General features: G+C 34.8%; 1 protein-coding gene and 1 non-coding gene across 3 annotated transcripts; both read right to left on the bottom strand.

The window, feature by feature from the left end:
• Positions 1–23,306: 23,306 nt before the first annotated feature.
• On the bottom strand, positions 23,307–44,542 carry LOC112696777 (70 kDa peptidyl-prolyl isomerase). Of its 2 annotated transcripts, XR_011862390.1 has the most exons (15): positions 44,309–44,542; positions 43,926–44,012; positions 43,495–43,755; positions 43,086–43,163; positions 42,900–42,980; positions 42,506–42,703; positions 42,268–42,354; positions 41,789–41,979; positions 41,578–41,700; positions 41,335–41,481; positions 26,764–26,891; positions 26,344–26,461; positions 25,465–25,569; positions 24,228–25,162; positions 23,307–24,121 (listed from the first exon to the last, which is right to left on the bottom strand). XR_011862390.1 is itself a non-coding variant. In XM_025749641.2 (12 exons), exons 1-12 carry the CDS (start codon positions 44,469–44,471, stop codon positions 26,362–26,364), a joined length of 1,644 nt encoding a protein of 547 aa, XP_025605426.1. In that variant the 5' UTR covers positions 44,472–44,542; the 3' UTR covers positions 26,240–26,361. The 2 variants fall into 2 exon arrangements, 1 of the variants encoding a protein (XP_025605426.1); XM_025749641.2 differs by lacking the exons at positions 23,307–24,121; positions 24,228–25,162; positions 25,465–25,569 and having other exon boundaries at positions 26,240–26,461.
• A 15,726-nt stretch (positions 44,543–60,268) lies between these two features.
• LOC112700060 (small nucleolar RNA R71) lies at positions 60,269–60,377 on the bottom strand. Its single transcript, XR_003152983.1, has one exon. It is a non-coding gene; the product is annotated as a small nucleolar RNA R71 (small nucleolar RNA).
• Positions 60,378–72,089: the final 11,712 nt, after the last annotated feature.

The following is a 72,089-nucleotide window of genomic DNA, read 5'->3' as shown; positions in this document are numbered from 1 at the left end:
GTTTTCTTCTACCCATTCTATTACTCCTATCTGAAGAGAATTATGATCACATCAAATTCTAAAATCATGTATAATGATAATAAAAAGAAAGCGTAAAACATAAGAGAGAAAATTACAAGGCCATATTCCTCAGCATCCCAATTGCATAATATCATTGTTCTTCTAGGCTTCTACCCTTGTTTTTGAAGCTTTCCAAATCTCTTAGTAATCTGAAATTTCAAAAGACATGTTCCAATAGTTCCTCAATGGTCGCCGAAATCACAAAAGCATGAGTGCAAAAACAAAGCCATATTTACCTCCAGTAATGCTGCAGTGCCACTATTCGAATCAACAGCTCCAAATGTCCATGCATCCCTATGGTTTCCTAGAATGACATATTTACAAACAGTTGCAATATTCTCCTGTCCCTGAAACCAATATCCAAAATTGCACTTATCAATTCAGGCCACACTTTTTGTATCTGAACATTTTCAAATTTTTCTATATACTGTTTGTCTAGCTCTGGGATTGTCCAATTGTTCTGATGATCATTCTTTTCTGTTTTAGGTCGGATGGGAGGATAATCTTATGGTTGAATTGGATATTGCATCCCGGGAGGAATTTATTTTCATAGGAAGAGGACTTACTAAGCTATGGGAACGTAAGTCCAATAAGCCTTTTAGAATGTAGAAGCCTGACCATGTTCTTTATAAAATGTGTAATAGATTTCAATTTATTTTGCTACTTTATAACTTTCAGGACTATCTCAAGAGAAAATCCAAGAGGAAACAGAAGAGATAAGGGAGGTAGTTCAAGACTCAGTGGAAGAAGAAGTCGTGCCCAATAACAGTTCCGATGAGGTTGTTTCGACCAGACCCAAGACTTCCATGATAAATTATGACCTCAATAAAACACCTGAAGAGAATGAGAGATTTTGATTCATGTCTAGTTTGATTTCTGAGATGGCGTTTAGAGACTAATAGTTTGGGATGAAATTAGATCTTGTTAATAGAGACTAATTGGTTATTTATTATCGAACAAGGTGTTGAGCTTCATTTTCTCAATCAATGTACATGAAAGTGTTTTCCTTTGAGGAGATACACAACAACCTCCATTCACTTCCAAAAATCTTGTAGCATCATTGATCGATGCCCTTTAGCTAAGACCACCTGAATCAATTGAGTTTGGATAGAGAAGAATTTGTTTTGACTTGTTTATTTTGCTCGTGTGAATTAATAATGATTTCTTGAGCCACAGTGATATATATACTTACAGCCACCAACACATGAGATGTCATCTAAATCACCAATTTGTTGATATTAAACAAATTTAGTTAGACTTAATAAACAAAAAATATTTTAGATGTGTAGCACTATTTATATTTTTTTAGTACTTTTAATACTCTTTTTTAATATGCTATAATTTTTTACTATTATTATTATTTATGGTTAATTTTTTTATTTTACTCTACTTAATGAGATAAAAAATTATATTATAAAAAAAATAATAAATATAATACACCCGAATAAAAATAATAAACAAAAAAGAGAACTCATAAAAAAAAAATTTATAAATAAAATAATAATATGTATAAAAGATATAATTGGTAAAAGAAAATTAAAAAAAAAAAACACAGAAAGTAGTTAATAAAATACCAAAGTTGGAAATTTATTATTTCTTATAAACATGAGTTTAAATATAAAATTGTTTTTATATTATTTTAAAAAAAATAATCAAATCAAAAATTAAAACTTCAACAAATTTACACGTACTATTTAACTCTCAAATATTAAAACAAGCACACCTTAACTCATTTGCTTGGGCGCGCGTAATTTTTAATTTTTTGGTAGAATATATTTAATATTCTAATTTTAAATTTAATTAGGATCAGATTAGTACACAAATTTGAGTCTTTAATAACTTTTTTTTGTTTATAATTATAAAAACGCTGAATTATTAGTATTATTATCAGTGTAATTCACTTCAGGTTATGATATTTTTTAAATTAGTCAAGACCCACACCACTAATTAACTAATTAAGTAATTATACTTCCTAACTTCTCTCAATTCGCACGTATACCTAGGGGTGAGCACGGGTCGGTTTGGTTCGGGTTCAAGGTAAAATTAGAACCGAACCGATTAAAAAATAATTGGTTTGGTTTGGTTCGGATTTGCGTTTTTTTGTGTTTGTACCCGAACCAAACCAAACCGATTAAGAGCGGATTGGTTCGGTTCGGATAGCGGGTATCCGATGACTTTGAAATTCATAAAAAAAAATCAAATTGGCAAATTTTTATCTTAAAAATTCAAGAAATACAATAAACATGTAACATCAACAGAAATAATGCAAACATATTAAATACCAAATACATTAAAAACTAAACTCATCAAAATCCAAACATATTAATAGTAAATAATCTTGTCTAATGAAAATATAAAAGTGCAATAAAAATATTAGAAGTTAAATACAAAAGTCTAATGAATAATCTTTAAAAGAAGCTAAAACCAAAACACATTAAAATCTAAACCTTAGTGAGATAGGATTAGGGTTATGAGATAGAAAACACATAAAAAGTCATATATATATATATATATATATATATATATATAATTAATTATGATCGGGTATACGGGTTGGTTCGGGTTCCGCGCCCCCAAAACCGATACCCGAACCAATCATCAGCAAATGTCATTGGTTTGGTTCGGGTTGGACCCGATTACCCGTCGGTTCCAGAACCAATTTGATTGGTTTGGTTCGGGTTTGGGTGGGTAATTGGGTACCCGCTACCCGTGCTCACTCTTACGTATACCCCCACTCTTCTTCAGCTGAATCCTTATTTTCACTACACACATTGTCTTACCGGAAAAATTCGTCTACTCCTTATCGCTATTGAGCATTGTAGTTGGAATTGTGCAGCATTGGCTCCCTCACCGTCGTTAGTCAAGTTCTCTTCTATACCTTCGTCTTGCTCGTTGAGGTAACAAGTTCCCATCTTCATGCTAATCTTTATCTTCCTCCTATTGCTTCAGTTTCTTGCGTTTTTGAATTATTTTCTGATTTAAAAAGGATCCATTTATGTAATTAATATACGTACATATATCTAATGTTATTTTCTATACATAGCTGGCATGATGCATCAATTACTACTGTTGTTTATTAGTTAAACTCAGTCAATTTAAAGGGGAATAATATTTACCAACTTCACAAATACGAGTTGGAAGAACTAATTAATCACCTTAGGTTATTAATGAGTGACATTTAAATTTAGCATTCTGGAAGATTAATGCTAAATTTTCAACTTTTGATGCTGTGAGTAAATGGTTCCTCCAAAGCCAAATGTATTTTTGTGGTTTTCAATTCATATAGTTGGGACAAATTTTATTAAGTGTGTGTTTGGATTTGCGTTGGAGAAGAGAAAAGTGCGTTTGAGTTTTTTGAACACTTCATCTTCATATTTGGCAACATTTTAATCCTCTAAATGTAGAAGTGATTTCTATCTTCAATTTAGTTTATCAAAAGCTACAAATTTTAGCTTTTCTGTTCACCTTCTGATGAGCGGATAATTTATACGCTTTTTGGCATTGTTTTTAGGTATTTTTTAGTATGTTTTAGTTAGTTTTTAGTATAATTTTATTAGTTTTTAGGCAAAATTCATATTTCTGGACTTTACTATGAGTTTGTGTGTTTTTCTGTAATTTCAGGTATTTTCTGGCTGAAATTGAGGGAGCTGAGCAAAAATTTGATTTAGGCTGAAAAAGGACTGCTGATGCTGTTGGATTCTCCCTTATTCCGTAACAATTATTTAATTTATGCCCTTTTTCTTTTTACAATTCAAACTAAGAATTATTATTGATATTATATCCTGACTAAGAGTTACAAGGTAACCATAGCTTGCTTCAAGCCAACAATCTCCGTGGGATCGGCCCTTACTCACGTAAGGTATTACTTGGACGACCCAGTGCTGGTTAGTTGTGCGGATTGCAAAAGTGTGATTGCAATTTCGTGCACCAAGTTTTTGGCGCCGTTGTCGGGGATTGTTCGAGTTTGGACAACTAAAGGTTTATTTTGTTGCTTAGATTAGGAATAATTTATTTTTGATGCTATAGAGTCATTAAATCTGAGTCCTTTATTTTCTTTTCAAAAGTTTTTCAAAAATATTATTTTTCCTTATTAATTTTTAATTTTTATGTGAGTTTAGTTTTATATTTTAAGTTTGGTGTCAATTGCATATTTTCTATTTTCCTTTAAATTTTTGAATTTTTGTTCTTTATTCTTCCTTGATCTTCAAATTGTTCTTGTCAAATTTTCTTGTTTGATCTTTGGTTTTTCCTATTTTGTGTATTTTTCGTGTTTTCCTTGTACTTTTTTAAAATATTAGTTTTTAAAAATATATTTTATACAACATTAAAACACGTTACATTTATAGCTCAGTTGGCTAGAGCGTTGGCTTATGTTCTTGGCAATTGGGTATCTTCCTTTTAAAACTTTTTTAAAAATAATTTTTCTTTGATTAAATCTTGTGCCAAACTTTAAGTTTGGTGTTTTCTTGTTAATCTTTCTTTAATTTTCAAAAATTTTATTGTGGTTTTCTAAAAATTTTAAGTTTGGTGTTCTTTCTATTGTTCTTGGTGTTGTGAATCTTCAAGGTGTTCTTGAGTCTTTCTTGTGTTTTGATCTTAAAATTTTTAAGTTTGGTGTTCCTTGGTGTTTTCCCTCCAAAATTTTCGAAAACAAGGAGCATTAGATCTAAAATTTTTAAGTCTTGTGTCTTTTATGTGTTTTTCTCTTTTATCATAAAATTCAAAATTCAAAAAAAAATATCTTTTCTAACTAATTTTAAGCCATATTTTCGAATTTTTTTAAAAAATTTAGATTTCAATTTCAAAATTTTTTTAAGATAAAATTTTTTTATCCTTTTTGAAAATATCCTAACCACTTTCTCTATCCTCACTTTTTCGAAAATCTTCATAAAATATTTTTTAATTCTTTTTTATTTCATTTTTATTTTTATTTATTTTTAATTTTTTGTCGTCTTTATTCTATTTTATTTTATTATTATTTTGAAATTTTTATATATAATAAAATAAATAAATAAATTCACATCATCTCCCTTTCTCCATTATGGACTTAAGTGGAAATGAACAGTCCAGAAAGACTCTGGGGTCATATGCTAACCCCACTACTGCTTCATACGGGAGTAGTATCTGTATACCCTCCATCGGAGTCAATAGCTTTGAGTTGAACCCTCGGCTCATTATCATAGTGTAGCAAAGTTGCCAGTATTTCGGTCTTCCACAGGAAGAACCTACAGAGTTTCTGGCACAGTTTTTACAAATTGCTGACACAGTACATGATAAGGAAGTAGATCAGGATGTCTATAGACTGTTACTGTTTCCATTTGCTGTAAAAGACCAAGCTAAGAGGTGGTTAAATAACCAACCTAAGGACAGCATAAAGACATGGAAACAACTGTCAGAAAATTTTCTGAATCACTATTTTCCTCCAAAACGGATGACACAGCTAAGGCTGAGCATCCAAGGCTTTAAATAAGGAGATAATGAATCCCTTTATGATACCTGTGAGAGATACAGAGAGATGCTAAGAAAATGCCCCTCTGAAATGTTTTCAGAGTGGGTGCAGTTAGACATCTTCTATTATGGGCTTACAGAGAGAGCTCAGATTTCTCTTGACCACTCAGCTGGTGGATCTATACACATGAGAAAGACAATAGAAGAAGCTCAAGAGCTCATTGATACAGTTGCCAGAAATCAGCATCTGTACCTGAGCAGTGAACCTTCCTTGAAAGAAGAGACCAAAACAGTAACTGCTAAACTCAGTCCTGCAGAACAAGTTACTGAATTCAATCAGCAACTGGATTTTCTAACAAAATAGCTAGCCGAATTCAAGGAGATACTACAAGAAACAAGAACGGCTAATATGAATATGGAAGTACAGTTAAAGTAAATAGAACAACATTTATCAAAACAAATAACAGAAGAGTGCTAAGCAGATCAATTAAGAAGTGAGAAAATATTAAATACCTCACTTCAAGGTAGCAGGAAGCCAAGAAATGAGCAAACTACCCAAAATCCATCTGAGGACAGTAAGAGCCTAGAGAGGAATAATTCTGGCGCTCAAATGCCAGAAAATGGGTAAAAAGCTGGCGTTGAACGCCCAAACTGTGCTCAGTCCTGGCGTTCAACGCCAGAAACAAGCAAGGAATTGGTGTTGAACGCCCAAAGGAAGCACAGTTCTGGTGTTCAAACGCCAGAAATAGGTAAGGAGTTGGCGTCTAACACCACTCCAGCTTCCACCCCTGGCATTCAAACGCCAATGGGAGATCAGACACATAAAAGTGCTGATAGAAACCCCTCTAAAAAGGCCTCTCAACCCACATCTGTAGGCAATAAACCTACAGCAACTAAGGTTGAGGAATACAAAGCCAAAAATGCCTTATCCTCAGAAACTCCGCCAAGCGGAACAGGATAAGCAATTTGCCCGCTTTGCAGACTATCTAAGGACTCTTGAAATAAAGATTCCATTTGCAGAGGCACTTGAGCAAATACCTTTTTATGCTAAGTTCATGAAGGAGATCTTTAGTCATAAGAAGGATTGAAGGGAAACTGAAAAAGTTTACCTCACTGAAGAATGCAGTGCAGTCATTCTGAAAAGCTTACCTGAGAAGCTTAAAGATCCCGGAAGCTTTATGATACCATGCACATTAGAGGGTACTTGTACCAAGAAAGCTCTATGCGATCTTGGGGCAAGTATCAACTAATACCTGCATCTACTATTAGAAAGCTTGGTTTGACTGAAGAAGTCAAACCAACCCGGATATGTCTCTAACTTGCTGATGGCTCCATTAAATACCCATCAGGCATGATTGAAGACATGATTGTCAATGAGTTTAAGTTGAATGTTGTCAGACGACTGCATGAGCATTGATATTATTGACTCTCTCGTGGAAGAGGTCAATATGATTGAGAGTCTCGAATCAGAGCTAGAGAATATCTTTAAAGATGTTTAGCCTGATCTGGAGGAACCATATAGAATAATAGAACCTCTGAAAATCCTTCAAGATGAGGAGAAACCTCCTAAACCCGAGTCAAACCATTACCACCATCCCTGAAATATGCATTTCTGGGAGAACACACAAGACAGCTCTTGGGTGGTCCATCAGTGATCTTAAGGGCATTAGCCCAGCCAAATACATGCACAAGATCCTATTGGAAGATGACACTAAGCCAGTGGTTCAACCACAGAGGCGGCTGAATCCAGCCATGAAGGAGGTGGTGCAAAAGGAGGTCACTAAATTACTAGAGGCTGGGATTATTGATCCTATTTCTAATAGCCCTTGGGTAAGCCTTGTCCAAGTTGTCCCCAAAAAGGGAGGCATGACAGTGGTTCATAATGAAAAGAATGAACTGGTTCCTACAAGAACAGTTACAGGTTGGCGTATGTGTATTGACTACAGAAGACTCAATACAGCCACCAGAAATGATCATTTTCCTTTACCATTCATAGACCAAATGCTAGAAAGACTAGCAGGTCATGATTGCTACTGCTTTTTGGATGGCTATTCAGGTTACAACCAGATTGCAGTAGATCCCCAAGATCAAGAGAAAACAGTATTCACATGTCCATCTGGAGTATTTGCATACAGAAGGATTCCATTTGGCTTGTGCAATGCACTTGCAACCTTTCAAAGGTGCATGCTCTCTATTTTCTCTGATATGGTGGAAAAATTTCTGGAAGTCTTCATGGATGACTTTTCAGTATTTGGAGACTCATTCAGCTCCTGTCTTGACCATCTAGCACTTCTTCTAAAGAGGTGCCAAGAGACTAACCTGGTTTTTAACTGGAAGAAATGTCATTTTATGGTGACTGAAGGAATTGTCCTTGGGCACAAAATTTCGAACAAGGGAATAGAGGTGGATCAAGCCAAGGTAGAGGTAATTGAAAAATTACCACCACCTGCCAATATTAAAGCAATCAGAAGCTTTCTGGGGCATACAAGATTCTATAGGAGGTTTATAAAAGATTTTTCAAAAACTGCAAAACCTCTGAGTAATCTGCTAGCTGCTAACATGCCATTTATCTTTGATAAGGAGTGTCTGCAGGCGTTTGAGACTCTGAAAGCTAAGCTGGTCACAGCACCAGTCATCTTTGCACCAGACTGGACATTACCATTTGAATTAATGTGTGATGCCAGTGATCATGCCATTGGTGCAGTGTTGGGACAGATGCATGATAAGCTTCTGCACGTCATTTATTATGCTAGCCGTGTTCTAAATGATGCGCAGAAGAACTACACAGCCACAGAAAAGGAATTGCTTGCAGTGGTTTACACCATTGACAAGTTTAGATCCTATTTAGTAGGATTAAAAGTGATTGTGTACACAGACCATGCTGCTCTTAAATATCTACTCACAAAGCAGGATTGAAAACCCAGGCTCATAAGATGGGTGTTGCTTCTGCAAGAGTTTGATATAGAAATAAGAGACAGAAAAGGGACAGAAAACCAAGTAGTAGATCACCTGTCCCGAATAAAACCAGTAGAAGGGACGTCCCTCCCTCTTACTGAGATCTCTGAAACCTTTTCGGATGAGCAACTCTTTGCCATTCAGGAAGCACCATGGTTTGCAGAGCTTTATGATATTGACTCTGACAAAAAGTTCATTGTTAATGGGCAAAGAGTCAAGCATTATCTTGAAGGAAATGTTGAGCAAGAATGCTCAAGACTGAGACTGGATTAAAAGCTCAATAATAGTCCAGCTAAAGACAATAAAGAAGCGCTAATTGGGAGGTAACCCAAATTTTTATTTAACTAATTTTATTTTTATTTTTATTATTCTTTTATGTTTTCTTAGGTTCATGATCATGTGGAGTCACAAAATAAATACAAAAATTAAAAACAAAATAAAAAACAGCAAAAGAAACAGCACACCCTGGAGGAAGGGCTTACTGGCGTTTAAATGCCAGTAAGGAACATCTGGCTGGCGTTCAACGCCAGAACAGAGCATGGATCTGGCGTTGAAAGCCAGAAACATGCAGCACTCTGACGTTTAAACGCCAGGATTGCACACTGAGGAAAGCTGGCGTTCAACGCCGGAAACATACTGCAGATGGGCGTTGAACGCCCAGAACAAGCATAAAGCTGGCGTTTAACGCCAGAAACAAGCATCAATCTAGCGTTAAATGCCAGGATTGCTTGCAGTGGGCATTTTACACGCCTCATTGGTGCAGGGATGTAAATCCTTGACACCTCAGAATCTGTAGACCCCACAGGATCATCTCAAGATATGTAGACCCCACAGTATCCCTACCTACCCCAACTCACCTTCTCTCTTCTTCACCAATCACCTCAATCTCTCTTCTCCATCACCTCTTCACCACTCACATCCATCCATCCTTCCCACCCAAACCCACCCTACATGGCCAAAACACAAACATCTCTCCCTCTTCCCCTTATCTTCTTCTTCTTCTTCTTCTTCTTTTCTTTCTTCTTTTGCTCGAGGGCGAGCAATATTCTAAGTTTGGTGTGGTAAAAGCATAGCACTTTTTTTTTCATAACCATTTATGGTACTTAAGGCCAGAGAAACCTCAAGAAAGAGGAAAGGGAAGGTAATTGCTTCCACCTCTGAGTTATGGGAGATGGAGAAATTCATCTCAAGGGTCCATAGCTCAGTAGTAGAGCATTTGACTGCACATCAAGAGAGCATGATGAATTCCCTCATCAAGAAATTCTTGAGATACCTCAGGGGATATATTTTCCTCCACATAACTATTGGGAGCAACTAAGGATAGAAGCACCAAAATCACTAGGGATCAAGCAACAGAGGTAAGGAAGAGACATAAAGGAGCTCAAAAAGCACCATTAATCCTTCAAAAAGGTGCCACCCTCACTAAAGTGGACTCATTCCTTAACTTCCTTGTTCTTATCTCTGTTTTTCAATTTTTATGCTTCATGTTTGTCTATGTTTGTGTCTTTATTACATGATCATTAGTGTTTAGTAACTATGTCTTAAGGCTATGAATAATTCCATGAATCCTTCACCTTTCTTAAATGAAAAATGTTTTAATACAAAAGAACAAGAAGTACATGAGTTTCAAATTCATCCTTGAAATTAGTTTAATTATATTGATGTGGTGACAATACTTTTTATTTTCTGAATGAATGCTTGAACAATGCATAATTTTGATCTTGTTGTTTATGAATGTTAAAATTGTTGGCTCTTGAAAGAATGATGAAAAAGAGAAATGTTATTGATGATCTGAAAAAAAAATTGATTCTTGAAGCAAGAAAAAGCAGTGAAGAACAAAGCTTGCGAAAAAAATGGCAAAAAAAAAAGAAAATAGAGAAAGAAAAAGAAAAAGCAAGCAGAAAAAGCCAATAGCCCTTAAAACCAAAAGGCAAAGGTAAAAATGATCCAAGGCTTTGAGCATCAATGGATAGGAGGGCCCAAGGAAATAAAATCCAGGACTAAGCGGCTAAATCAAGCTGTCCCTAACCATGTGCTTGTGGCATGCAGGTCCAAGTGAAAAGTTTGAGACTGAGTGGTTAAAGTCGTGATCCAAAGCAAAAAGAGTGTGCTTAAGAACTCTTAACACCTCTAACTGGAGACTTTAGCAAAGCTGAGTCACAATCTGAAAAGGTTCACCCAGTCATGTGTCTGTGGCATTTATGTATCCGGTGGTAATACTGGAAAACAAAGTGCTTAGGGCCACGGCCAAGACTCATAAAAGTAGCTGTGTTCAAGAATTAACATACTTAACTAGGAGAATCAATAACACTATCTGAACTCTGAGTTCCTATGGATGCCAATCATTCTAAACTTCAAGGGATAAAGTGAGATGTCAAAACTATTCAGAAGCAAAAAGCTACAAGTCCCACTCATCTAATTAGAACTAATATTCATTGATATTTTGGAATTTATAGTATATTCTATTCTTTTTATCCCATTTGATTCTCAGTTGCTTGGGGACAAGCAATAATTTAAGTTTGGTATTGTGATGAGCGGATAATTTATACGCTTTTTGGCATTGTTTTTAGGTAGTTTTTAGTATGTTTTAGTTAGTTTTTAGTATAATTTTATTAGTTTTTAGGAAAAATTCATATTTCTAGACTTTACTATGAGTTTGTGTCTTTTTCTATAATTTCAGGTATTTTCTGGCTAAAATTGAGGGAGCTGAGCAAAAGTTTGATTTAGGCTGAAAAAGGACTGCTGATGCTATTGGATTCTGACCTCCCTGCACTTGAAATAGATTTTTTGGAGCTACAAGAGTCCAATTGGCGCGCTTTCAATTGGGTTGGAAAGTAGACATTCAGGGCTTTCCAGCAATATATAATAGTCCATACTTTGCACGAAGATAGATGACATAAACTGGCGTTCAACGCTAGTTCCATGTTGCAGTTTGGCGTTCAGCGCCAGAAACAGGTTGCAAGTTGGAGTTCAACGCCAGAAACAGGTTACAACCTGGCGTTCAACTCCAGAAACAGCCCAGGCATGTAAGAAGCTTAAGTTTCAGCCCTAGCACACACCAAGTGGGCCCCAGAAGTGGATTTGTGCACTATCCATCTTAGTTTACTCATTTTCTATAAACCTAGGTTACTAGTTTAGTATTTAAACAAATTTTAGAGACTTATTTTGTATCTCGTGACATTTTTAGATCTGAAATTTGTACCTTTTGGCAGCATGAGTCTCTAAACCCCATTGTTGAGGGTGAGGAGCTCTGTAGCGTCTCGATGAATTAATGCAATTATTTTTGTTTTCCATTCAAACATGCTTGTTCCCATCTAAGATGTTCATTCGCGCCTCACTATGAAGAAGGTGATGATCCGTGACACTCATCACCTTCCTCAATCCATGAACGTGTGCCTGACAACCACCTCCGTTCTACATCAGATTGAATGAGTATCTCTTAGATTCCTTAATTAGATTCTTCATGGTATAAGCTAGAATTGATGGCGGCATTCATGAGAATCCGGAAAGTCTAAACCTTTTCTGTGGTATTCCGAGTAGGATTCTGGGATTGAATGACTGTGACGAGCTTCAAACTCCCGATTGTTGGGCGTGATGACAAATGCAAAAGGATCAATGGATCTTATTCCGACATGATCGAGAACCAACAGATGATTAGCCGTGCTGTGACAGAGCATTTGGACCATTTTCACTGAGAGGATGGGAAGTAGCCATTGACAATGGTGACGCCCTACATACAGCTTGCCATGGAAGGAACTTTGCACTTTTGAATGCAAGGAAGCATTATGTTGCAGAGATTCAGAAGACAAAGCATCTCCAAAACTCCAACATATTCTCCCTTATTGCGTAACAATTATTTAATTTATGCCCTTTTTCTTTTTACAATTCAAACTAAGAATTATTATTGATATTATATCCTGACTAAGAGTTACAAGGTAACCATAGCTTGCTTCAAGCTAACAATCTCTGTGGGATCGACCCTTACTCACGTAAGGTATTACTTGGACGACCCAGTGCACTTGCTGCTTAGTTGTGCGGATTGCAAAAGTGTGATTGCAATTTCGTGCACCACCTTCTCATGTTGAATTGAAATTTATGTTCTATGTATCAATTATGTCCTTCATTATATATATGTTTAGTTTTTTTATAATATTTTTTTCTAATACTCTCCTATGCATATTATTATTTTTTATGAAACTTTTATTTTTTTGTCTATATGAGTTCTTTTATAGTTATTGTTATTTCTTTTTTTGTGTGGAATATTTTTTTACTTTATATTATGATTCTATTAATCCTATTAGAGTACTAAAGAATACTGAGTGTACTAAAAAAATGTTAAAATTTATTTAAATATTTAATATAAAATTATAAGATAATATAAAATAATTATTTAAATTTATGTCTTTTTTGTAAATTTTTATCTAAAATAATTATTTACAAAATCAATTTTATACAAACCTCCATTTGTAAACGGTAATCCAAATACACCCTAAATCATATGTCTGGTTGAATTGTAAAGATGAGCAACTAAAATTATTAAATGTACCCTGTGTAAGCTTCGATATATGTTACAACATTTGGCTAAAGCTAATGACATTAAAATATAAATTAGATTTTAGGCAAACCAATCACTCCTAAGATTCAATTAAATAAATCAAATATACATGTTAAACCAGGTTTCATCCCACATTATTTTCAGATATATTTAAAATATATTAAAAAATAACTTAAAATTAACATAAATAATTTTAGTATGTATTAGGTTTTTTATTTTGTAATTTTCTTTTTAACTTATTTTAGGGTATGATTTAACAAAATGTAACAAAACTGGACATATAATATTAAAACTTAAAAGGGATTATAATTATTGGACTGGAAATGGTTGGGTCTATTATTCAATTCCATACTCTCACTTGACCTGATCCATCACCAGTGAAAAATATGCCACCAAGCCCCATCTTTGTGAGTGTATGTTACTGCTAACTGTCTACTTTCTGTAGTAACCACACCTGTCTAAGAGAGAAATCAAGATTACAAAAATTATATACTAGTAAATGATATGACTTTAACAAATAATGTAAACCAACCTTTATTGTTTTATTCAATTGCGTTAATTATATCACTTGTTAATTATTATATTAGTCTACGATTAATTAATGTTTTTTGGCATGCTACATGTGTTTATACCAGGATTTTAAGATGCTAAGAAAAGCTCGCTACACGAAAGTTACAAGAGTGGAGCCACCACGTCAGTAGCCTCCAATTGCACCTCCTGCGTCTTCACCATCCGCAGTAGCTCCTCTCCGACCCTTTCATCCATCCCAGAGCGAACCAAGACCTAGGCCACAGACCACTAATGATGTACTAATGAGCGGATAATTTATACGCTTTTTGGCATTATTTTTAGTATGTTTTAGTTAGTTTTTAGTATATTTTTATTAGTTTTTAGTTAAAATTCACTTTTCTGGACTTTACTATAAGTTTGTGTGTTTTTCTGTGATTTCATGTATTTTCTGGCTGAAATTGAGGGACCTGAGCAAAAATCTGATTCAGAGGCTGAAAAGGACCGCAGATGCTGTTGGATTCTGACCTCCCTGCACTCAAAGTGGATTTTCTGGAGCTACAGAAGCCCAATTAGCGCGCTCTCAACTGCGTTGGAAAGTAGACATCCTGGGCTTTTCAGCAATATATAATAGTCCATACTTTGCCCGAGATTTGATGGCCCAAACCGGCGTTCCAAATCAGCTCAAAACTGCCCGGCGTTAAACGCCGGAACTGGCACAAGAATGGGAGTTAAACGCCCAAACTGGCACAAAAGCTGGCGTTTAACTCCAAGAGAAGTCTCTACACGAAAATGCTTCAATGCTCAGCCCAAACACACACCAAGTGGGCCCGGAAGTGGATTTTTATGTCATTTACTCATCCTTGTAAACCCTAGGCTACTAGTTCTCTACAAATAGGACCTTTTACTATTGTATTCTTATCTGGGTAGCTATCTTTAGTCTTATGCTATCTTAGATCATGGGGGCTGGCCTCACGGACATGCCTAGACCTTGTTCTTATGTATTTTCAACAGTGGAGTTTCTACATACTATAGATTAAGGTGTGGAGCTCTGCTGTACCTCGAGTATTAATGCAATTACTATTGTTCTTCTATTCAATTCAGCTTATTCTTGTTCTAAGATATTCATTTGCACCCAAGAACATGATGAATGTGATGATTATGTGACACTCATCATCATTCTCACTTTTAAACGAGTGCTTGACAACCACTTCTGTTCTACAAGCAAACAAGGCTTGAATGGATATCTCTTGGATCCCTTAATCGGAATCTTCGTGGTATAAGCTAGAATTGATGGCGGCATTCAAGAGAATCCGGAAGGTCTAAACCTTGTCTGTGGTATTCTGAGTAGGATTCAATGATTGAATGACTGTGACGAGCTTCAAACTCCTAAAGGCTGGGCATTAGTGACAGACGCAAAAGAATCACTGGATTCTATTCCAACCTGATTGAGAACCGACAGATGATTAGCCGTGCCGTGACAGGGTGCGTAGAACATTTTCACTGAGAGGATGGGAGGTAGCCACTGACAACAGTGAAACCCTACATACAGCTTGCCATGGAAAGGAGTAAGAAGGATTGGATGAAGACAGTAGGAAAGCAGAGAGACGGAAGGGACAAAGCATCTCCATTCGCTTATCTGAAATTCTCACCAATGAATTACATAAGTATCTCTATCTTTATGCTTTATTCATATATCATCCATAACCATTTGAATCTGCCTGACTAAGATTTACAAGGTGACCATAGCTTGCTTCATACCAACAATCTCCGTGGGATCGACCCTTACTCGCGTAAGGTTTATTACTTGGACGACCCAGTGCACTTGCTGGTTATTTGTGCGAAGTTGTGAGAAAAAGTTGAGATTACAATTATGCGTACCATGTTGATGGCGCCATTGATGATCACAATTTCATACCATGTTGATGGATATCATTGTCTCAAATGTATATTTTTAAGCAAATCATTCTTTAGTTTTGATTTATAAGGAATTGATAATTGATGTTGATTTTCAAAAAATAAATGCTGGAGCTATTAAAATAAATTTACTATTTAGATATAATCAATTACTCAATCCTTGTAAAATAAATAGAGCAATCATTAGACTGTTAACCTATTGACATAAAATAAATTGGTTGGTATGTAGTTTGAATTTATTTATAGGGAAGAAGAAAAAAATTATTGGAGAAAATTAAATAGGTGAAACTTATGGTATAAACTGTATTGTCACAGTCGCAAAAATAAGGGAGGAGAGTTGGTAGAGGAGAAGTATGGATCCTAAAGCACAAAAAACGTGATGGCACCTACATACACGAAGAAGCGCAGAGGATCGATGTAAGTACACTTCATCAATTATTATGGTACATGTTAGGTTTAATTTTTAAAATGTCTTGAGTATGCTAGATTCCTTGTGTGATTGTGTATGCTTATTTATGTCTGCAGAAAAAATTATCTGAAAATGATTTCCTTGTCCAAATTCTCGGTAAAGAGCGTTCGGGTAGAGTGCGTGGCATAGGTTTTGGACCGATACCAAGTCAACTCTTTCATCTGAGTGTGCAGTCACCGATGGATAGAGCTCAAATAGAAGATGCCCAAAGGATGTTGTTTGAACTACAGGCGGAGGTGACGGCCGAGAAATTGAATAGGAAGGCAGTGGAGGATGAATTAGTAGTGAAAAAATTGAAAAGGAAGGTAATGGAGGATGAAATAGTAGCAGAGAAAACGAAGAGACAGGCATTAGAGAGTGTGCTGAGTTATGTAGTCCAACAGCAAGGTGGGGAGCTGCCACCAAACATCGCTGCACGGATGAATTCTTTAGATGGACATGGCAGAAAATAGAAATTAGAATATATGTGATGGTTTATTTTTCAGTATATGTTTTGTTTATATTACTATGCAGCATTAATTATTAGCCGAATACTTTATTTTTTTGGGGTGACTATTGAAATACTTTATTGATATTACAATAAATATGTTAGGTTTTTTGCAATTAAATATTCTTGAGTTTTTGCCCGCAATATAGAACTTTAGAGGCGAACGAAAAGATTTTTAAAATAAAAAATACTCCATATGATTAAGAAATACTCCCGGATTAATTAAATAAATCTAAATAAGGTTTTAGAATTTATAAAAAAAAGTGTGCGTAAACAATTAGCGGCGGTTTGCGGCGGTTTGAAACCGCCGTAAATAAATACCATATAAAACACAGAAAGCAAATAGTGGCAGTTAAAATACATCGCAAATAAGCAGGCTAAATCTCTCTTGGTCATATAACGGCGGTTATGTTCTAAACCAACCGCCGCAAAATCTCATCCCCGCCCTCTTATGCGCTGCGTATGTATTGTCACTGGTGTTATGTTTAACGACGGTCTAAAACCGCCGCAAATCGGCATTTTAACCACCGCTATTCTTCGTTATTGTTGTAGTGCTCTGATCATCTTGCAAGCAGGTTTAACTCATATTTTAGTCTATTTCTGTTTTATTATTAAGTCTCTTGTGCTCTTGTTTAATTTACATAATTACGAACTCATGGTTATTTTATTTTTAATTTATTTGTAACACTTCGAATACATCTTAGCTAAAGCATGCTTAATTACAAAGAATATATATAAATAGAATAACTACATTAGATGTATACTAAAAATCAGCTATTAAATTATTAATTATTACTATATTCTGGACAATAAAAAAGGGAAGGATAAAATTTGTATAATACTTTTCTCTTAATTTATTATGCTACATGCTATTGTAATATATACAACTTCTATCAGCTCATCATATGTACAATCATATCTAGTAAATCTTTTTAATTTGTGGCATATTCTAATAGGATGCTAATAGAATAAAGAATACAAGCTGACTCACACATTCTATAATGATAAAAGAAGGCAGAAATAAACATGTGATATAAAAAAATGTAGAGTTGTTGATCATTTTATTTGGACTTTCAAATGGTCTAATATGACCCCGTAAGTTGAAGGATGATATACGTCAAGAATTTTCAGCTTGGATAAATTGGTATGAAAGGAATGTGTTAAGAGAGGCTTGGTAAATATATCCATAAATTGTCGTGAAGATGGGACGGAAAGCAACTTCATTACGCCAGCTTGAGCCTTTGGCAAACAGATGACAATCTACCTCCAAGTGCTTAGTCCTCTCATGGAACACAGGATTGGCAGCAATGTATAAGGTTCTTTGATTATCACAAAACAGAGCAGGTGGACGATCACAAGACACACAAAGAAACTATAACAAATTCAAGATCCATAAAAGCTCGCATGTAGTATTAGCCAATGCTCGGTATTCAGCCTTCATTGAAGATCTAGTAGTAGTAGTTTTCTTCTTAGTCCTCCAAGAGATTAAAAAATCTCCCAAAAAGAAGCAATAACCAGTTAATGAATGATGAGTATCCGAGCAACCTGCCTAATCGGAATCACTAAAGCCATATATCTGAAGACTAGAAGATCTGAAAAAGAAAAGACCTCTGTCTAGATTATTTTTTAGATATCGAAGTACTCGAAGAGCTGCTGCATAGTGAACCTGAGTAGGGGTGCCCATGAATTGGCAAAGCTGTTGGGTGGCGTAGGTGATATCCAGACGAGTTGTGGTTAGGTAAATCAATCGACCCACAAGATGCTGATAAATAAATGGATCAGACAAAAGAGGAATATCATCTTGATGAAGTCTAGTGGTATTATCTGTAGGAATAGGTGCGGGTTTTGCACCCGAAAGCCCAGAATCGTTCAAAAGGTCCAAGTAGTATTTGTTTTATGATAGAAAGATCCTTCGAGAAGAATGAGCTACCTCAATGCCTAAAAATTACTTCAATCTACCAAGGTCTTTAATTTTAAATTAGAGTCCAAAAGTCCCTTTATTGTTATTATCTCAAAAGAAGAACTTTCATTAATTATAATATCATCAATGTAGACCAATATTATGCAAATGTCAGTGCCCAAAATTTTGAAAAACAAACTATAATCATTAACCGTCTGCTGATATTCATAAGAAACAAAAAGAAGGGAGAGTTTCTCGTACCACATTCTACTGGATTATCTCAATCCATATAATGATTTGAGCAATCTGCAACATTGATTTGGCTGAGAAGATTTGAGGCTAGGGGATAAAGCAATATAGATAGTTCTGTCAAATCACCATGAAGGAAAGCGTTGTTAATATCAAGTTGCTGGATTGGCCAACCCTTAATTGAAGTAGAGTAAGAACATTTTTTATAGTTGCAGATTTCACTACCAGTGAGAATGTTTCAAGAAAACCTACCCCTTCTATCTATGTAAAACTCTTGGCCACCAAGTGAGTTTTATAGCGGTCAATACTGCTATCAGGCTGGCGTTTAATCTTGTAAACCCACTTACACTCAATGGATTTTTCAGTCGGAGGACACTCAACCAGAACCTAGATTTGTTCAGCTCAAGTGCAGTAATTTTTTCTGTCATGGCATGCTGTCAGTGAGAAACCTTAACATTATCCTGAAAAGTCTTTGGTTCACATTCAAAGTATAAAGATGAGAGAAACTTGGTATGTGAGGTAAAAAAATAAGTAAAAGAGAAAACTAAAGACAGAGGATATCTTGAGCGTGAGAATGAATAAATTTGGAAATTAAAAGAAGTATTACAGACGTAATCAGAAAGACGAGCGGGAGGGTAGATTTGACAGTGGCTATGTCGGGTAGAAGGAGGGATAGTGATTGGTCCAGATTCGATTAGCTCAATGGAGTGAGGGGCTATATGAGATTGAGGAGAGGATGAGGGAGAGAGAGAGAGAGAGAGAGAGAGAGAGAGAGAGAGAGAGAGAGAGAGAGAGAGAGAGAGAGAGAGAGAGAGAGGTTCAGTGCTTGCAGGAGAGGGGGTTGGAAATTATTGTTGTGAAGTGGGTTTGAAGTATGGGATGGATTATTGGATAAATAAATATTGTGAAGTGGGTTTGAAGTATTAGATGGGTCATTGGGTAAAGGAATGGGTCTAATAGGAATGGAGGGTGTTTCTGAATTATTAATATTGTTTGGGCATGGATTATTTTGATGTGGAATAAGAAAAGAATTATTTTGTATGGGCTGATTGAATTTAGTTAAAGGGAGAATAATATATACAACTTTTACCAGCTCATCATACGTACAATTATATCTAGCACATCTTTTTAATTTGTGGCATATTCTAATAGGATGCTAACAAAATAAAGAATACAAGCTGACTCACACTTGTTGATCATTTTACTTGGGTTTGTTTGTCTGTAGAGTACTCTTGGAAATACTGGTCAAATGGTCTAAAATTAGAAATATAATCATTTGTGCCTCCTCTTACAAGTTTAAACTTTAAAGGAAAGTAATTTTATGACATAGTATAAAAATTTTTATGACTTGAAAATTTAGAGTTCAATTATAGATAAATCCAAAAAAAATTTAATATAAGACCAATAAAAAACAGAAAAAAATCTATGAAAAAAAAATTAAAAAACATAAGAAAGACTCTTTCTAAAAGAAACACGTTATAATAAATATAATTATTTATGTGTCTTTTTTATTGATTTAAATTTTTAGGAGAAATTATTCATGATATATTTATATAAAATACATATTAAAATATAATACATGTTAAAAATAAATTAAATAACACATATATTATACACAAGTATATGATAACTTATTTGATAATTGGTTCTTGGAATTTTTTTTATTTAAATAAATTAAATATATTATTTACCAAAACCGTAATCTCAAAATAAAAAAATATTTATAGATGATTTAGATTACTTTACAAAGTAAAAATCGGTATAAATTTATTATTATTTAGATCGAATTACTACTTCTGAAGTATTTCAATCCGAGAACCTTCTATTTTGTCTGACTAAGATTTTCAATGTGAATTAGAAGTGTGTGAATTAAAGGATACACGTTGAGAGTAGTGGATGATTAGAATTAAAAGTTGTTATTCATTTCACCTTAATTTTAGGTGTCAACGGTTTGGAGTAAAATTGGATTAACACTAAATCAATTCAAATTTTAACTATTTACCAATTTTAATATTTCTAAAATTAGTATAATTTATTACAATTTAAATAGTATTCATTTAATTTTATTCAAAAATATCAACTTAAAATTATTTTTAAATGTGGTCTAATTTAAAATTTATGTGAAATTGTGTCCCTCCATTAATTTAAAACTAGTAATTTGAAATTTTATACGTATTAATAATAATAACAAAATATATCAATTTTTATTTTTTAAATTGACCCAATTAATATTATTAATTTTTTATTATTTTAAAAAATTATATTTTTATACTTATAAATTATATTTTTGAATCGAATATTTAACTAATCATACGAGTAAAATAATACAAATATAATACTGTAATTTAATTGTTAAATAATATATGTATTCTAAATACATTGGCATTAAACGCATTGTACCATATTTTGAATGCACCCAAAATACATTCAATTTTCGTTAAATCACGGTGACGGGTGACCAAATATCCGAAATAAATATTTAATGTGATCTGGATCACAGTACCCGATATAAATATTTAAATAAATATTTAATTTATTTAAATAAAAAAAATCCTTGATACTTGGCGTCTATATAGTAATTTTTTAGATCTAAAGCAATGTAAATACTATAATTACCCTACAAGCCATGTCTTTTCATTAATTAAATGTATTTAAATTCTTTTTTGTTGTAGTTGTCGAATAATTAATGCAATCAAATCAAATGAGTAACAAATGTACTAAAGGAGATGGGATTTTTTATTTAAATAAATAAAATAAAAATAATAATTATCGAAATAAATATTTTTAAAAATATTTATCGATTTGTGTTTTCAGTCATATCTTGTTTATACTGTAAACGAGATGAAATTACGTATATCTCGTTTACAATGTAAACGAGATATGACACGTCAACTGAAACGTGTCTATCTCATTTACAGTGTAAACGAGATACATGGAGTAGAGTCCCAGCAGCAATAAATGGATATGTAATTCTTAGTATTTTTCACAAACTTTTTTTTTTTATCCTTTTTGTATCTCATATTTCTCACAAATACAAGGCATTAATAGCCAATGATAGTTCATACATAGTTGTGCTTGTTTATTCCAATTGTCGTATGAGAAACGGCGACAATGGGGTGACATTTGAGTGTGAAGATCTGATATTATTTCGCACTCAGCATGTGGAGACGTTGTCCGATTTGAGGAGTTTGATATTGAGCAAGCTCGGTGGTACAGAAGTGAGGGAAATCGGAAGGGTGGCGTATAGGTTGCTGGCTCCCATGAGTAATGGAGTCTTCCGGTTTTGACTATTCCGACTTCTAGGGGACGAGCATGTGCAAGTGATGTTCGATATCCATGGGAGGATCATGGTGGAGCAAGTAATGGAGTTTTCTGCAGAGGTGGGACACAGTGGCGGTGGTCCTTCCATACACTCGACCTATGTGCAGGACGACCACCCCCTCGCACCACCAACCATTCATGTCGCCATTCCAGTTGACGAGTCAGAGGAGGGTGAGGAGGAGTTGGACGAGGATTACGTGGCGGATAGTGGTGACACCGACTTGTCCGATAGTGTGGATAAGGATGAGTGTGTTCCTGAGATACCTGTTCCAACCGTGGCCTGCCATGTCCTGCTGATGCGTGAGCATCTTTCCTATCTTTTCCTAGTGAATTTGCATCTAATTTGTTGAGTTTAATAGAGAATTAATTATCTTTTAGCCAATATGGATGCTACTTTGAGTCTTTTGCAATTTTTATTTATTTTAGGTAGTATTCGACTGGATTTGATGGAGTTTTTGCAGCACAAGAATCAAAGGAGATGGCAGCGAGAAGCGACGCGTACGCGTGACTGACGCGTCCGCGTGATTTGGAGATTTGCTCAGCGACGTGTACGCGTGACCGACGCATCTGCGTGACTTGCAAAAAAGACCATCGACGAGTACGTGTGACTGACGCGTACGCGTGACATGCGCCACGTGCAGAAAATGCAGAAAAATGCTGAGGGCGATTTCTGGGCTGTTTTGACCAAGTTTCCAGCCCATAAAACACATATTAGAAGCTGCAGAATGGACAAAACAAGTGGTCCCCACCCATCAGCTGAAGACTTGTTAATTAATTCGAATTTAAATTCAAATCTTATTTTTAGGAAAAGATATTATTTTTTAATTTTAGATAATTAGATTTTAAATTTATTAGAATTAGTTATAAATAGGAATTTAGATGTCATCAGATTGGAACTCTGTACATTTTACCAGAATCCTAGTTTTCTTCTCTGAACCATGAGCAACTAATCCTTCATTGTTAAGGTTAGGAGCTCTGTCTATTTGTATGGATTGATTTTATTGCTTTTTCTATTTTAATTTATGCATGGATTTATAATTTAAGAATTGTTTTCGCTCTTTATTTTATGAATTTGGGTGGAACGAAAGTATGACCCTCTTTCTAATTGAGTTCTTATATAACTTGGAAAAGCTCTATACTTGAATAACAGCTTGAAAACAAATTCTCCTAAATTCTAATTATCTGAATTTAACAGTATACGTGACATATAATCCTTTTATTTCTTGGGTAATTAGAGTTTTTCTGGCATATAAACTAGAAATTGATTATCACCCTCTAATTGGAATTAATTGACCAAGGAATTGACAGTTATGAATTTAAGAGGAGACTAGGAAGGTCGAAGGAATTAGGGTCTAGTCACATACAATTTGCCATAAATTAAATCCTGCATAATTAAATTAGTTAGTAAGAAAATTTAATCCGAAAAAATAGATAACTCTGAAACCTTAACTATTTTCTCCATATTTTATTCCCAACTCATTGCTGCTTGCTTTCTGAAATTCTTAATTTACTGTTTAATGCTCTTTGAACACTCAATATACTATTCTGTTTATCTAACTATGTAATTTAATCAACCGTTATTGCTTGATCCATCAATCCTCGTGGGATTGACCCTTACTCACGTAAGGTATTACTTGGTACGACCCGGTGAACTTGCCGGTTAGTTTGTGGGTTATAAACACCACACCACCTGCCCCAACCTCTTCCAATACCGGTGCTTTTGACAGTTCCATCACACTATCACAGTCTGGATCTGGACGCCATGCATGAGAGGACTCTATTTCTTGACACGGGTGAAGAGGATTACAACCTAGACGGTGGTGTAGAGTTTTGGGAAGGCCACAAGTTTAGAAGCTGAGAGGCAGTGTTTCAGGGTGTGAAGAACTACAGTATTCGGAGGAGTGATGAGTACCGGGTGATCGAATTGTACCGGTTAAAGTACCATGTGCAATACTGTCAATCTGAGAATGGGTGTCAATGGAGCCTCCGTGTGGCCCTTCGGCAGAACCTCGGATACTGGTAAGATTAAGTTTACTTGTGCTTTTCATTACCTATATGCGATATACTAAGTAGGTTACGACATGGCTGAAGCAATCTTGTTTTGTTGTGTTCAAGGAGGTTTGGAGGGTGGGTGGAGTGCATAGTTGTCTAGCACCCACCATGTCTCAAGACCATCGTCAATTAGACAGTAGTTTGATCTGCAGGGTCATCTTGCCGTTGATTCAGTCCAACCCCTCTGTAAGTATTCCGGTTCTGCAAGGTGCGGTCCAAGCAAGCTATCACTTCAAACCATCTTACAGAAAGGTGTGGATGGCCAAGCAGAAGGCAATTGCATAAAATATTTACTTTCACGACTAACCTCATCGAATCGTAACTGGTCGATCGATACCCTCCAGTACAGGACCCTGGCCTGATGCTGATCCATACTCTGCTGTTGCAATCCAACCAACCTAACAATAACAGAGATATATACAATTCATTATGTAACAAACCATGCGAATTACCAAAAATGTTTAATGCGAATGAAAAAGTAATATTTGGTTATCTCGCAGCTAGCGGATACTGGTAGACTCCTCTATCTGGTAGACACCACTGAGAAAATCTCTGGTAAATCCAACTCATCAAAAGCGGAGTGCAACTGGCGATGTCTGTAATGCCCCGCTGTGTCGCCAAACATAGTGACTGGTAAGTCCAGGCAAGCACCGTAGAGCCCCAAGATAACGCCCTACACTCCGCAAAGTTTCGGAGAAGCGGTAGCCACCGTACGTGCACCAGGTTGTTGGACTTGTTTGTCAATAGATACCCTCCGATTAGTAACGTAATATAGCATCGGGCATACTATCGGAGGGTCTCAGGATCATCGGTCCGGGGCATCTGGCAGACACGGTCACGCAACCAAACCAGCTTTAGCGTGAACAACTCTTTCCTCTGCGTAGCATGCTGTGCCGCCACCGGAGGCCTGGCACCAAGCAGCTGCTCTACCTTGGCCCACATCTCCGTGCCGTACCACTTACCAAAGTTACGAAGGCACCCCCCAACAGGGTTTCCGTGTGCACGTAGGCCTAGGTTGTACGCCACGTCCTGCAGGGTGATAGTAACCTCACCCCACGGGAGATGAAACGTGTGTGTCTCCGGACGCCATCGCTCCACGAGTGCCAAAATCAAGAAATTGTCAAATGTGAAGTCTCTAAGGGGCACCATGTCGCCGAATCCGGCCTCATCCCGATACGGGATAATGGCGTCCGGTGGAGGAAAGGTATGGCTGACTCGCCGGGGCAGTAGAAGGCGAGACCTCTGCGGAATGAAAAAAAATTTAACCTATAAAGAGATAATAATAACTTTTTGTACTCTAATTAAGAACAAAGTACTACTACTACTTAGGAACATACTACCATGTGTCTACTCTATAGATGTCTCTAAATTATTTATGTCGGTAAGCAAATCCTAATTAAGTCATACCAATCTTACACAAGCAAATACTGTTCTAAATTCATGATACGGTCTAATCCCTAAAGCATTTTACTTATTGCTTGTCACTACGAGACTACCCTAACAATGTCCACATCCTTAGATTAACCGAACAGCACATAACTAACCTCGAAGTCGGCCGCCCTGACGTAATGCAATGTCTCGTTTAGTCTGTTGATGTTCTCGTCGTTCCCTTCCTGGTGTGCCATTACCGTATCGGACTCAAATATGGTCTGAAAGGGTAAAAAGAGGGGAGAAAGAGTTTGCTAAGTCAAAATGGGGTTTAGGTAATGGTCTGTAAACAACTTATACTTATAGGCGTCGTTCGGCCTTATCTTGTTTACACTGTAAACGAGATACACATAATTTCATCTCGTTTACAGTGTAAACGAGATATGACTAGAGAACACAAATCGGTAAATATTGTTAAAAATATTTATTTCTGTAATTATTACTTTTATTTTATTTATTTAAATAAAAAATCTGAAGGTGATGGTACATGCAGCGACAAATATTCAAATCCAGGTTATTACAGAGATTATGTTTGTCCAAATTGCGACCTAGAGGCTTGCAGTCAATTTCTCTAACAACTTGCAAGCGAGGGGATTGCATTACTCGAAATAATAATATAACTGTTTGTCATCGTTCATGTTTAAACAATAATGATGTTGAGTTAATAATCATTAGTGAGCTGGTTAGTTTCACTTGAATAATATACGAGTTACATCCTTACATATATACTTGAATAATAATTTTCATGTAGTACTGTACTATAATACTATATGGAACTCATTTTCAATTTGTTTTGTGAGACCCATAATACATATTTTTATTGCTTTTGTGTAGTTATCCCGTATAATTCTTAAAGTTAGTTGTTTTTTACTTAGCATTTTTGTGGTCTCGTTTAAGGTTAACATCGCATATAGACATTCATTTTTGAATGTATAAATATTGTTAAATCAAAACCAATAAACAAAAACATGTATCAAGGAAGACAAAATCATCACTTTGTTGGAATTAACTAGCTAGCTCATCCTTGAAAACATTGTGCCGAAGATGTTGGATTCATATTTGTTGTATTCCTTCTGCTTGAGTTTCAGCTCTTTGTACTCAACTTTAATGTCTCTGATGATAAGCCAATCCAAGTAATGCAACAGATAATTATTAAGTATTATTCAAACAGAATTAAAAAAAGGGAGAAAAAGGAAAATAATGTATTGGATGTACCAATCTCAATTTGGTGCATCATGTACCATAATCTAATGGTATAGATTCAGGTCAATAGAATTATATATCTTAACTTGGTGCATGATGCACTAAGTTTAATTGGGATTATGATAGAATTCTAAAATGAGTAGTTATTATAAATATTAATTGAAAAGTGCTGAGTTTGAAATTGCAATAACTAATTAATATAGAGAATTTACCTGTTATTTGGATCAATAATGAGTGCTCTTTTAATATCAACCTCAGCTTTCTCCAAATCTGATGTTTTTAGGTATGCTTGGCATCTTCTGTATAGAGCCTTCACATTTAAAGGATCTTTCTCTAGTACCTGAAATTCATTCAAAATATACAGAAAAATTCCATTAATTAATTGAATACAATTTAGCTAACTCTGTATTATTATGCAAACGATATATTTTTTTAGAATTTCTCATGATACATTGATAAACCACTATTTTATAGTTTATCTTGTGTTTAATTGAGTGGATTTTATCAATCTTTCATACACTTGTTTATACAAAATGCATGGGTTTACATTCTCCTTCCTGATTTTGTGCTATGACTAAAAATATGCTTCTTTGGTCTTAATTTAGCTAATCTTAATTCTCTCTTATTACTATTCGATGCCTTGATATGTGTGTTAAGTGATTTCAGAGATTACAAGGCAAGAATGGCCCAGAAGATGGAAAGGAAGCATGCAAAAGTGGAAGGAATACAAGAAACTGAAGAAATTGCCAAAGCTATCAGTCTGACCTCTTCGCACTCAAACGATCATAACTTGAGCTACAGAGGTCCAAATGATGCGGTTCTAGTTGCGTTGGAAAGATAACGTCCAGGACTTCGATTTGATATATAATTTGCCATAGTGGTCATACAGCTAGGCGACGCGAATGCGTGCTCCACACGGACGCATCGCAGTGACGAAAATCAGCGTGGCAGATTTCGCCCCCAGCGAAATCTGGGCTATTTCCGGCCCGGTTTCAAGCCCAGAAAACACAGATTAAAGGCTGCAAAGTGGAGGAATGAAGGAAGACGACTCATAATTCACTTTTCATAATTTAGATATAGTTTTTAGAGAGAGAGGTTCTCTCATCTCTCTTAGGTTTTAGGATTAGGATTCCTCTTAAAGGATTTAGGATTTCTTCTTCTCAATTTCCAGGTTTAATGTTCCTTTTATTTATTTTCCCAATTTAATTTATGAACTTTTTCATGTTAGATTTGAATTTATGTTTAAACGTAATTTGATGTGTTTCAGATTTATGATTGCTTTATTCTATTTATAATGTCTTCAATTTAATTTAGAATTTTCTCTTTTGACTTTGGTTAAGTTATTGGTGATGGTTGAGTTATCAAATAAAGCAGTGGTTGAAATTGGAAGTTGCGGATTAATTTAGTTACCTCTAAAACTAGTCTTCCTACAGGAGTTGACTAAGATCTTAGGAATCAAGTTAATTATTCCACTTGACTTTCCTTTATTTAGTAAGGGATAACTAAGTGGGAGCACTGAATAATTCTCATCACACCTGATAAGGATAACTAGGACAGGATTTCTAATTCTTATACCTTGCCAAGAGTTTTATGATTTATTTAAATTAATTCCTTACAATTTGCTTTCTTCCATTTACTATTCTTTCTTTTTATCTTATACATTAAAACCCAAAAATATACCTTTTCTCATAACCAATAATAAATCATACTTTCCTGCAATTCCTTAAGAAAACGACCCGAGGTTTGAATACTTCGGTTATTTATTTTTATTGGGTTTGCTTAAGTGACAAACAAAACTTTTATATGAAAGGATTCTCTGTTGGTTTAAAAACTATACTTACAACACGATTATATTTTTATATTTCTTTATCGATAGAAAATCCGATCGTCAAAATGGCACCATTGTCGGGGAATTGCAAACGTGTGCCTTATTATTGGTTATTGTAAATATTTTTCAAAAAAAAAAGAAAAAATTTCAGATTTTTATTTTAAAATTTTTATCTTATCTTATCTTAGTTTTAAATTTCAAAAATCAAATTTTTTTCAAAAATCATATCTTTTTCAAAATCTTATCTTATCTTTTTCAAAATCTTATCTTATTCTTTTTCAAAAAAATCATATTTTTTTCAAAATCTTATCTTATCTTTTTTTTCAAAAATCATATCTTTTTCAAAATATTCTCTTTTTGTTAGTTTTTGTTTTTATTTTTTCCTACTACTATGAACTCTCACCCCTTTAGCTATGAGTCTGGTTATAATTATATTGCAGTAGAGGAGATTACAATGAGAACATGCATCAAGGTTGGGACAATCAAAGATAGGAGGAGCCACAAGGATTTGATCAACCCTCATGGCAACAACCACCTCCAATGGACTATCAACGGCCGTTCTATGATGCATATCAAGACAATGGCTATGGTAAGCACCAGTGACGGATCCAGAAAATTTTGATAGTGGGGGAAAAATTTATATAATATCATAATAATTTTTATAATAAAAATAATATGTGTATATAAAAAATTAAATATTAAATTATCTATTAACCATTATATATATGTGATAAATATATGTATTGTTTAACTTATTTTTAATGTGTATTTTATATTTTAATATATATTTTATACAAATAATTATTTTTTTATGTATATATAACATGATTATTAATATGATTATATTTTATTATTGTAAAATATGAGTAACCTTCAAAATATCTAATATATAAATTACAATACTAAAATAGTAATTTAGATAATAATATATAATTTAAAATTCTATTATTTTAGGTTTTATATTTTAAAAAATTAAATAATTTTTCTCTTAACACTACCATCAAAATTTCTCTGTTTTTATATATATTACTAAATAATTATTTAAAAATTCACTTCTCAACACAATTAGAAGTCGACTCTTATTGATATTTATAGTTAAAAAAGTTCTTTCAATTAATATAGTTGCTATGCAAAAATTAAAGCTAATTTAAAAAGAAGATAAATAATATTCTTTTGAGTTGATTTTTAAAAAAGAACACTAATTTCATTTAAATTTGAGAATTAATCATTCTAACGAATTTCTAATATAAAATTTTTAAATTGACGATTAAGTACCAAAAGTTGAGTAAAAAATTATTATGAGGTCAAACTTAATAATCTAATAGGGGCAAATATATATTATTATCATATACTACTAAAAAAAATTTTCAAATCGTAGTGGGGGCGCTTGCCCCTACACCACTATACATAGAACCGTCTCTGGTGAGCACTCTTTTGATTATCAACAACCACCACCATATGCCTATGAACCCCCTCCTCAACATGACTTTGGACCACCATACTCACAAGTCCCTTTCCACCATTCACCTCCATATGACCCACATCCGTATCCACCATACCAACCACCTTATGAGCCATATGAACCAAAAGTGGGAATTATGGGTAGCTAGACATGATTTTAGAAATTATATAGAATGTATGTATGTTAGGTGATAGCTCAAGTTACTCAAAGATTCAATTTATAGCTCACTTAGCCATACATATATCCTCACCCTTGCCTTGACCCCATTACAATCTTGAAAAGACTTCATGATGTGTGCATTGGTACGTTAAAATATTTGTTGATTGGTTAGATGAAAAATAAAGTTTAGAAAGCATGACTAGAGAAGAGTAGAGTGGATTACCCTAGACACTTAAGAGAGCAGAGTGATATACACTACCAGTGAGGGTTCAATGCTTGATTCCTTGTTCCCTACTTTCATGAGCTATCTTCTTCTTACACGTTTACTTGTACTTTATTTTATGATTTGAATTAGTGAAATCCAGTTCATAACTGTTCTTGGAGAATTTGATTTACTTTTAACCAAGTAGGTAAAAACATTTTGTATGTAGTTGCATTCACATAGATAGGTTGCATTGCATACTCTCTATCATTCCTCTTCACTCCTTTATAGCTTCTCTTGAGCTTAGCATGAGAACATGCTAATGTTTAAGTATAGAGAGGTTGATAAACCACTATTTTATGGTTTATCTTGTGCTTAATTGAGTAAATTTTATCAATCTTTCATACACTTGTTCATACAAAATGCATGGGTTTACATTCTCCTTCCTGATTTTGTGCTATGACTGAAAACATGCTTCTTTGGTCTTAATTTAGCTAATCTTGATCCTCACTTATTACCATTCAATGCCTTGATATGTGTGTTAAGTGATTTCAGAGATTACAGGGCAAGAATGGCTAAGAAGATGGAAAGGAAGCATGCAAAAGTGGAAGGAATACAAGAAACTGAAGGAATTGCCAAAGCTGTCAGTCTGACCTCTTCGCACTCAAACAATCATAACTTGAGCTACAGAAGTCCAAATGATACGGTTCCAGTTGCGTTGGAAATCTAACATCCGGGGCTTCAATTTGATATATAATTTACTATAGTGGCCGTACAGCTAGGTGATGCGAACGCGTGCTCAACGCGGATGCGTCGCAGTGACTAAAATCAGTATGGCAGATTTCGCCCCCAGCGAAATCTGGGCTATGTCCGGCCCGATTTCAAACCCAGAAAACACAGATTAAAGGTTGCAAAGTGGAGGAATGAAGGGAGACGACTCATAATTCACTTTTCATAATTTAGATGTAGTTTTTAGAGAGAGAAGTTCTCTTCTCTCTCTTAGGTTTTAGGATTAGGATTCCTTTTAAAAGATTTAGGATTTCTTCTTCTCAATTTCCAGGTTTAATGTTCCTTTTATTTATTTTTCCAATTTAATTTATGAACTTTTCCATGTTAGATTTGACTTTATGTTTAAACGTAATTTGATGTGTTTCAGATTTATGATTGCTTTATTCTATTTATGATGTCTTCAATTTAATTTAGAATTTTCTCTTTTGACTTTGGTTAAGTAACTAGTGACGCTTGAGTTATCAAATAAAGCAGTGGTTAAAATTGGGAGTTGCTGATTAATTTGGTTACCTCTAAAACTAGTCTTCCCACAGGAGTTGACTAGGACCTTAGGAATCAAGTTAATTACTCCACTTGACTTTCCTTTATTTAGTAAGGGATAACTAAGTGGGAGCACTGAACAATTCTCATCACACCTGATAAGGATAACTAGGACAGGATTTCCAATTCTTATAACTTGCCAAGAGTTTTATTATTTATTTAAATTAATTCCTTACAATTTACTTTCTTGCCATTTACTATTCTTGCTTTTTATCTTATACATTAAAACCCAAAAATATACCTTTTCTCATAACCAATAATAAATCATACTTCCCTGTAATTCCTTGAGAAGACAACCCGAGGTTTGAATACTTCGGTTATTTATTTTTATTGGGTTTGCTTAAGTGACAAAAAAAACTTTTGTACGAAAGGATTCTTTGTTGGTTTAGAAACTATACTTACAATGCGATTATATTTTTATATTTCTTTACCGATAGAAAATCTGATCATCATTCATTCAATAGAAACTTCATTTCCATTTAATTAACTAATTCATTCATTCGTTCTGTGCATCCTACAATCAAGGGCATTATTATTAGTTGTATTAGAACCGTTATGAAACTATTTTTTTTCAAAGTTTAAGCTGATTAAAAGAGACATAAATAATTATATCTCTAACATGTCTCATCATACAAGACTTTGTTAGTGTTAAGTTATTATTTATCAATTAGTTAAGTTAGTTCAAGTTATAGGCAGTTATTTATACTTCACAGTGAATAAAATTTTTTGTATTGTAGTATTACCTACGCCAGCAACCACACCTTTTGTATATATACCACATATATAGTACAATGAATCCATCGAATTCATTCCAATTCTTTCACTATTCTTTGATTCAATATGGTATCAGTCGCTATCATTTTTTCCTCGTCTTCCACATTCTTCCTTCTTCAATTTTCCTTCATTTTTCTCTATTTTCTCTTATTCTTTCACTACAAGATTTCTCTTTGTTTATTGGAGTTTTTTTGTGGAAGTTTTAAAAAACCTCCATAACATATTTTATTTTTGGCAAAATATGAAACCCCCATTGATTAATGTAAATTTAAATTTATAAGTCCAATTGTCTAAACAAATAGCCGGTTCTTAATCTCCTGCTCTGACCCAAACAAATTTCATTTCAAACAAAAATTTGTCCAAAAAATGAAGAATGAAGAGTGTGATACGATGAAACCCTAGATCTACTCGCCGCCACTGCATTCATCTCTCGCCATTATCACCATCAAGCTCGCCGTAGCGTCTGATATCAGAGGGAGAGTAAGCTCGTCGCTGCTGCCATTCATGTCTTCGTCGTTGTCGGCATCAAGCTTCTATATCAATGTGTTGTCTCCTTCATCTACATGCAATAACTTTTGAGACCAGAGAAGAGTGAGTTCGTAGCCACCGTCGGTGCCACCATCAAGCTTATCCATAAATACGTTTGGTTTTCTCCGCACTCACCTAAGGTCAATTTTTATTTGTTCATTTTTCTTTTTCATTGTTATTTATTTAACTCAATTTAGTTATTCTTTTGTTTCTCTCTACATTTCATGCCTATATAGCGTAGTAAGAATTTGATATGAAGAGAGATCGCGACGGTGGTAGTGTGACGGTGTTGGCGATGGTGGAACAGAGAATAGTTCCTCAGAGGGCGCAGAAGGTGAAGAAGAGTCGGCAGGTTAAAATACACCTTAATTGTTTGATTTGATCCTAGTTGTGTGCAGGTTTAAGTGTTTTTCTTTGTATAAAAAGAAATAAAAAGCTTTGATGGAAGCTGTAGTCATATCATCTTTGATTGTTTTTGTTCTGTTGCAGATGAGAAACTTCACAAAGAAAGAGATTCTTTAGAAAAGTGAGAAACATTTGAATTCTGATATAGCAATCATTTGTATAGAGACTGGTGCACACGAAAAAGGAAATGAATTTGTTTGTAAGAATGATTCAATATTTCAATTGAAACTGGTTGAGATTGAACTTGTGGAAATGGGACTCCATATGAGATCCCTTTATAAAGGTTGATTCTAATTTGAAGATAACAGAAAGATGATTAAGAGGAAATCATTTTGGCATTACTGATTTAGATTTAGTGCTTAGGATTATGTGTTTATTCTGGTTGCTCTATTGTTCTTAGGTGATTTGATATAATTGTAACTATGTTTTGATGGAATTGTTGAAGGACTGCAAAAAATTAAAGCATGTGTTGTCTTAGATCTTCAAGAATTTATCTGTTCAGTAAGAATCTGTTACCAATTCTTGTTTTTAATTGGTTATTTGATTCAATTCAGCTCACATCATATACTATAGTAAGTACTCTCCTTGTCACTATTCAATTATTGTATCCAAATACATTGTATTGAGTTCTTGGGTTGGAGTGGAGTTAAATAATTTTCACTATGATCCATGTCACAAGAACCGTATATAGTTTTCATTTGCAGTGGACATAAATCACATTTGATTTGATAGATTAGTTGTCAATACTGAACTTTCTGATATATGATTAATACTGTATGTTTTCTATAATGCTTCAGACATGGGATCAAGAACTTCGCTTTTCCATGGTTGATGGAGACTTTAAGAAGTTTAATGGCAAATGGTATGTACAGTCTTTCTACTTGAGAATATGGCAATTGGACACTTGTAAACTTCGTCAGATCCTTTAAATCACTTCATTCTGCTAATCATTTGTTCCCTCTTTTTCTTAGTCAACATAGTAATTAAACACTTCAAAAGCTGCTAAAATCTATGACTACTTTCTTTCTTCTTTATTGTTATTTGTCTAGATTTGATTAATATATGTTAGAGTCATGTCGTGTGGGAGAGAGAATATTTTAGTCAAATAAATTATTCTTATATGAACACTTTTCTTTTTTCTGATTTAATTACCATAATAATAATTAATTTATGCAGATTTGAGACATGAACCTTTCCAATGTATTTGGACATAAATGTGTCTAGATACATTGATTTTCCGATGTACCAGAAAAGTAAGAGTGCTAATTGGAATGAAGGGGGAGTAGTTTTCTCTTGATCTCATTATGTTTATTGACCAGTACTCCTATTCATGCAGCCTAATGCAATAGAAAATGGTCCCTATGATTATACCAGAAGTGGAAATCCCACTCGAGATGCTTCAGAAAGGTTCACTGTGTCCTGTTAGTTGTGTTTGTTTACTATTGCAACTGCCAATATTGTGGCATTAATGTTTTCTTTTCTCACCATGTTTTACCTTGCATGCTGTGTTCTCAGTTTGTTGGCAAAACTTGATAAGGCGGATAGAGCCCTATGCTTCACTAGTGGAATGGCTGCTCTGAGTGCTATTTCTCATCTTGCTCAAGCTGGTGCCTTTTCTTTTTTTCATTGTGCTATATAATCTGGTTTTTCTTTATTTTTAGTTGTGAAATTTATATTAGATTCATTATTGAGTATTTAAGAATATGAGTAGTTTCATGCTTTGGAGTCTCTGCATGCATTCACTCATGCAGTGCAGTGTCATCACTATTGGTATTTTCCCTAGATTATTCATTTGTTGGATTCATTTTGAAAACTTACCGATTAATGCACTATTGGACTGAAAGCCATGAATTCCTAAAGGACTGTTCTTTTTCTCCCTAGATTATACTTAATTTAGTCTTTAATTACTTAGCATTGACTCTTGACAACAAAATTTCAACCATTATACCCGTGATCTATTCTATTATTATAGCTAGTTTTCCCAACTTGATGCACGCTATTATTACATGTGTATATAAACAGAAAAACTCATATCTATTTGGTCTTCCAAAGATATATGTTGTTGCATGCTATTTTATTTTATTACATGCATATATGACATCCTCCTCTGTAGATTCTAATATAACTCAATTCAGTCTATATCCATTTTATTGCGAACTAAATACGAAAGCACACAATTAAAACAGCTAGTGTTTTCGCCACAGTTGTTATAGGAAGCTTCTCAATCGAGCCACGGTTGCCGCTGCAGTTCTTGCCGGTTGCACGATTCCATCTCATCGAAGGATGAATATCGATCCTCGCGCAACATAGAAATCAGCTTGTTTAGGCGTTACCGGAACTTCATTGATCATGGTGGAGGTGACAATCTAAAAGTATGTCCACTGCCATAACCTAATTAACTTGCTTCTCTATATTCAAGTAACCGATTTATTTATCTTAATTTTTAGGAGTTCATCACTGCGGGAGTAAATGCGTATGCACTTGGATGCACTGATGAAGGATTGAGGAAAGAGCTTACTGATATAAAGGACTCTGACATTGAAATTGAAGCAATGTCAAGTTACGGTGGAAGCAGCAGCTTGAAATCTAAGATCATCTCAGAGGAGGTAGTTTTTTGCTTTGAATTTTAACTAGCTGGTTCATGAGTTGTGCTGGTCCTAGATCTATAAGTTGTCTTAATGTTCATGCAGGTTGATGAATGCATTTTTTGGTTAAGCATTATATTCTCAATCAACACAACGATGCACTGTTTCAGCGAGCGCAATTAAAATTTCATGTTTCAATCCATAGCCAAGAGGTAATCTCTGTTCAAATCACCATGTGCATTTTGTAAAGGTATTTGGATTTCCTGAAAAATGTTCTAACTTATTACCAAGAAAAGCAAATCATGATAACAACTATATAGGGAAGGCTACTAATTTACCATGATGAATTTTTATAGTATCTATTATGCTTCTCTCTCATTCTATTTCCAATTTTGAAGGCACCTGCTTTGAATGTTATCAGTAAGGATAGAATACATAATTGGATACATCTATCCTGGGTATGGAAGTATGAAACCGAGAATTTCTTTTTTTGCAAGACTTCAACCTTTACATTAGTGGTATCTTATTATTAGAAAGCTTAGGGCATATTAGGAACTAGGAAGCATCACAATGGCATGCTCCTAAATCACTGCTAAATTGAAACTAACCCAGAAAGTTAGGTAATCGATAAATTGACATGTAATGCTATGGTTATTGCTCATTATGCATATACTGGCATACAATTGATGTTATATGTGCTATACTGAGTAACTTCAACAATATATGTTTTAGACAAGAAGTATTTGGTTTGATACATTGTATGGTTGAATTTCTGTTGTGGCTGAAGTGATCATTTGATATTAACAAGAGATTGTGCCATTGATATTGTGTTGCAGATTGAACCTCAACTTTTATCCAGAAAGAATGTTATGATCGCTGCCCATGGAAACTCCCTGAGATCCATTATCTTGTATCTCGACAAGTTAACTTCCCAAGAGGTGATTGTCAAGTTCATATATCACACTAAATAGTGATTATTTGTTTATTTAGTGTTTTCCTTCTAACCTTTCTATAGGTTATTAGTTTGGAACTATCACATATCATAGAAACTTGGACCTTAATTTTTAGTTATGGACGAAAATCTAGGAGAGGCCGCTATCAATTTTATCCTTTCTTTAGCTTGCTATTGCTGAACAGAATTTGTGATAAATAATCTTTTCTTCTTTCTACATTTTAATTGCTTAGTACATTAAAAATAAATCTCGTTATTCTTTTCACTTCAATTTTCATGCTTGTATAGATTTCTGCTAGCAGAAGAACTGAAGCTACCAAATTTGTCCAATTATGGAATGAAATTATTTGCAGTTTTCGTGAGGAAGATGTCATTAGTGATAGGCAAGGCCTCAAAGAAAATGTCTTTACTTGCTCTTACCTGCCTTCTATTACTTTCTCCTTGATTCTTATGTTTAATTTAATTATATTCCAGAAATTGATCGTTTCTATTTTATGCATCTATATGGGTATTGACCTCTTGTTATTTTATTTTACTTTTTAAAGAAAAACAGTTTAAAAACAGTAATAGTTATGTAGACAATACCATATGGAATTATATGTTTGGAACTATTGACATTGAGAATTTTTTTATATATAAAGTTATGTCTTATATTATTGAGGAATTGTGTTATAAAAGATTTAGTTTTTAATTTGAGAATATGTAAATGAGATGAGATTAATGAATGATTTGAAATTTAAAATAAATAAATAATTACAAGATTTGTGGAGGTTTGAAAATCCCACAAAATAGTTAATATTTGTTAAATAAAAAAAATTAATTTGTGGGGGTTTTAAAACGTCACAAAAGTGATTTAAAACTGCCACAAAAGTACAATATAAAACCCCCACTAAACATACACAAAACCTCCACTGAATAGATTGTGGAGGTTTTTGAAAACTCCCACAAAAGACCTCGTGGCACCTCAAATTTTGGGGGTTTTGGAAACCCCCATAAACCATTTGGTGGGGGTTATAAACCTCCACAAATAGAAGAAAAAACCTCCACAAATAAATAAAAATCTTGTAGTGTTTCTCTTCTTTCTCAATTTCTTTTCTTCTTCACACTCGAACTCTTCCCATAGAGTTGATGAGAGCTGCCTTATTTCTTCAAATTAAGTTTTATTATTTGAAGAAGTTAGGGTTCCGATCACGAGATCGAGTGTGAAAGACCATTCTTTACTCAAGAACAAATTTATTCATAGCAAATCCATTTTTCTTGTCCTCTGTAGACCAACCAGGACTCACTCTAGTTACTCAACAACTCACCGAAGAGAATTATAACTTATGGAGCATAGCCATTAAAAGGGCCCTCAACGCTAAGTGCAAGTTTGGATTCATCAGTGGTTCTGTATCGCATCCAGATCCTAAGCTTAATGCCGAGAAATTCGAGATATGGCAATGTGTGAATGATATAGTTAGCACCTGAATTCTCAAATCGGTGTCCAAAAAAATTGCAACATCCCTGGTTTATACTAATTCAGCTGAAGAGTTGTGGAATGATCTCAAAGAAAGGTTTCAACATGGCAATGGTCCAAGAATTTTTGAACTCAGGCGGGAGTTAGTGAACTTGAGTCAAGGTTCGATGACGGTTTCACAATACTTCACAAAGATAAAAGTTCTTTGGGAAGAACTCAACTCATATCGTCCAATTCCTATGATTCGCGGCCAATGCAAGCTTTTCTACAAGACGAGGACGTACATTGTTTTTTAATGGGATTAGATGATTCCTATGCTCAGATTTGAGAACAAATTCTATTGATGGAGCCTCTACCATCAATCAATAAGGTCCTATCCCTAGTAGTCCAAGAAGAGAAGTACAAGGCGATTGGAGCTCCCTCAACCCTAACTCAACTTGTTTTAAAAATTAGCATGTGCCTCCACAATCAGGCAAAGAAAGAGGAAATGTGAAAAAAGACAGGCCTCTTTGTTCCCATTGTGGAATTTTCAATCACACAATCGATAAGTGTTTCAAGCTTCATGGTTTTTCACCAAATTATAATAGAGGAAGAAGTCCATCCATGCATAGTCTAAAGCAAGTAGCACACAATTTCATTGGAGGAGAGTCTCAATTGCCTTAAGATTCATCCTGACATCTTCTTTGACTTTGTCCTCTCCAATCCAATATTAGATTCTGAACCGTTGCCTAATGCTCCAACAATCCCAACCGTACCTGAGATACTTCAATCACTAACTACAACCAATAATCAATCCCAAATACTCCCTCTTATAGAAAACCAGACCTCACCTTCTACTTCCATCCAACCTAGAAGATCCCCCAGAACTAAACATACTCCCTCTTACCTTCATGACTACATTTGTCATAATAAATCTCCTTACCCGATTTCAAACTTCTTCAGCAACCATAGATTGAACTACACTTATCATTCTATTTACCAAGACAATCTTATTCCTGAACAACAATTTTACCATCAAGCAATTAAACATGAGGAATGGAGGACTGCAATGAAAGAAGAACTTGAGGCTTTGGAGTCTAACAACACTTGAAAATTAGTTCCTTTACCACCCACAATAGTTGCCATAGGGTGCAAATGGGTTTACAAAGCCAAACTAAAAGCTTATGGGAGTTTAGAAAGGTACAAAGAAAGATTAGTAGCCAAGGGATACACACAACAAGCAGGAATCAATTTTAAAAATACCTTTAGCCATGTAGCTAAAGTCACCACTGTACAAGTTCTGTTAGGCATTGCAGCAGTGCGTAAGCGGCATATAATCTAATTGGACATCAATAATGCATTTCTCAATAGGGATTTGGATGAAGAGGTATATATGGAATTTCTAATGGGACATCCCGAATGCAAGAAAGGCCTGGTATGTAAGCTTACAAAGTCACTTTATAGGCTTAGACAGGCTTTGAGATAGTGGTTTCACAAATTTTACTCAACTCTTAAACAAAATGGTTTCACTCAATCCAAGAGTGACTACTCCTTATTCTCAACAGATTCTAGTGATTTTGTAACCTTCCTATTGGTATACATAGATGACGACATCATAATTGCGGGAGCTAACCTTGATATGGTGACCAAAGTCCAATTAAAGCTGCAATCCATTTTTAAACTCAAAATATTAGGGGACTTAAATTTTTTTTTAGGCTTGGAACTCGCCAACAGTATACACTCTCTTTGCTAGAAGATAGTAACCTCTTGGACTGCAAGCCAGCAACAGTTCCTATGTATGCCAAACTCAAATTATGAGCTAAAGAAGGTGATCCGATCTCTAATGCTTCTGCATATAAGAGACTCATTGGTTGTCTCATGTACCTCACTTTCTCCCGGTCAGACATTACCTTTGCTGTCACTAAACTGCACAATTCATGTCTAACTCATGGATGCCTCATTTACAAGCTGCTCACCAAGTATTAAGGTATCTTAAAAATGCACCAGGCCAAGGGATTCTATTTTCAGTTGCTTCCCAACTCACCCTGTCCATATACTCTGATGTTGATTAGGGTAGTTGTCTCGACACAAGGACATCAACTACAGGCTACTGTGCCTTCTTAGGTGACTCTCTTATTGCTTGGAAGCAAGAAGCGACAGTAGTCTCTAGGAGCTCCACCGAAACCGAATATAGGACCATGGCTCATCCTAGCTGTGAGGTTATTTGGTTAATTGGTTTACTTCAGTTCTTTAGAGTCCAAGTCGATTTGGCCATGTTATTTTGCAACAACATCTCTGCTCTTCAATTGGCATCAAATCCCACCTTTAATGAGAGATCCAAGCATGTTGAATTGACTGCCATTTTATCCATGAGAAGATTGAAGCTGACACCATTAGATTGATTTATGTACCTACTAAACATCAACTAGCTGATATTCTAACTAAAGCTCTTCCTTTACCTCAATTTCACTTTCTTATGTCCAAGTTAAGAACATACAATTTGTATGCTCTAACTTGAGGGAGATGTTAGTGTTAGGTTGTTATTTATCAATTAGTTAAGTTAGTTCAAGTTATAGGTAGCTAGTTATAGTTCACAATGAATAAAATCTTTTGCATTATAGTGTTACCTACACCAACAACCACACCTCTTGTATATATACCATATATATAGTGCACTGAATCCATCAAATTCATTCCAATTCTTTCCCTATTATTTGATTTAATATTCTTTTTGGTTTGCGTACTCTTTTGCTTAGCTTTTTTTTTATTTGTCTTATCTTAAAGTAATTTTTTTTAAGTCAATAAGAATCGAATTTCAAAATTTTAAGTTATAAAAGTTCTGATACTATATGTCATGAAACAAATTTTTTAAAAGATTCAAATCGATAAAAAAAACATATGAATAATTATATTTTAACAACATCTATAATCAAATGCTTTGATTTTGTATTAGATGAGATATATCATAGAGGACACATGAAAGTGAATCCACTCTCTATTCAATGTTTTTTGTTTTTCTTTTGAGGAAAAAAAGATATTAAAAAAAATCAACTTTTTTTAAGCTTTATTTTCAAATTAAAATTTATATAAATTAGCTCATATTATTAAGAGGAAGAGAGGATACCTTTGTGCATAATCTGGAAGCTTCAGTGTAGTCCCCCAATTTGAGTTTACAAGCAGCATTATTCAAGTTACATGATAACCGTAACGTATTTGCATGACTCTTCTCATCTTCACTGAATGAATGATCAAACTCTATGCATTTTACAGCCTATACAGTATCAAATCAATAAAAATATATCTTTAACTCATTAATAATTCCACAGTATATAGTATATGTATATAACCAACTAATTAATCAACTAACCTTTTCATATTCCATGGATGCACGCTTGAAATTTTCAGCCTTAAACATCAAATTCCCATCATGCTTCTTCTTCTCACAAGCTTCTAATTTCTCTTGGTTGTCCATCTTCCAAAATGGTTTCTCCTTTAAACATTAAAGAAATTTGATTTGAGCATATCATAAGTGAGAAATAAAAGTAATTATTATAAATAATTCGTCTCAATCAACTAACCTTAACGAAATCAACCAATTCAACTTCATAGTAAAGGGCTTTATTATTACTATTATTGTTATTGTTAGGTGTATCTTCTCCTTCTCCCTGTGAATTGTTGTCACTAAAATAATCAGCACTGATAGTCACAAGAGCTTGTTCTGCTTTTTTCATTGTCATTATTGCTCTTTCTAGACCCTCAGGCACCTGTCCTGGAAAAATAAAATAAAACACCAAAATTAAATTGATAGTGTTAATGAATAATTTTATATTTAACATATTTACTTGCACATGATTTTTTTTATTTATTTTGGTTTTGAAGTGTAGGTTATACACGGATCTATCTTATCTTGTACTAAATTCTCAACTTTTTATTTAAAAGAATGATCTGGCTAACAAGAATTGAACTCTAAACTTTTTCATTATAAAATTTTTGATAGTATGTAGCAATGTTTTTTATATCCAACATAAATTTCAAGTATGACAAAGAAAAAGTATACCTTCTTGAATTGTGAACTCAAAAGGTTCTTCCTCTGATCCTTTCTTCTGAATAATTGTTCCATCTTTTTGTTTACATGAATATATAACTGCAAACAATTGAAAACATTAATTTAGAACTTAAGAATTAAGATAGCAAGAGTCTAACAGTTCAACCTTCAACTTCTTCTGCAATACCAAGATAATAGGAGCCTCATGTATTAGATTTACAGAAGTTCATTTTCTTGAGATACAAGTTACCTTTCACATGAGATCCTTCGTTGGGACGATCGAACCCCTCACCAGATTTCTTAATTTTCTTCAATATTTTCTTATTGCCTGTGACATCGGTCACAATTTTCCAGGATACTAACTCTAGTTTGATTGTTGTTATCTTGAAATCCGGTCGGAGAAAACCATCAGGCTCCTTGATTCTATCTGAATTTTGAAGGATTCCATCTACAAAGTTAAATTAATATCAGTCTATGGCTAAATATACTAATATATTAACTTTTTAATATAACAAATAAATCAAGATTACAATTATTTTGAAGCAGAGAGTATAACACAGCACAAAGAAAATAGGAAAGTAACAACTTGGAAATATATTATTCATATTTCATCTGAAATAAATTTTGAATTTTTATTAACTTACAAGAGAATTTCAAAGCTAGCTCTGCCACCTCACCCTTTCTCATGGTCTTAACTGCTACACTCATGGCAGGACATAGATAGCCTGATCCAGTACACAATAATGTTGAACTTTTGAATCAATTTTATTTGAACAACTAAGAAAATAAAATAAATTCTGAAACCAAGTACATAAAGCACTAAACCATACCTTCACTTACATTAAATTCCACACCTTGGTCAGAGTTAGAGACAAGCATGCCACTCTCTAGCATTGCTTCATATTTCACTGTAAACAATCACCAATACGCCACTTTCAAATCTTGAAAGACTACTTTGTCCCTGTGTTTTTCGTTAGGGACGAGAGGGTTGAGGTTTACTCTAATTATATTTGAGTAATGATAAGGAATCAATTCTTTTTCGGCCAATATCAGCTAATCTTTTTTAAAATTATTTTGTTTATCTTAAATTCTAGACTCTAAATCACAAACTCTTAACTTTAGACCCTAAATTATGAACCCTACAAAAAATTGACTAATGTTGACTAACTAAAAGTTGATTTTTTATACTTTATCACTATATGAATTAAAAAGGAAACATAAGAAAAAAGCAGAGTGTACCTAGAACTTCATCAGCGTCTTTAGGGGTAGCCCATCCATCTCCCTCTTTTAGAATCTTTTTGATGATTCCTCCATCACCATTCAAGTCTTTAATGGTATTCCAAGATAGCAATTCGATTTCGAAAATGAGAGTCGCGTTGGGAGGAACCAGTGGTGGAGACCCTACTTCCCCATACGCCAAGTTAGGTGGCATTTTGAAGATTGCTCTCTCCCCTTTCTTCATGCTCCCAACTCCCTCATCCCAGCCCTTGATAACTTCACCTGATTATAGAAATAATAGCATTGAATTCGATTTCCATTTGATTATCCACATTGTGAACTTCCATTTTTAATAGTTATCACTGAATTTATACACTAGCAAGTAAGTTTATATGTAACTTTGTAAACTAGAACATTAAGAAGATATTATGAAGTATGGAAGTGCATATTACATTGGCCTAATTTGAAACGAAACGTGGACCCTTTATCATAACTGGATTCAAGAGATGCTCCATTTTCAACTTGTCCTCTGAAATTAACTGAAGGAGGAAAAGACAACGTTAGCTTTAGCATAGTTACATAAGCAATATGTAAAATATTTTACGTTAAAATATACATATGGCATTTTGCTATGCAGATAAATTGGTACGCAGTACATGCGAATTGGTATGCGTTATGCTTTCTAATTGGTGAATTCATGTAACTATGAGCTTTAGTATTAGAACTCAATATCAAAAGGTGATAAAGCTGAAAAATTAAGTATGAACTAGACTACAAAACAAGAAAAGGAGAAAGATAAGTGAAGCATATGAAGTGGTATAAAACAGGGGGTAACCTTCAACCTCGTCTCCAAAGAATGGAGTTTGCCAAGTGAGACCTTTCCTAATAACACGTTTAGTGAGGCCATCATTTCCAATTTGCAAGAGTGGAGATTCAGAGTTCTGAGCTTCAAATTCAGCTTCCAAAGACTGGCTTGGAAGAGGAGGAGACACTGCCATTGAAATGAGACAGAGAGAAGAGATTGTGTTGTGTGTTTCAAAGCAAAGGATAAGCCGTTGTGTGTTTCCCTCCTTTTGAACCTGTCGGTTCACAGATATTTTTTTATTGCTATTTTTTTATTTCTTCTATCGTTAAAAATTAAAATGTAATAAAATTAATTTGCGGGGAAAAATTACTCTCAGCTCAAATGCTGAATTCATTTTCTTAATTTTACAAGAGTTTTACTTTTTTTTTATATATACTTTAGAATAAAAATTAAAGGTTTTAGTTAAACTATACTCACTACCTATGATGGATTTTTACTGAATGGTATAGATATAAATATATATGAAAATTAAACATATTGTTTCCAAGAATATATTACGTTAACATATTTGGTTTAAGTCTCTAATAAAATTGTAATAATTTAACTTAATTCATTTTGAAACAATAATTTGAATGATCTTTTAAAACTAAATTATCATAACTACTCTTAAGAATTACAGAAAAAAATTTTAAAAAAAAAATTGGACCTATATACAAGTAATGACGGAACTTGAAACAAAATTTTGGGGGGCCAGATAGAGAATAATTGTCAAGATGCTTTTGATATGATCCCACTTTTAAGATAAGCTCATCTAACCTCATCTTTCTGGTTTGAGTGATATTGCCAAATTTAAAGCCGTTTTCTAGGGTCTCGTTCCAAAAAATTAAGGTCAAACTCATTAGATATAACTTTTTAAACTTTTAAAGGTTGTATCTCATTTTCTTTGTGATTCATTAAAGTAGAAGAACTATCTACATGTGTTGATATTGTAAAAGTTATATGTTCTCCTTCTTAAATATTAGTCTTCCTCTTAAAAAATATATCAATTCTTTGATTTTTCATTATTATTTTATATAAAAATTTAAATATATATCCTGTAAAATATGTAAAGAAGAAGTTAGAAGGATAAATATTAAAATTTCTAATATTTATTGAATTTTTTTATTAATTTATACAAATACAATAATATTAATACTTATTGAATATTCTATTATTTTTTATTATATAAAAAATTAAATTAATAAATAGTAAAATATAAAATAATATTAAATTAAATAAATAAAAAATATCTAATTTTTTATATTTGAACTTAAAGATAAAGGGAGTGTTGCTTATTGAACTTATTAGGTACTTTAAGTCATAGTAAAGCATTTAAGCCAATTGAACTATTTTTTATCTTTTGAAAGAAGTACTACTTATTTTTTTATAAAAAATTTGGAAGAGCCATGTCTGAACTAAGTTCTACCCCTGTATACAAGATAAAATTTTATGCAACCAAAAATAAATGTTTCTAAAATATGTTTATTAAGGATAAAATCAAAATTAATAATCAATTATAAGAAAAAAATATATTAAACCTAGATAAATCATAAATCTAGTGAATAAAATGCCGGTCAAATAATAGGCAGTGGAAGTGCATAAGTCATAAGTGCAGTTCATTAAAAAAACATAAACACCAACAAAGATGTAGGTCAGAGACTACCAAAAAGCCAACAAATTAGTTTCTTCATTGTAACCATTTTAGCCCAAAGAGCAAAAATTTAATCTTATTTTTCTACTGGGTCAGGCTGACCCAAAAATTTTCTAGAGTCAAACACTTGCTTTGCTCGCGCGAATGTGCTTTAATTTTTTTTTGTGACGAATGTGCTTTAATTTGAAAGGATATTCAAACGCCTCTTTCTTTTGTTTTATCATAGTGTAATATTTCTGCTGCTTAGTTTGCCGAAATTTTTATCAGAACAACATGAGAGATGGCTACGTGAGAGGAGGAGCCTCTCGAGCCTACGATTCTAGAACTAAGATAAGAGAAAAGAGAGCGCGAATTCATCGCAGCATGAAGAAAGTGAAAAAAGCGAGAGGGAAAGAGTTTACAGGGGACACTGGACTCACCCCTCGCTTGGAAGATTGGATGGTAGAAGAAGAGGTAGAGAGAGGAGACTATAGAACTAAACCAGAACCAGAAAAGAAAACTCAGATGGATGAAGATAGAGGAGAAACAAGATCACCACCTTCCTTTGTGGACAAAGTCAGAAATGGAAAAAGTAAGGGAGAAGGAAGGAAGGAGGACATACAAGCCAACAGGGAAGTAGAATCCTCAGAGGATGAAGACGAGGAATATTCAGAGATAACAGTGAAGAAACTGCCCAACGATATATACAACATCGTCATAGGAGAAGGAGTGAAAAGAGAACTTAGAAAGAACTGGTGGAAGACCTTGATTGTCAAGCTACTGGGAAGAAAAATTTCTCTGGTTTCTCTCAAAAGAAGACTAGAGGTAATGTGGGAAAAGAATGGAAATATAGATGTTATTGATTTGGGAAATGAATTTTTTTTAGTAAAGTTTTACAACTTTGAAGACCTGGATTTTTTCCTCATGGAAGGTCCATGAAAAATCTTAGATCACTACATAACAATACGACTATGGAAACCAGATTTCAATCCTATTGAGACAACCATTGACAGCATAGCTGCTTGGATTAAACTCCCCAGGCTTGCTATAGAATATTACAACAAAGAGTGCTGAAAAAATTGGTAACATTGTTGGAAAAACCTTAAAAGTGGACACAAACAAAGTTGAGGTGTGATAAACCACTATTTTATAGTTTATCTTGTGCTCAATTGAGTGGTTTTTATCAAGCTTTTGCACACTTATTCATACTATTTGCATGGTTTTACAATTCCTTCCTCATGATATGATATATGTGAAAACATGTTTTCTATGCTTTAGAAATATTAAATTTAATTATCCTTTATTACCATTCGATGCCTTGATATGTGTATTAAGTGATTTCAGAGATTATAGGGCAGGAATGGCTTAGAGAATGGAAAGGAAGCATGCAAAAGTGGAAGAAATACAAGAAGTTGGAGGAATCGCTAAGCTGTCCAGCCTGACCTCTTCGCACTCAAATGGCTATAACTTTAGCTACAGAGGTCCAAATGACGCGGTTCTAGTTGCATTGGAAAGCTAACGTCTGGGGTTTCGATTTGATATATAATTTGCCATAGCTGTTCCGAAGTTAGGCAACGCGAACGCGTGAATGACGCACCCGCGTCGCATCTGCGAACTACAATCTGTGCGGACGCGTGGATGACGCCTCCGCGTCACTTGGCCGCGACCTGTACGGACTAGAAAGCACTGGAAGTGACTTCTGAGCTATTTCTGACCCAGTTTTTGGCCCAGAGAACACAGATTAGAGGCTATAAAGTGGGAGAATGCATCCATTCATAATTAGGCTCTCATAATTCACTTTTCATAGTTTAGATGTAGTTTTTTAGAGAGAGAGGTTCTCTCCTCTCTCTTAGGATTTAGGATTAGAATTCCTCTTAAAGGATTTAGGATTTATTATTATTTCAACTTATAATTTTTCTGAGCTCCAGGTTTAATATTCCTTTATTTTGACTTCTCGTATTTTTAATTATATATGTTGCCAATTTGGTTTAATGACATTCATGTTATGATTTTCTTAATAAATATTATTTGAGGTATTTTCAGATCTATGATTTATTTCTTTTATTTATAATATAAATAATTTGGATTTTTCCTTTTGGCCTTGGTTGAGTAATTGGTGACGCTTGAGCTGTCAAATAAAACAGTGGTTGAAATTGGGAGTTGCTAATTAATTTGAGTTCCAATAACTCTAGCCTTTCCAAAGGAAATACTAGGACTTTAGGTATCAAATTAATTAGTCTACTTGACCTTCCCTTGTTTAGTAAGGGTTAACTAAGTGGGATTAAAATCCAATTCTCATCACAATTGATAAGGATAGGACTTCCAGTTCTTGTACCTTGCCAAAGGTTTATTTTCCAGTTATTATTATTATTTTATTTTACTTGTCATTCAACTAACCTTTTACCTTAATCCAAAACCCCAAAACACACTTTTTCATAATCAATAATAAGAACATACCTCCCTGCAATTCCTTGAGAAGATGACCCGAGGTTTAAATACTTCGGTTATCAATTTATTTAGGGGTTTGTTACTTGTGACAACCAAAACGTTTGTATGAAAGGACTTTTGTTGGTTTAGAAGCTATACTTGTAACGGGAATTTATTCTAAATTCTAGACCATGCAAAAGTTCTCTCATCAAAATGGCGCCATTGCCGGGGAATTGTAAACGTGTGCCTTATTATTGGTTATTGTAAATATTTTACAAAAAAAATTCAAAAATTATATCTTTTTCAAAATACTTTCTTTTTGTTAGTTTCTATTTTTATCTTCTCTCACTACTATGAACTCTCACCCCTTTGGCTATGAGTTTGGTTATAACTATGTTGCAGGAAGAGGAAGCTATAACAGGAATATGCATCAAGGTCAAAGAAATCAAAGATGGACGGAGCCAAGAGGATCTGATCAACCCTTTAGGCAACAATACCTTCCTAGATATCACAGACAAAGACCACTCTACAATGCATACCAAAATGATAGATATCCTCAACATGACTTTGAACCACCACACTCACAAGCCCCTTTCCGCCACTCACCTCCATTTGACCCTAACCCTCAACCACCATACCAACCATCTTATGAGCCAAATGAACCATATATAGAACCACCACAATTCCACCCCAATTACTCCCAAGAACCACCACCTCAATATACACCATCTCCATATCCATCAATCCAAGAGCACTATGGTCTTACTTATGATACCCAAGCGAAACAAGAATCAACGGATCGTCTTAAGAAAACAGTGGATCAATTTCACGCAACCCTTCATCAATTGAATCAAGCAATAAAGCAATTAGCTTCTTGACGTTCAGACACTCAAGGAACCCACATGGCTTCATGTGGACAATCTAATGAAGAACGTAGCATGAAAGAGACACTAGAGACTCCAGTGGACAATAAGGAGCATGACTTTGTACTAGAACAAGTGGAGGAAGCTATAATAGATGCAGAGGAAGAAGTGGTTGAAGATTTAGGAGATGCAGAACCTCCACGGGAACCTCAAATCACAGAACCCTCTTCTAAGGAGTTTGAATTTGTTGTTGAGGAGGGTGTACAACCTCCAAGGCATATCACAGTTGAAGACTTGGAAGAGGTTGATCAAGAGATGGAGATTCAAGAAGAAGAAGCACAACCTCCCATGCCCTTGGAAAGCAATGAAGAGGAGATTGAATTGGAAAAAAGCTACCAAGAGGAAGAGGTTGAAATTGAAGAAGCTTGCAAAGAGGTGGTAGTTATCAGAAAAGAGCACAAGGGAGTGGAGCTTGCAAATTCATTAGAAACACCTCCCCCTAAGTTGCCATCATCATTCACAACATTTAAGTGGGTAAAATTCATATCCCTTAGCTTTCTAATCCCACTTGAATATGGGCTACTGGAAACGGATGGTCAACTTAGAGCTCTTTGTGGCATTAAGAGTAAGAGGAAGATGGTCAGTGGTAAGAATTGTCCTGCAAGGTTCATCATGGTTGGAAGCTTTAAGTTTAAATGCAAAGGTTGGTGTAAAGCTCAACTGAATGGGTCTAGGAAGCTGTTTGGTAGCTGCAGTAAGAATTCAAATTACTTATCACCTAGCTGGAAAGATATAGATCCCGACACAAATGGGTGTAAAAGCAAGATTTGGGATCCTGGAATCTGCTCTGACATTTGTCACTCCGGGAGCCTAAGAATCTGTTTGAAGCTTCTTAAGGGTTTTACATGCCTAGTTTGGGACCTCGGAGGTTACTGGAGATACAAACATTGGTGGAGATTCCTGGATGAGTTCAAGCACAAGCCACCATAACAGGGAACTCACCAAATGTCCAACTTAAGGACTTTAACTAAAAGTGCTAGGTGGGAGACAACAACCCACCATGGTATGATCGTTCCTTTTTCATTTTTATTTAGTTTTATTTGTTTTCAAGTTTTATTTTATTTTTCATTGAACCTAGAATTACTCATAACATTCATATCATTTTGCATTCTGCATACTGCATATTAAAAAAAAAAACGCACGCGACGCAGCAGCGTCACTGACGCGTCCGCGTCACCAATGCGTTATGAAGAAAAGAAAGTTAAACAGAGAGTCACGTGAAAGCGTGGCTGGAGGCGTGCCCTTGGCACAGTTTGCCCACGCGACCACGTCACTGACGCGTCCGCGTCCTATGGAAAATAAGCCTCCCACGCGTCCGCGTCACCCACGCGACCGCGTGCCCCTGTAAATCGACGTAAAAATGGTGTATGGCCGAAAGTTGAGCTGGAATTGGGCTGGACTCGTGCTAGAAGCCCAAGCCTTCCCACGCAAACACGTCCCCCATGCGTCCGCGTCATTTTTTAAAATTGGCCATTCACGCAATCGCGTCAACCACACGACCGCGTCACCCAGATTTTTGGCAAAATGCATTGAAACAGAGAGTTGTGCGAACGTGAGGCTGCACTTGCGCCAATCACACAAATCAGGCCACGCGATCACGTGACCCACGCGTCTGCGTCACTTGACCTTATCGCCCACCACGCGACCGCGTCACTCACGCGTCCGCGTCGCCTGCGCCGCACAACTTATTCAGAACTGCGCCAATTATCTTATCTTTTCTTTTCTAATCCTAATTTCTTCTTTCTCTCTCCTTTGTCACTCTCTTTTTCTTCTTCTCATCCTTTTTCACTTCCATTTTATTTCATTTTATTTGCATATTTCATTCATTGCATTTTAATTTTGTGCATATTTTTATTTTCTTTTCTGAATTTTTTTTATTTTTCCATTGGTGTTAAAAAAATTTTCTTATTCAACTGTTGCATCTTTTCTTGAATTTATTTTGGTAACTTGTTTTACACTGTGGGATGATATTAATTATCTACCAATGCCAATCTTTTATGATACTTGCACTCCATTTGCATTGACATGAGCTTGTACTGATACTTCCATTACCCACACTCTTCCCCATTGTTGCAATTCTTGCACTATTGATATGTCGTATGCTTTTACTGTTTTCTCACTGCATGTTGTAGTGACCATGTAATTTAGACCTTTATTATTTGGCATTAAACAACCCATGTTTCATTTATTTTCTTATCTTTAATTCTGGATTACTTTTCTCCCTTTTCCTCTTCTTTCAGGATGGCCACCGAGGGAGGGAAAAGGAAGAACTTCTATATGGAGAAACAGGCAAGTCAATCTGCACAATCTATAGATAAGGGCATCAGTTGGAGCAGCCCATCCACATGTACATCTTAGCATGCACCGAGGACGGTGCAATCTTTAAGTGTGGGGAGGTCGATACCGATCTCCATGGGTTATCTATTTTCTTCTTTCCAACACCATTGTTTTATTTCTTTGTGCATTTGCATGTTTTATTGCATGATTGTTTGATTTTATGCATTTAGCCACTGTTTGGTTAAAGTAATGAGTTTCTTCTAAGACCCTATTTTTTTGAAAAATTTTCACTAATTTAAAATCAAAATTTTTGTGTAAAACTTGTTTGAAGTTGTATTTGGAACATGGTTTTTGAGCCAAAGAACACACAACCTGTGAGATTTGAGCTTATTTACATGGTTACATTATTTAACCATAAATTTTATTCTTGTGTGTTTTCTTCTCTATAATTGTAATCTTTACTTTGTTTCATTCTATATGTCCATTATTTAGTGTATTTACATGCTTGCATATGATTGAGGCCATTATTTGTTTTAGCTCACTTATCCCAAATAAGCCTACCCTTTAAATTACCTTTGTTAGCCACTTTAAACTTTTTAATCCCCTTCTGTTCTATAACCACATCACTAGCCTTAAGCAGAAAAACAAATTAAATATCCCAATTGAATCTTTGGTTAGCTTAAGATAAAGATTGTGTATCAACTAAGTGTGGGAAAACTGTGGGAACATAGGTTAATAAGGGAATGTATCATGTTTCTAATATTGGGAATTTGGGAACCTACTCATGAAAAACCAAAATAGAAAAATAAAAAAATAAAAAAATCCATGTGCATTAACAATGTTATGTTTATTTTTATGATTCAAAAAAGAAATTCAATAAATAAGGGGACAAAATTACCCCAATGTTAAAGCTTTAATAGAAAGATCAATGCACATGTGATAAAAGTAAAGAAATATCAAAAGTTTGGTATATGAGTATGTGATACAAAAGTGGAAATTAGGGGTAGCTAGGCGTGATTTAAGAAGTTATATAGAGTGTGTGTGTGTGTGTTTATGTGAGAGCTTATGTTAGTCAAGGATTCAATTTATAGCTCACTTAGCCATACATATAGCCTCACCCTTGCCTTGGCCCCATTACAACCTTGAAAAGACCTCATGATGTTTGCATTGGTACATTAAATACTTGTTGATTGGTTAGGTGAAGAACAAAGTTTAGAAAGCATGACTAGGGAAAAGTAGAGTGATTACCCTATACACTAGAGAGACTAGAGTGATATACACTACCAGTGAGGGTTCAATGCTTGATTCTATGTTCCCTGCTTTCATGAGCTATCTTCTTACAAGTTTACTTGTCTTTCATTGTATAATTTGAATTAGTGGAATTGATTCATATTTATCTTGAAGAACTTGCTTACTTTTAACCAAGTAGATAGAAACATTTTTGCATTCATATAGATAGGTTGCATTTCATACATTTTACCATTTCTCTTCATTCCTTTATAGCTTCTCTTGAGCTTAGCATGAGGACATGCTAATATTTAAGTGTGGAGAGATTGATAAACCACTATTTTATGGTTTATCTTGTGCTCAATTGAGTGGTTTTTATCAAGCCTTTGCACACTTATTCATACTATTTGCATGGTTTTACAATTCCTTCCTCATGATATGATATATGTGAAAACATGTTTTCTATGCTTTAGAAATATTAAATTTAATTATCCTTTATTACCATTCGATGTCTTGATATGTGTATTAAGTGATTTCAGAGATTACAGGGCAGGAATGGCTTAGAGGATGGAAAGGAAGCATGCAAAAGTGGAAGGAATACAAGAAGTTGGAGGAATTGCTAAGCTATCCAGCCTGACCTCTTCGCACTCAAACGGCTATAACTTTAGCTATAGAGGTCCAAATGACACGGTTTTAGTTGAGTTGGAAAGCTAACGTCCGGGGCTTTGATTTGATATATAATTTTTCATAGTTGCCCCAAAGTTAGGCAACACGAACGCGTGAATGACGCGTCCGCGTCGCATATGCAAACTGCAATCCGCGCGGACGCGTGGATGACGCCTCCGCGTCACTTGGCCTCAACCTGTACGGACCAAAAAGCGCTGGAAGTGACTTCTGAGCTATTTCTGACCCAGTTTTTGGCCCAGAGAACACAGATTAGAGGCTATAAAGTGGGAGAATGCATCCATTCATAATTAGGCTCTCATAATTCACTTTTCATAGTTTAGATGTAGTTTTTTAGAGAGAGAGGTTCTCTCCTCTCTCTTAGGATTTAGGATTAGAATTCCTCTTAAAGGATTTAGGATTTATTATTATTTCAACTTATAATTTTTTTGAGCTCCAGGTTTAATATTCCTTTATTTTGACTTCTCTTATTTTTAATTATATATGTTGCCAATTTGGCTTAATGACATTCATGTTATGATTTTCTTAATAAATATTATTTGAGGTATTTTCAGATCTATGATTTGTTTCTTTTATTTATAATATAAATAATTTGAATTTTTCCTTTTGGCCTTGGTTGAGTAATTGGTGACGCTTGAGCTGTCAAATAAAGCAGTGGTTGAAATTGGGAGTTGCTAATTAATTTGAGTTCTAATAACTCTAGCCTTTCCAAAGGAAAGACTAGAACTTTAGGTATCAAATTAATTAGTCCACTTGACCTTCCCTTGTTTAGTAAGGGTTAACTAAGTAGGATTAAAATCCAATTCTCATCACAATTGATAAGGATAGGACTTCCAGTTCTTGTACCTTGCCAAATGTTTATTTTCCAGTTATTATTATTATTTTATTTTACTTGTCATTCAACTAACCTTTTACATTAATCCAAAACCCCAAAACACACTTTTTCATAATCAATAATAAGAACATACCTCCCTGCAATTCCTTGAGAAGACGACCCGAGGTTTAAATACTTCGGTTATCAATTTATTTAGGGATTTGTTACTTGTGACAACCAAAACGTTTGTATGAAAGGACTTTTGTTGGTTTAGAAGCTATACTTGCAATGGAAATTTATTCTGAATTCTAGACCACGCAAAAGTTCTCTCACCAAGGTGGCTTGGAGAAAATTTACTAGGGTTTGTGTGCAGGTTGATCTTACAAAACCCCTAGTCTCTCAATTCCAAATCAATGGGAAAATCATTTAGTAGAATACGAAGGGTTCCATCAAGTTTGCTTCCTATGTGGTAGATTTGGACATGATAAATCGAGCTGTACAGAAAAATAGCAAATGAATAATGCAACACAAAAAAACCAAAAAGAAGCTCAACAGGCAAATTCAGAGGTTGAAAGAAAGGGCAAAATAGAAAATAACACAAAAAATAGGGACAAAAAAGTCATGGAAGGACCAGTAGAAACTTACGGTCCTTGGGTGTTGGTTCAAAGAAATACACGTGGCAGAAAAAGAACAAAAGGAGGGGAGGGCAGCAGCAGTGGAGGAAATATAAAAGAAAAAGAATAAAATTATCGTTAGTGAAAAAAAAATCTCGCTTTGCAGTGCTGGAGAATGAGGTATCAGAGAATGTGGGAGCAAAGGCTGTCAGTGAGGACAATGCTAAAAGGTTAATGAATGAGAGAGAAATATCTCAGGAGAGGCACAAGAAGGGACCAGAACCTAAAAATAGAACAAATCAGAAAACAAATGGCCACAACAGCAAAAAAATAGCACAAAAAGCCACATTCTCTAACTTAACCAACCCAAACCACAAAGCCTAAAACAAGGACTAAAACATGAACCCACAACCAAATGCCAATACAACTATTTCTAATAACCCAATTCCTACACCAGTCAACAACAACACGACCCAAAATAAGAATACCCAATTTGAAATCCTTGTCCAAGAACGCAATATAACTCGGACAAACACCCGAAGAATCAACACAGACCAAACCCTGAACCTAACTATCCCAGATTCATCCCATCCAAGTGATATTCATATGTTAGAAATAGACCAATCACAACACCATCAGGAGAACTAGATGGAGCAGAGCCAACCCAATCCCCTCTTTCAATGGAAATTCTAGCCACTGGAATTGGAGAATCAAACTTGGAAGACCCACCTGATCACATAACTTCTGCTTTTAACTCAATGCAGACTAGTGAGATGGTGGAAGCCATGGCGCAATATGAGAAAATGATGGAAGTGGAAGTGGAGCAAGGTGCGACAGTCCTTCCTGTAGAGGAGAATATGCAAAGTTAGTTTTACTTTTGATCTGATCAGTTACCATAGTCTTTATTTTATCTTATTTAAGATGATTATTTTAGCCTGGAATATTAGAGGGGTTGCAAATCAAGCGACAATTTGCACCCTTAAAGAGCTTAAGAGACAATCAAGACCAGATATCACTCTTTTATATAAAACAAAATGCAGTGGGGAGAGAGCCAAAGAGGTTATTAAAGCTCTAAATTGTAATTTTGCTTTTCTAGAGGAGGCTCATGGTTTTGTTGGTGGGATATGGGTGCTTTGGGACATGCCCTCTATTACTATTAACATTCTAGAGTCGCATCATCAATATGTGCATATGGAAGTCAAGAATCAAAATAACAAAAGCTAGTATCTCACTGTTGTTTACGCAAGTCCCTAAGAAGGAATTAAAAGAGTTTTATGGAAAAACTTGAAGAGAATAGTAGATAATACAACAGATGCCTGGATGAGTATTAGTGATTTTAATGAAATTACGGAAGAAGGGGAAGAAAAGGGCGGTGCAGAAATTGATCAACAAACATGTCAAAGATTTAGAGAAAGAATTAACAATTGTAAGCTCATAGACCTAGGCTATGTGGGGTCTAAGTATGCCTGGAAAGGAGGACAACATGAAGGCATGGATTGAGTGTTTAAAAGACTTGATAAAGGACTTGCCAATGCAGAATGGAGAAGAGAATTCATGAATGCTCAGGTAGAAGTCCTACCTAGAGTAAACTCTGACCATCACCCTCTCTTGGCAATCTTAAATCCTTCAATACCTGAGACCAAGGATAAGCCTTTCCGTTTTGAGATTATGTAGAAGACTAACCCTAATTTCAATGAATTTGTGACAGGTGTGATGAGCGAATATTTTATATGCTTTTTGTCATCATTTTCATATAGTTTTTAGCATGTTTTGTTTAAGTTTTATTAAGTTTTCATAGGTTTTAGTGTAAAATTTACATTTTTGGATTCTACTTTTGTTTGTGTGTTTTTATCTAATTTCAGTTATTTTCTAGCTGAAATTGAGGAGCTGGAGCAAAAGTTTGATTTAGAGGCAGAGAAAGCCCTGCAGATGATGTCAGGATCTGACCTCCGTGTACTGAAAGGATCCTTTCTGGAGCTATAGAAGTCCAAATGGAGCGTTCTCAATGGCTATGGAAAGTTAACATCCAAAGCTTTCTAGCAATGTATAATAGTTCATACTTTTCTTCAGAATTGAAGGCTCAAAACCGGCGTTCAACGCCAGCCATCTACCTCAATCCAGGCGTCCAACGCCCATAAAGGTGTCCCTAGCCAGCGTTCAACACCCAAGGAGCATCCTAGCATGTGGGAGACACTAAAGATAAGCCTAAACACTCACCAAGGGGGACCCGGAAGTGGATTTTCGCACTACAAACCTAAGCCTATCGTATTTCTGTAATCCTTAGTTAGCAGATTAGTATATATAGGAGAAGATCAACCTTGTTTAGGACCTTCTACACTAGATCATCAAACACTTTACATGTTTTACATTGTATTTTCTATCAGTACGAGTCTCTAAACCTCCTAAGTTGAGGGGAGGAGCTCTACTGAGTTTTATGGATTAATAAAAGTAATATTGTTCTATCTTCAATCCGTGTTTGATTCTCTATTCTAAGATGTATCTCCGTTCTTCATCCTTATAAATGCGTTGAACCGGCACAAGGTTATCTCATTCTACATAGGTTCAGAGTGAGTCTTTCATCGGACAATGATGAACCACTAGCTTGATTATACATCTCTTAGACGGCTAATCCACAACTTCGTTGGGGACTTCTCGAGACACCAGTTCAGCCGAGGTATGGGGAGATTAGAGTCTTTGTGGTAGAGGCTAGAACTAAACGCGTAGCATTTTCTGATGCGGAAGATTCGCCCTTGTCTGTGGCATTTTGAGTAGGATCACTAAGGGGAATGGACTGCAGGAGCTTCACCCTCAATCAGACTGGATGTGCACTAATCCTGGTGTTTAGCTCTGGAGGAGAATTGGTGACCTCTCAAGAAAGGCGTTGATCACAGACAGGCTGCCATAGAAGAAATCATTCACAGTTGGAGTAGACAGTGAAACCGAATTGATCCAGAAGAACAAAGAATCTCCAAGCCTTAACCATCTTCATATCATTGCATTCACCATCAACTGAGTAACGTTTTCTTTATTTTCCTTTTATGCACTTTAATCAAACAAACAACTTTTCTATCTGCCTGACTAAGATCTAAAGATAACCATAGCTTGCTTTAAATCACAAACCTCGTGGGATCGACCCTGACTCACTCAGGTATTACTTGGACGACCCAGTGCACTTGCTGGTTCAGTTGTGCAAAGTGTAATTCCGTGCACTAAGTTTTTGGTACCGTTGCCGGAGATTGTTCGAGTTTGGACAACTAACGGATTATCTTGTTGCTTAGATTAGGTATTGTTTTTAATTTTGTTAGAGTCTTTTATTTTCTTCTTCTTTTTTTGAAATAAAATAAAAAAATTTTCAAAAATCTTTTCTTTTCTTTATTAATCTTGATCTTTTATTTGAGTCTTTGTTCTTGTTCATGTTTGAGTCTTTTCGAATTTCTTGAGTCTGTTTTCTAAAAATTTTCAAAAATAGTGTCTTTTGTTTGAATCTTGTGTCGATCTTTAAGTTTGGTATCTTCTTGTATCTTTTCTTTTTAAAATTTTTGAAATTGGTATCTTTGGTTTTCAAAATTTTTTAAGTTTGGTGTCCTTTGCATGTTCTTATTTTCTTTTAATTCTTTGAGTTTTGTTCTTGGTGTTCTTCTTGATCTTCAAAGTGTTCCTATTTTTCTTCTTGTTTTGATCTTAAAATTTTTAAGTTTGGTGTCTCTTTTGTGTTTTTTTTTTTGCAATTTTTGAATTCTAAGTGTCTTAGTTCTTAAAATTTTAAGTTTGGTGTCTTTTTGTTATTTTTCTCTTTTTTCATTAAATTCAAAAATAAAAAAATAATATATCTTTTCTTATCTTGCAATAATTTTCGAAAATCTTAGCCATTTGATTTCAAAAATTTTTAAATTAGGTATTTTCTTATTAGTCAAGTCAATATTTAAATTTTAAAATCATATCTTTTAAAATCTTTTAAAATCTTTTCTTTAAAATTTGACTCTTTCTTATCTTATCTTTCTTTTAAAATTTAAATTTCAAATCTTTTTAAATTAAATACTTATCTTTTGTATTTTGATCTCAAATCTTTTTAAAACTTATCTTTTCTTAACTTCCTTATCTTATCTTTCTTACTTAACTTATCTTCTTTTCAATTTGAAACCTTTACTATCTTATCTTTCTATCTTTCTTTAAAATTCAAAAATCTTATCTTATCTTATTTCAAATTCAAATTTTAAAACTTAGTTTTCAAAATTTAAAATTTAAAATTTCAAAATCAAATCTTTTTCAAAAATCAATTTCAAATCTTATCTTTTTTAAATCTTTTTCAAATCTTTTTAAATTCTTATCTTATCTTTTCTGATTTCAAATTTTAAAATCAAATCTTTTCAACTTCTATCTTATCTTTTCTAACTTAAATTTTAAATTCAAATCTTTTCTAATCTTCTATCTTATCTTGTTTTCAAATCTTTTCTTAATTAGTTACTTGTTTTCTCTTCTTTCTTTTTCAAAACTTCCTAACTAATTCTTCTCTTTTCTACTTTTCGAAAATATCTTCTCTATTTCTCTCTCTTCTTTTTCGAAAATTCATTATTTAATTTTCAAATCTTTTTAGTTAATTAATTTTTATTTTCGAATTCAATAAATAAAAGAAATAAAAAACAAAACTATTTTAATTCTTGTTTCTCTTTTTACTTTTTAGTTTTCGAATTCTTCTTCTCTCTTCTTCTATTTATATTCTTCTTTTCTTCTCTTCCTCACATTTCACAAGGAGCCCTCCTTTCTTGAACATAGAGCTCACATTATTCTTCTTTCTTGTTTTTTTTCTTGTTTATAACCAGGAACAGAGATAAAGAGCCTCTCTTTAAACCTGATCATGAGCCTGAGAAAACTTTAAAGAGGTGTTTACAATAAGCTAAAGTACAACACTCTGGAAGAAATCTCTCAGAAAATTTCAAACAAGAAGCTAAAGTCATGGTAGCCGAGCCTAATCACGAAGGAGAGGCAAGAAAGGTTCTTGGTGACTACACCATACCTACCTCTGACTTCTATGGTAGAAGCATCTATATACCTACCATTGGAACAAATAACTTTGAGCTTAAGTCTCAGTTAGTCTCTCTTCTGCAATAGAATTGCAAGTTTCATGGAATTCCACTAGAAGATCCACACCAATTCCTGGCAAAATTCTTGCAAATTTGTGAAACTGTTAAAACCAATGGAGTGAATCCTGAGGTCTACAGACTTATGCTCTTTCCCTTTGCTGTTAGAAACAGAGCTAGGATATGGTTGAACTCTCAACCTAAAGAAAGCCTAGACTCTTGGGAGAAGCTGGTCAATGCTTTCTTGGCCAAGTTCTTTCCTCCTCAAAGGATGAGCAAAATCAGAGTGAAAGTTCAAACCTTCAGACAAAAAGAATGTGAATCCCTCTATGAAGCTTGGGAAAGATACAAGCAACTAATCAGGAGATGTCCTCCTGACATGCTCTTAGAATGGTCTATCCTAGGTATCTTCTATGATGGTCTTTCTGAGATGTCCAAAAATATCATTGGACAGTTCTGCTGGTGGATCACTCCACTTGAAGAAAACGCCTGCAGAAGTACGAGAACTCATTGAGATGGTTGCAAATAACCAATTCATGTACACTTTTGAGAGAAACCCTGTGAATAATGGGGTAGCTCAGAAGAAAGGAGTTCTTGAAGTATACACTCTAAATGCCATATTAGCTCAGATCAAGATCTTGAACCAATAGGTCAATATGATCTCTCAGCATTTGACTGGAATGCAAGCTACAACTGGTAGCACTCAAGAAGCTTCCTCTGAAGTAGAAGCTTATGATCCTGACCAACCCACCATAGAAAAGGTGAATTACATAAGAGAACCCTATGAAAACACTTATAATCCCTCATGGAGGAATCATCCTAACCTTTTATGGAAGGATCAACAGAAGCCTAAGCAAGGCTTCAATAATAATCAAGGTGGAAGAACCCAGAATAGGTTCAACAACAGGCCACCACTCCCATCTTCTCAAGGGAATATGGAGACTCCTAAGCAGAGCCTTTCTGACTTAGTCACTGTAGTCTCCAACCTCTCTAAGACCACTCATAGTTTCATAACTGAAACAAGATCCTTCATCAGAAATTTGGAGGTACAAGTTGGTCAATTGAGCAAAAGAATCCCTGAGACTCCTCCTGACACTCTTCCTAGTAACACTGAAGTAAATTCAAGAGAAGAGTGCAAGGCCATCACACTGAGGATGAGGTCAAATCTGGAGAAATTGAGATGGCATTGAACGCAAGTGAGGAAGAACTCACTGGCGTTCAACGCCCAAGCTAGCACAAAAGCTGGCATTGAACTCCAGTGAGGAAGCCCTTACTAGGTGATCAACGCCAAAATTGGCAGGGAATTTGGCACAGAAGCTGGTGGACCGAATTCCAAGCAATCAAATAATCAAACCAAACCCTCATTGCCTTTATACCTAAGACCAAGCAACCAAAATTTATAACCCAATTTCGGCCCATAGCCTTATCAATGTCATTTATAAATGTGTTTCTAAAATCTTAGTTGCTAGACTCAAACCAGTGCTAGTTGATTGGATAACCCCTAATCAGTCCAGTTTCATGCCAGAAAGAATCATACATGATAACATTATAATTTCAAAGGAAATGATGCTTGACATGAAGAAAATGAAAGGGAAAAAATTTATGGCAATTAAAATTGATTTGAAAAGGCTTATGATCGCCTAAATTGGAATTTCATCAATGCTTGTCTGAAGGAATTTGGAGTGAGCAATAATTTTTGCCAAATTATATTGGCGTGTGTAAGCACAATAACATATAAAATCATTTGGAATGGTAGCAAAATAGAAGCTTTTGAATCCTCTAGAGGGATAAGACAATGAGATCCTTTATCATCTTATCTGTTTGTGATCACTATGGACATGCTCTCACAAATAATAGAAGAAGAAGTGATGAGGAAAAACTGGATACATATGAAAGCAGGTAAAGATGGGCCTAGCATATCTCACCTCCTTTTCGCTGATGACTTACTGCTGTTTGTAGAAGCTAAGGAGGAGAAAATGGAAAAAATTATGAAAATCCTTAATATATTTGGTGAAGTATCAGGTCTGAAGATAAATGCTGAAAAAACATCAATTGTTTTCTCTAAGAACATGGATCAGATTGAAAGGGACAGAATCCTTAACAGTAGCGATTTCAAGAAAATGCCACATCTGGGAAGGTACTTGGGAGCCATATTGAGCAACACCAGAAAAAGAAAAGAAAATTTCAAGGGAACCATTGATAGAATTAAAGCAAAACTAAGAGGATGGAAAACAAATTGTCTCTTCCTTGCGAGAAGAATTACCCTAGCCCACTCAGTTATTAGCCCTACATCAAATTTAGACATGATGCATACTCAAATCCCTAAAGGAATCTGCCAAGAGGTGGAAAAGATTCAAAGAAAATTCATATGGGGGGAGAACATAGACAATAGAAAGATTCATGCTGTTAGCTGGAAACTCATTTGTCAACCAAAGAGGATTAAAGAATTGGGGTTCAGAGATCTATCCAAGATGAATGAAGCATTTCTGGTTAAGATCCTGTGGAGAATTGTTATAGAGCAAGAAGCTCTCTAGGATAGAGTTCTCGTTAGTAAATATGGCAGGGAGCTTAACCTCAAACAAAACATCAGCAATAAAAAATCAGATTTCGCTCTTTGGAGAAACCTTGCAAGAATAGGGGACATCTTCTATCAAAATATTTCCTATGCTATAGGGAATGGAAGATCGGCTAGAGTTTGGAAGGATAATTGGGTTAAGGGAATTAATACTTTAATGAATTATAGCCTCAGTCTTATAAATGAAGACCAGCAAAAAATAACAGTTTCAGAAATCTCTAATGAAATGAGTGAATGAAATTTTTAGTGGCTACAAAGTCATTTATCAGAGGAAATTATCAAAAAAATTACAGCAATCATGCCCCCCTTTGGAGAGTTGGGAGAGGACAAAATCATGTAGAACTTTACAAATTCAGGAGAATTCTCAATCACAAGCACATGCAACATGTTGGTGCAACATACAATCACTCAAGATCATACATGGGAAATAATATGGGGATAGAAATGACCTCAAAAAATCAAAATTTTTATGTGGCTTACCTCCCATTCCAGGCTAATGATATTGGCTAGAAGAAGAAGATTGCTGGGAACTTGTGACAGCTGCCATCAATGCGAAGGAGTGACAGAAAACATAATTCACGTTCTTAGAGATTGCCCAGCCGCTTCACGCATATGGACTCGATTAATAAACCCAAGATAGCTTCAAAGTTTTTTCAGAGCTCCCTTCGATGCATGGTTGAGATGAAACCTTACATCCAATCTGAGCAACAACCCCAACAAAAACTGGATTACCATTTCATGGTGACTTGCTGGTGGATGTGACGGTGGCGAAACAAAGAAATTTTCAACTCTCCCTTCCGAAGACCTAACAACGCAGAAAGAATAATTCACTCATATGTCTCTGAAATCTCCCAAGCTTTTAAAAAGGAGAATTTGATAAAGCTAAGGGGAAACAGAATTGAGAGGTACATGTCTTGGACACCACCAATGAAGGGATGGATCAAAATCAACATAGATAGAAGCTCATTGGGGATTCCTAGAATAGCAGGATGTGAAGGAGCATTGAGGAATAGCGACGGGAGATGGTTGCAGGTTTTGCAGTTAATCTGGGGCACTGTACAGCTTACCAAACAAAACTTTGGGGTGTACACCACTGCTTAAAAACTACTTGGAATTTGGGTTTTAAGAATATAGAAATTGAAACTGATTCTAGATCAGTATTCGAAGCACTAAAAAGGGGAAAGTATAATCAGGAGCATCCTAATCCTATCCTCAGAAGCATATTTGTGTGGATAAACAAACAATGGAAAGTGACTATTAAGCATATTCTAAGATAAGGAAATAGAGTGGTAGATTGAATTGCAAAAAGGAGTACCAGCAAGGAGTTGGGATACCATTTTATTGACAACCCACCCATAGAACTTAAAAAAATTCTGGCTGATGATTTCACAGGGGCTTTCCTACTCCGTTCTGTCTATGAATTGTAATTTTTTTTCTTTTGGGGCTGTTAAGCCCCTTGCTTTACAAAAAAAAAAAGGATATTCAGTTTGAATCTTAAACAAAAAGCTAAATCTAAATAAGCGAAGTTAGGTTGAACATTAAACTTGGTATGGTAAAATTTTTTGAAGAAGTACTTGTGTTTTTTAAAAGCACAAACTTTCATTTTATGTTTGGTAAATAAAAAAGACCATGTGCTTGTGCTTGTAGTTTTCAAAAGATAAGAGAAAGCATCCAAAGCAAAACTTTTTAAAGTTGATTTGTGCTTTTTAAAATTTAAAAGTTTAACCTCATATATTAACTAATTTTCAAATTTAACACTTAAATTTATGTCTCTTATAGTATTTTTAAATTTTAAAAACTATTTTACAAAACATAATTATTGTTACTTGTGTTTATTGAAAGTCATTTTTAATTTAATTTACCAAATATAAATACTATTTCTTAAAAAGTTATCTTTTAAAAGCTAGTTTTTACAAACTACTTTTGAAAAATAAAGTTTTACCAAACTAAATCGTAATATTAATGTAAATCTTAAAAATTGAAATTGATCAGACCCATCGCTGCACAAATCTTCAATGTTAAATTGTTAACAAGCTGCGTCTCTTGTACCAAAAACAAAAATCTACATTTATTCCACCAACACTGTGAGTAAATTTTGCATCAAGTCTCAAACAGCTAAAAAAAAATGCTAACCAAACCTTTTGATTGTTTAATTACTCTCGTGTTTAACCAACTTAAGTTACTCGAATAATTAGTTCACTTATATATATTTTTTTGAAAATTAGGTTGATTGAATTTTCTTTTTAGAAAAGAGATACAAAGTCTAAATCAGGACATAGACAAATAAAGTACAAATAAAGTACTAGCATTGAAGTTCTCTCAAAATAAAAAATATCATATAACATAAAGACGTAACTACCGAAAATAACTTGATGGTAAACTGGGAGTGAAGATTCAGTAGGGGAACGAGTCCTATCAACCATAGTTATCAGAATCGAACTAGTAATCAAATCGGTGAGATTACTGGTTTATTGGTTTACTGGTTCAACCGATGAATTATTGGTCCAACCGGTAAAATTGGTTTCATGGAAATAAAAAATATAAAATAGTAAAAAACTTAACATTAAAATTTAAAATACATATTTTTACTAATATTTTAAAAATAATTAAGTCTCGAATTCTATAAATAACTAATAGAAAGATAGACATAAAATTAGTCCGTACTACTATAATAGTATCTTAATTGGACACAATAAGAATAGTAATCTATAAACTATATCTAAAGAGTAATTTTAAAGTCTAAATATCTTTATATAATTAAATAATTATATATAAATTTATTTTTCTTCTTAGAATAAGTAATTTTTATTTTATTTTTATATTAATTATTATTTTTTATTTAAAAATTAATTAATTTGTACTTATATTATATGAATGATACCAAAAAAAACAAATCAGTGCGATGGTGGTTAGCTTGGTCTTCATATGAGAAGAGCCAAGTTCAACTCCCACCTTACACTCCATTTTGAAAAAATTTTCCAACCCCGCACGCTGACATCAGCATGACGTTATCAACGCGCGGAGTTGACCGTTGATTGTGCTTGTTGACCGGACCGGTTCGGTCCAAGTTTGTGCCAGTTTTGTGGTTTTGACCAAAATAATTAATCGTCTAATTAATATTACCCAAAATAGGATCAAAAAATTTAGAATGAGAATTTAAGGATTTAGATATGATTTTTGGACTCAATAGATTTTTCTGAATCAGAAAATGTATTTTCTACGAAAACCGAAAAAAATTACGAACCGGCAGCCGAACCGGTCGAACCGGTTTAAGTCTGTCAGGTACTATGCAAAAAAAATTTTAGAACAGTCAAAAACCTTAGAAAAATATTAGAAATGGAAAATCTGGCATTAATTTTAAAGTTGTGGCCCAAGGTTGGGGCAAACGGGATAAAACACTAACGGGTTGGATCGGGCCCAAGTTGGGTCCAAGCCCAACATATATATAGGTTCAATAAGTGAACCCACTAGCCATAAACACAACACCATACAGCTGAGAAGAGAATAGAGAAGAAACCCCCATTAACACTATTCATCCTCATCTTCCTAAGCTCATAACTTGAGCTACAGAGCTCCGATCGCCGCACCGTTTGCAGTCACGCGATCCTTGCAAAGAACTCTACAAAACCCACCTAAGAAACTGGTAAGAAAATAATGAAATTTCTCTCATTTTTTCCTTCCAAAATTTTGAAACTAAGGTTTTGGAGTAAGTGAAATTTTGTGATTTTGAGTGTTTAGATACACTCTAGCCCTTAATTGACATTGGATTTGGCTTCCAAAACTGTTGGGTAAGGTGAGTTGTCCTTGAACTCCTGTATATTGATTTATGGTGAGTATTAGGTTTTGATTTATGTGAAATATGTGATATTAGTCTGAATATAGGAGCTTGTTGGTGATTGTTGATCCTTGTTGGAGTAATTGGTGAGTTGGATTGTGGTTGGAAGCATAACTTGTACTCAATTGGGGTTTTGATACATATTGGGAATCGGCCAAGGTATAGTTTCGATTTCCTCTATGTAATATATAATATTTCTGGATACTTAGGCTAGTGACCCATAGGATAGGTTTGAATTGAACTGGTTGTTGAATTGTTGAATGATGAATTGTGATGAATCATGATTAATTGATGATTTTTTAATATGTTGATGAATTATGATGTTGAAATTGATAAAGATGGTGTGAGAGATTTAGATTGAGATGAAATGAGATTTATTATGATGCTTGGTATTGATAGATTTATGATTGATGAATGTGTTGGTGGAGGATTGATTTTGGTCTTATATATTTGATGGTTAATGGTTGAGAATAATGAAATATTGAAGGTTGTGGTAGGTTTAGAGAAGGGGAGTTGAATCTATGCCTTCCTTTTAAGTTGCTATTTTTACCCTTTTAAACAAACTTTTAATTCTGATTTTGTTTGTACTAAGCAGCGAAAATTTATGAGACAATTTATTTTTGTCTCATGAATATCAGAAAACAGAACACAACAGAGAAGAGAAAAGCTAACACCAGCATGTATCCTGGTTCGGTTGCCTTGTGCTATGCAACCTACGTCCAGTCTCCTCCACAATAATGGAGGAATTTCCACTATAGTTAAAAGTATTACATACACCAATTCCACAGGATTGACCCAATCCTTTCACACTCAAGTTTTAACCTAACTTGACACTGGCTATGCTAATACCTAACTATTCACTCTTAGTTCTAACCCAACTAAGAAAGGGATACCACACAGGTACAAGATACAAGACATAGACATACCTAAATAAATCTGAAAATAACTCTAGGCTTTTCTCTCAAGTGTATCACTCAGCCTTTTTCCACTCATGGCTTTTACTTGAGCTTTCTCACTATGCCTTTTCTCACAAGAAATTACAGAAAGATAAACATAGAAAAGTACATCACAATCTGTAAAATACGAAGGAGATTGACTTCATAAACAGCCTGTTTGCTATGTGATAAACCAGCTTTGCAAGCCTCTGATTTCGTTCTTCAGTGTTGGCTGAATGCTTCTTTGATAGAAAGCATTATCCAAGTAGAGAAACTTCACAGGAAACTCTTCACAGAACACAACTCACCAAACTCTGGTTTTCTCTCCTTGGTTCTGAATGAGTAGAAAGTCTTCTTTTATCTCCTTGCATGTTGCTGGGTTCTTCTTCCTAGGTCAACTCCTTGAGCCTTGAGCTTCACCAACCCACTGTCTCACTTTTTCCCAATAATCCTCACAATGGAAACTTTTCTTCTGACTTCTTTATCTTGACCGAAAGCCACATTATCAGTAGAAAAAGATTTCTTCAATGGTAAATCCAGATCTTGACCATTAAAACACAACTTGATCATCAAGACATATTCTCAACCATTGATGCATAGCAGTAAGGAACAGAAATCCTCTTTTCCATATAACCCGAAATGGAGTGGCAGAGAGTTAAAGATAAAGAGAAGAAAATGTGTTGCTGATGAATGGATTTTTGACGGTTTAGAATTTCACTAATGAAATCTCGTTGTAAAGTATAGTTTCTAAACCAAACAATAACCCTTTCATACAAAAAGTTGTTTGTCACTAGTACAAACCCCTAAAATTTATAAACCGAAGTATTGGACCTCGGGTCGTTCTCCCTAGGAATTGTAATGAAGTGTCTTGTTATTGGTTGTGAGTTATATTTGGGGTTTTTAAGATTTTAGACAAGAAATATAAATGGCAAAGAAAATAAACTAACGACTAACAAAGCTCTTGGCAAGATATGAGAACTAGAAGTTCTATCCTAGTTATCCTTCTCAATTGTGACAACAAATAGTCCATTGCTCCCACCTAGTTAACCTCTAACCATGGAGGAAAGTCAAGTGGATGAATCAATTTGATTCCTCAAGTCCTAATCAACTCCTAAAGGAAAGACTAGCTTTAGAGGCATTCAAATCAATTAGCAACTTCTAATTATCAATCAACAAAGGAATTAGACACTCAAGAGTCACTAATTACTCTACCTAAGCCAAGAGAAACAAAACCTACACTAAAATCCAACCAAGCATTTCATCAAACACTTGGAAGGCATAAAAGGAAAGCATAGTAAATTGACAACAAGAATGAAATCTAACAACAATTATTGCAAAGAATTAACAACAACAATCAAGGAAATCACAATTATCATGAATTACCTCAAATTGCATTATTGAAAGAAAACAAAGAAACAACAATCTATCCAAAACAAAATAAAGAATTACAATTATTAAAGCACATAACTAGAAAGAGGAAGAGGAGAAGATTAAGAATTGATAAAAGAAAAGTGAATTAAAGCATGAATTAAACCTAGATCTAAGAAGAGAGATTAACCTAAACCTAATCCTAATTCTAGAGAGAAGTGAGAGCTTCTCTCTCTAAAACTATCTAATCCTAATCCTAATAATGCTAAAAATGATTCCAAGATTGTCTTCCCCTTCAATCCTTGATCCTTTTATTCCTTCCTATCAGCAATTGGTGCCAAAATGGGTCCAGAAACCCTTCCAAATCGCCAGGCACGTGTTGCTTTAATGAAGTCATGTGCCGACTTCGACGCGTGCGCGCACGGTACGCGTGCGTGCCCCTGGCCGATTCTGCAATGTGCGCGCGAGCGCCTTGTGCGCGTGCGCGTGCTTGGCTGATTTCACTTCTTTGAATTTGCATGCTTCTCTCCACTTGTATGCTTCCTTCCTTGCTCCCTTTGATGCATGCCTAGCCTATTTCAATCCTGGAATTACTAGCGAACACATCAAGGCATCTTATGGAATCAAAGTGGAATTAGAATTCATCAAAATAAGGCTTAAAAAGCATGTTTTTACACTTAAGCACAAATACGGGAGAGATTACAAAACCATGCTAATTCATAGGTTAAATGCGAGAAAAGGTCATCAAAATACTCTAAATTCAATACAAGATAAACCGTCAAATTGGGGTTTATCAACCTCCCCACACTTAAACCTTAGCATGTCCTCATGCTAAAATAAGAAGGAACTAAGGGGTAAGACATTCATTAAATGCAACTAAACTCTATGAACCTATCTAAGTGCAATTATCTAAAGCAAGTGGGAATGCTTAGTCCAAACATATCAATTCCCAAGAGACATGTATAAGCACAATAGCTAGGGCAATAGGAATCAAGTCCAAACCACAATTGTATTGAATTATCAAAAGAACTCATGCTTGCAAGAATATAGACAATATGAGTGAACACATGTGATTGAACTTTTAAACCCTCACCGGATGTGTATCCGCTCTATTCACTCAAGTGTTTAAGGGTTAATTCACTCAATTCTCTTCTAATCATGCTTTCCAAAAATTGATCTTCTTCTAATAATCAACACTTATTCCATGCATGCATACATTCATCATGAGGTCTTTCATTTAGGTTGTAATGGGGTTAGGATCAAGGTAGGATCATTTATGGTTAAGTGGACTAGAGTTTAGATCTTGGATTAGCATAGACTTTCCCACCTAACTATGTAATGACCTATACAAATTCAAACTACTCTAACTACCCATTCTTCACTTTTTTTTTCTTACATATTCATGCATCTTACTCCTTGATTCATAACGCTTATGCATTGATTCCCTTTTATTGAACTTCACTTTGGGGCATTTTGTCCCCTTTTTATTACTTTTCTTTTTCTCTCTTTTTTTTCTTTTCTTTTCATTTTTCTCTTCTCTTTTTATTTTCTTTTTTTATACTTTCTACAAGGGCATCAATTGCATAAGGTCTTATACATTCAATCAATACATGAATATGTTCCCAATTCCTAAATATGAAAGTGTACTACCCTTTTTATCCCATCCAATGTTCCCAAGCCTCACCAACTTTGAATAATAAACACTCTCACTAGCCTAGGCTAATCAAAGATCCAAACGAGGGACTTTCATTGGTTTTTTGCCTTGGGCTTGTAATGAGCTAAAATGAGAATAAGTTGGTTAAGCATAGGCTCAAAATTGGCTAACAAGGGAGAGTAAAAGGTAGGCTATTTGGGTATGTGGGCTAATGAAATAATGGCCTCAATCATACAAATGCATGAATACAAGAAATAAATGGACATATAGAATCAAGCAAATCAAGGATCACAATCATAGAAAGAGAACAATTGCACACAAGAATGGAAAATAAGTGGTTATAAAATGTAACCACATCAATAGGCTCAAGTCTCACAAGCTTGTGTTCTTAGCTCAATACATGATCCACAAAATATGAAATTCAAGCAAGTTTCACCAAAAATTTTCTTCAATCAATTGGGTTGGTGCCCTATAAGTAAGTTTCCTTGGAAAATCTCAATATTTGACTAAGCATTGTTGTGATTGAAAAAAAATTCAAAAATTCCTTAGTTTACCCTTTTCTTTTTCACTTAAAACCAATTTCTTATGCGAAAAGGGTGACTAAGTTTTTGCAATTTCAAACATGGTTTCTAATCACAACCACAAACTAAAAAGAAAGATATACAAAAGAAGATATGCAAAAATGTATAAAGAAAAATCCAACTAAAAGTATGGAATCTATCATCCAAAACATCTAAAAGTCCAAAATAAGCAGTAAAGGTATCCAAAACGAACCAAAATAGTAAGAGTATCCAAAATAAACTCAAAGTGCATCAAATATATACAAAGGTATGCAAAATAAGATACTAGGCAGCATCACCGGTCCTCTAATGATGCTACCGGTGACCTCCCCACACTTAAGATCGAGCATCGTCCTTGACGCTAAACCTGAGGATCAGGGGAAGGTACAACGATAGGTGCTGACTCTGTCTGAGGCTGCTGAATCTCTGTTTCTGGTGCAGCTAGAGGTGCGTCCTACTGAAGTGGCTCCTCATGGGTGTCCTCCTCCTGCTCATCGGAGGCTGAAGAGTCTGGAAGTGGGGGTAACTCAGCGCCCAGGGAGATGAGTGCCTAATCCATCCGATCTAGTCGGCGCCTGATGTGGCGCTTTTCGCACTCCAAAAACCGAAACAGACGCTGAACCAGTAGATATGTGGGCTCAGGAGCTGAAGAAGGGACTGTCGAAGAAGATGGGGCTGCTGCTGTAGAAGAGGATGGGGGTACTGTCGAGGCTGAAGGTCCGGCTGCCCCTACCACTGCTCTAGCCCTAGAACGGCGTCTAAACGGGGGTCTCTCAGTCACCCAAGTGCCCCAAGGTATAGTGACCTCCTTGGCACCGTCCTCTGGCGGCGGTGGTATCATATCATCATCATGGCTAGGAACATCCGCCAGTGATGCCATGCTGGTAATCAGGACAGGAAAAGGAAGGAGGCCACAAATATGGGCTAGCCACATGCTCTGTCGGATCAATCGGGGAAAATAAACTTCCTTACCCTCCATAACACAACCAATCAAGAGTAGCATCTCCATAGGGATCTCAGAAAAGTGAGTGGTGGGCAAGACGTAGTGAGCGAAGATCATCTGCCAAGTCTTGGCCTCTCTAGTCAGATGAGCAAAAAGCATCCCTTTAGGCTTAATGTTGGCCGCATCCATGACCCAAGTGGCATCTGGTAAACCAATCACGCGCCTAAG

The sequence above is a fragment of the Arachis hypogaea genome, chromosome 6 (genome assembly GCF_003086295.3).
Source record: "Arachis hypogaea cultivar Tifrunner chromosome 6, arahy.Tifrunner.gnm2.J5K5, whole genome shotgun sequence".
In the NCBI taxonomy this organism is placed as follows: Eukaryota; Viridiplantae; Streptophyta; class Magnoliopsida; order Fabales; family Fabaceae; genus Arachis; species Arachis hypogaea.
Note: the sequence above shows the minus strand (reverse complement) of the source record. Positions and strands in the feature narration are given on the sequence as shown.

What these genes read in the sequence shown, in the direction of transcription:
- LOC112696777 (XM_025749641.2), bottom strand. Translation starts at nt 44,471, where the DNA reads ATGGCAGTGTCTCCTCCTCTTCCAAGCCAGTCTTTGGAAGCTGAATTT. An exon ending in CTTTGGAGACGAGGTTGAAG is followed by an intron (nt 44,013 to 44,308) that starts GTTACCCCCTGT and finishes TTCCTCCTTCAG; the next exon opens with TTAATTTCAGAGGACAAGTT. An exon ending in TCGTTTCAAATTAGGCCAAT is followed by an intron (nt 43,756 to 43,925) that starts GTAATATGCACT and finishes TTCTATAATCAG; the next exon opens with GTGAAGTTATCAAGGGCTGG.